This window comes from Saccostrea echinata, unplaced genomic scaffold, assembly GCF_033153115.1.
Source record: "Saccostrea echinata isolate AGI-Se365-2 ecotype Australia unplaced genomic scaffold, CSIRO_AGI_Sech_v1 ptg000045l, whole genome shotgun sequence".
Lineage (NCBI taxonomy): Eukaryota > Metazoa > Mollusca > Bivalvia > Ostreida > Ostreidae > Saccostrea > Saccostrea echinata.
Genome location: NW_026889794.1, coordinates 5,041,755 through 5,113,173, shown reverse-complemented (window position 1 = coordinate 5,113,173; position 71,419 = coordinate 5,041,755). Strand labels below are relative to the sequence as shown.

The 71,419-nt window shown below is 33.2% G+C and overlaps 3 protein-coding genes across 4 annotated transcripts in view; 2 read left to right on the top strand and 1 right to left on the bottom strand.

Moving 5' to 3' along the window:
* LOC133201679 (uncharacterized) overlaps window positions 1-3,907 on the top strand; it is a 12,591-nt gene extending 8,684 nt beyond the window's left edge. Inside the window, exon 5 of the mRNA XM_061337466.1 lies at window positions 3,635-3,907. Coding sequence (XP_061193450.1) covers window positions 3,635-3,643 — 9 coding nt within the window. The 3' untranslated portion in view covers window positions 3,644-3,907. The remainder of the gene's footprint in view (window positions 1-3,634) is intronic.
* Window positions 3,908-28,758: 24,851 nt separating this feature from the next.
* LOC133201820 (malonyl-CoA decarboxylase, mitochondrial-like) lies at window positions 28,759-59,861 on the bottom strand. Of its 2 annotated transcripts, none has more exons than XM_061337622.1 (10): window positions 59,732-59,861; window positions 57,991-58,131; window positions 39,719-39,859; window positions 38,710-38,847; window positions 38,275-38,427; window positions 36,165-36,329; window positions 32,438-32,573; window positions 30,278-30,436; window positions 29,686-29,916; window positions 28,759-29,216 (listed from the first exon to the last, which is right to left on the bottom strand). In XM_061337622.1, the coding sequence occupies exons 1-10, from the start codon at window positions 59,810-59,812 to the stop codon at window positions 29,008-29,010; spliced, it is 1,554 nt and encodes a 517-aa protein (XP_061193606.1). In that variant the 5' UTR covers window positions 59,813-59,861; the 3' UTR covers window positions 28,759-29,007. The 2 variants fall into 2 exon arrangements, with proteins under 2 accessions (XP_061193606.1, XP_061193607.1); XM_061337623.1 differs by lacking the exon at window positions 59,732-59,861 and adding an exon at window positions 59,451-59,557.
* Window positions 59,862-60,241: 380 nt separating this feature from the next.
* On the top strand, window positions 60,242-65,460 carry LOC133201678 (all trans-polyprenyl-diphosphate synthase PDSS2-like). The gene is made up of 6 exons (XM_061337465.1): window positions 60,242-60,512; window positions 62,718-62,855; window positions 63,635-63,836; window positions 64,062-64,310; window positions 64,702-64,848; window positions 65,182-65,460. The coding sequence occupies exons 1-6, from the start codon at window positions 60,259-60,261 to the stop codon at window positions 65,335-65,337; spliced, it is 1,146 nt and encodes a 381-aa protein (XP_061193449.1). The 5' UTR covers window positions 60,242-60,258; the 3' UTR covers window positions 65,338-65,460.
* The last annotated feature ends 5,959 nt before the right edge of the window (window positions 65,461-71,419 follow it).

Genomic DNA, 71,419 nt, shown 5'->3' with positions numbered 1-71,419 from the left:
GTCCCTATATTTTATTAACTTTTAAAGTTGACGCCTTAGAAAAATTGCCTGGCGACTGAAAAATCTGCATTGGCGACTAAATTTTTTGATAAGGCGCCAACTGGCGCCTAAATTTTAGAGGCCACTTAGAGGCCTGCATATGCAATACAACAGAGATATCATATACATAATCAAGATTTTCAATTGTAATTAACATGGTTCTCTAACGGTTAACGTATGTAATATAACAATCAATTATACAATCAAGATTATCAATTGTAAAACACATAGTTATATGATAGTTAACTTTATGCAATACAATCATGATTATCCAGTGTAAAATATATGGTTGTATAACAGTTATGATAATTATACAATACAACAGAGATATCAGACATACAATCAAGATTATCAAATGTAAAACACATGGTTATTTAACGGTTAACATTATGTAATATTATACTTCCATGTAGATTAGTTGAATCTGATTCGTCGAGAAACATTTGTTAAAAAACACTATTACCCGCTGAATGATGAAGCCACGCCCTCCAGCGTAGCAACAGTCAACAATGCTTGACGACGGGTGATATTCCAAAAAATAGCGACTGCGCAGAATTTATGGGCGCACCGTTCACTGTTATATGTATTTATATAAAACATTCAGTATAATATAATAAATATTGCATGTAGTTGAGTGTAACATTGAAAAATTTCACCCCTCGAAAATCATTGACAATGGTTTTCTTTGGGTGAAATTTTTCAATGTTACACTCAACTACATGCAATATTTATATAATACAACAGAAATATCATATATACAATCATGATTATCCAGTGTAACATACGTGGTTGTATAACAGTTAATATATACAATACAACAGAGATATCAGACATATACCGGTAATCAAGATTATCAAACATAAATCACATGGTTATGAAAATGTTAAGAAATGCAATATAACGTAACAGAGATATCAAGTATACAATCAAAATTAGCAAATGGAAAATCATATAACATTGCAACACAATTTTAGAGAATAACTGCAAAACACTCGTGCAATAAAAAAAAATTAGCCCCACAGTATGAGACTATTACAAAAGCATGATTTTATTACTGTTAACAGATAAAATGCAATATGATTTCATAAGTAAGTGTTCGCAGTACGAGTATTTAATATGCAGCTGAATATTGATAGTTAGGCTCAGCAGGAATAATTTGTTTCTGAAAATAAGTCGTACATCAGTTGAATGTTTATTAGTTTCTTGAACAACGTGATCTTATAAAAATTATTGGACGTCTCCTGCTTTGGAATTTGGCTTGAAAAGAGTTTTTTGATATGTAGGAATCTAAGAAGATTCAGTTAACAGTGAAACTGGATAAAAAAAAAATTATTTTACATAGATTCTTTTTGAATTTCCTATATTAAAAAAACTTTATTAGTCTTTGTCTTTTATTCAACCTTAATGAAGATTTTTTTTCTTATTTTTCTCTTTCCACTATTTCTTTTCTTATTGTTTCAAATAGGAAGAAAATTTCCTAGAAATCTTCAGAAATTTGATTGGAAAATGGTAATATCTTATAAAAGAATTTTTGAATCGAATTTCCATGACAATGAATTCACAATGAATACTCATTAATATTTCATGATTTAATACGACAAGTTCCCTTGAAATTTAGGATTTCTTTGAATACAGTAACGGTCAATGGTCTTTTGTTATCGTCATGTGAGTGATTTACTCAGTGTTAAATATACATTAAGGCTTTTTAATCTGACTGATACTGAAATTAGAATTATTTTCTGTATAGTATAACATAGGTAAAGTGACTACATTGCATTCTTTTGGTCTGCTGCTCTTCATATTAATTTACAGACTCTGTAGTATATAACAGATTCTCAATCTTGTTTTTATATTTCCAAATCTCTATACATTCTCTGTTCTGTGTATACTTTTGCATTGCAAACCTGACTCTGACTCAGTTTTAGGTGTTATTAAGAGACGCAGGTGCTTAAAAGAAGAAATAATTACGAAGTTATTATACGTTTCATGTCCGGGTGCTTTATCAGTAACTGCGGAATCATTTTACCTCATCAAAAATATCGATCAAACTAAACCTATAAACACACATGCAGGATATTGTAATGAATGGAGTATAATTAGTCTGTTAGTGGCACAAAATAAACGCTAGGAATGAACGGAAGAGTGTGAGTATAATAAGCCTAGTTTTCCAGAGAAGAATGGCTTTTGAAACTGATTTCTTTTCTGCACGTAACACACTTCCTTCTTGGAGAAATTCACTAGTAGCGTTGAACACGCAGAGAATGAATATTGTTTTACATACTCTGGACATAAAGTAAAGCGCAACATACAGTAAAACTCGGTTATGCGGAAACCATTTGGACCTCAGATTCTGCTTCCTTATAATCAAGAATCGTTATATCCGTATAAATTACATAGTGCAAAGTCTTCATAAAAAATCCTTATCACTGAGATTTCGAATTCCCTACAAGTGAGCTGTTTATGACAGAGATTTACTGTACTTAGTTGTAAACACTAGTCATGTTTTGTTCCAACTTTTCAATCGTGCTACGCCGATATAATTTAAACCTAATAAGACGAAGTGAGCTACATTTGCTCTCTGACTTCTTTATAAATTGTCAATTCATGCTGACAAAGTCACGGAAAACGTACATCCCACCCTCTTCGTAAAGATGACATTCCATTACAAATGTCGTTTATCTAATTATTTTTTCTTTGAATGTATGAAATGTACGAGACTAGTAAAATGATAATATTATTCTCATGACTGTGTAGGTAGTGTTAATAACTATCAAAGCACTATTGGTGAGCGTGAATGCTATCGATTCTCTCCCATCATTGACCTTATTTGAAGTCTGTATACGCAGGACTTTACGGAGATCGATATATCCATTATCTCACAGTGGTAAACATCACGATTTATATGTTTAGTGATACCTGAACTCTTCCTAACGGATCTCTCCTACATAATGCCTAAAGAGGAATCATCCTTTAATTAAATAAAAGGCTGTTTTTAGTCATCGAATCGTCCGATATTGTTTTATGACTCTTTGAATTTTTTTTTTGTAAAATATTTCATAGAATACCATAGAAAATATTTGTATAGAAATCGATTAACAGGCTGGAAGTGTCTTGGATTAAAAGCTTTAGCAGGAGCAAAGAAATTAATATTCAATCCACAGAAAAGATTCTAAACCTCAAAGGCATCTCGTGCTGAATAAAGATTTATCAACCATTATGTGTGTATACAACAATAACCAAACAATTCCTTTCTTGGATATTCTCTTTCTTGCATGGATTTGTTGCCTTCATACGTATATAAACGCCAAACCAGTCTCGCAAAATCAAATATATTTTTTAAAATCTAATATAGGGAACCAGTTTGTTCTACTTCGTGGAAATCTTTAAATCGAAATTGGATTTATTTTCAATTTAGAGAAACTAATGAATTTAATCTCTGCTCTCATTTACACTCATTTTTCACCAATGCATCTGCTAGTTTCTGATTTTTTTTTTTTTTTTTTACACAATATCGTTCAGTTACTTCAATCAATAAAGAACAAGTGGGATGTTAATGAAACATTGACTAATGCTATTGTACCATTCTTTTTTGCAGAGGTGGTAATGAATGGAGAGATAGAGCAAAGCATTATGGATGAGTAGGCAGACGAGAGTTCGTACATCATTACCGGAAGTGTTTCATTATTCATGGATTGTATGCATCGTTTCCGTATCTTTCTGCAAAATTTTCAACATTTTTGTTACTCTGTTAAAATTCTTTCAAATCTTATCAATGCTCTTTAACATCGCATTTTCTTGTGAAATTATCTCTTTGATTAAATTGTAAAGTATTATTGTTATATTTTTGTGAATAAATGTATCTTTTGTATGTTTTGTGCTACAACATTTTATCAGATGAGGGAATCCACAAGATATGATAAAAATACTTGCTTAAGCTTTTCCTCAGGAATATGTCGCTGAAGACATTCATTCATATTGTCTATTACATTCCAGAGAAGAGGTCGGGATTGCTTTGAGACACCACCATCACGATTTCATCTAACAATAAGTTCTTATGCGATTTCTTTTTCTGGTAGTAAGAAGCCAATTTTTTTCATATTAGATTATTCATCATACATTGCTTATTTCTATGTATACCAAGGAGGATGCATTTTTCTCTTATATTGATTCAGCAAAGAAATTTCCCAAAATTTTTCTATACATCATTTTCTAACGCACTAATGTATTGAGAAACTGGACCAATACAGAAGTTCAATTTTTGAATGGAATAATATCGTCTTGACTACAGAAAGTATAGTTATTTGTCAAATTTCTTTGCTGTTTAAAGCACGAAAGAAACCAAGCTCAAATAGAAAAGCCTATTTTGATAATGACCTTAAAAAGTAATGTTTTCGACATAATGCATGTCAATTGCTATCATTTTTATTCTAATAAAGACAACTATAGAAGTGACCAATACAGAAAAAAAGTAAGCCAAAACAAGTGTGAAATCAAAGAAGTCATCAATTTTTATAGAATAAAAAATATTGGAGTAAAGGATTTATAATTTCAGTTATTCCTTAGTCTCTTTCACAAAAGTATCTTCTCCTATGTGTTTCATGTTTCATCCGATTCGATTGCTCGATCAGATTTCTCAGTAACATGTCTCTTACGTAGTTGTCGAACAAATTCTTTACAAAAACTGACTTTCTCTTACTAAAAAAAACAAAATGAAAGCAAATTGAAGATTAATTTTCTAATCCTTGTTGGAAAAAAGATTAACAGCGTATCTGCCAGGGTATTTACTGATGTGATTAAGCGAGCACATCGTTCTGATTTATTAAAGAAAAGTTGTCCTATGCATGTATAAAAACAATGACTGATTAAGGCAAGTCACGACAATGAGAGTTCGATAAAAAAAAAAGTCATCTGCTGTTATCAGTGTCTTGCCAGGCTCTCTGAAACACTTCACGAATTAAGTCTTCACAAAGGCATGGGCGTTCGAAAAATATCGAACAATTCTTGTTTAGATGATTAAAGAAGACACTGAGCACTAAATAAGGCTTAATTTTCCTTCGACCAATTTTTTCAAGCACTTGAGAATGATTGCCCTCTTTAACATGATACACAAGAGCTCAATTTTAAGAAAAAGGCATAGAAAAACATGTTGATAAGTTAAATTCTTGATACAACAAACAATCTTTTGATAATACATGTATAAGAATTCGAATGCTACAGTCAAATTAAATAAAATCGTTGCTGTTAGCGCTTTCAGTCATGTTGGATCTCCAGGCAGTTATAAATGCAATATATTCGAGAAGTGGTGTAAATCAGATGTGGATACTTAAAAACTCCAAGGAACTTTTAGAAAATTTGAAATCACAAAATTTCACCAAAATCAATAACATCGAAATGTACGACTTTTCAACACTTTATACAAGCATTCTCCACGATGAATTAAAGTCCGGGCTTTTTGACATCATAGACAGCTGCTTTTTCAATAAAATAGAACTCGTAAATTTACTTACCTTGTCATTGGGTATTTGCAAAATTATTTTGTTACAAAAACATTCCGATTGTACACACAGGTACTCTGAAGTAGATATTAAAAAAGATGCTTGAGTTTCTGATTGACAATACCTATAAAGTTTTTGGAGATCAGGTCTTCCAACAATCTGTTGGAATTCCCATGGGTATAATTGCATCCCCTTATTAGCAGACTTATTTTTGTTTTACATGAAGCAGAATTTATTCAAAAACTTATACATGAGAAGAAGAAGTCACTTGCTATGGCCTTCTACTCGACATTTAAATATATCGAACGACATATTATCAATTAATAATAGTTACTCCCATTCATATGTTGACTCGGTATATCCCATTGAACTTGAAATAAAAAATACCAGAGAGTCTGACACATCTGTTTCAAAATTGGATATTTTACTAGAAAAAGATGTTAATTCTAACCTAAAAACAAAACTTTATGATAAACGTGATGACTTCACTTTTTCTATCGTTAACTTCTCTTACTTATGTAGTAATATACCTTTATCACCTGCGTATTTGGTTTGTATCTCCTAGTTAATTCAATACGTAAGAGTATGCTCTACGTCCGGACAATTCTAAAACAATGCTAGCTATTTACAAACAAGTTGATGAAACAAGAATATCAATCGTCTCGTTTAAAGTCATCATTTCGCAAGTTCTATGGTCGAATCAATGATCTTGTCAGCAAATACAATCTATCATTAAGTCGAATTTTCATATTAATTGTAAGGCGATTATTTAAACAATGAATTGTCAACAGATTTTTCCGTTTGCGCGATCATAAAATTGAGCACACGGTAGGTGTAACTGGTCGACGAGGGATATTTGCTCCTTCATGGCACCTGGGCCCGCCTCCCGTGTTTTTGGAGGTCCGTGTTTTCTCTGCTCCCGATTTGTGTTGTTTCGGTGGGCTTTTGAGCTTGGTTGCTGTTCGTTATCTCCATATTTCATAGAAAAAAAATCTCGGGAAATCATTAAGAAATACTATCCCCGCGAATAAAATAAGGTTATGATAAGGAAAATAGAATCATAAAACATGTTAGCATCGATTACAAAGAACGCGATATTGCAGCCTCGTGTAAAAGTGCCTTACGAGAGACTATTAAACATCAGCACCTTTGTTACACTGAAATACAGGGGTGACAGTTACATATGTAGCATTTAGATATTAATCGTTGCAACTAACATAACATGAAGTACGTTTTATAATGAAGTATATTAAAAAGGTTAACTGAGAATAGACAAAATAAGACGGTATTCAAAATTCCCTATAAGGTTAAAAGTTGAAGCAGGTTGTTTACTTAGGAGAGTTTGTTTTACCAATTCTCTTATAAAGATAGATAATTTGTTTAGAGAAGATTGCGACTGAAAATGCACTATTTCTTCCAAAGAAAACGTGTGTTAGAGTGAATGTAAAAATTTTGATAAACAGTGTAACCCTTCTCTTTGTAAGAATAGCGGCAAATTAATTAATTAAATTCGCCATCAATATTTGTAAATAAATTTACACTTTTAACAAAAGTTTTTATTGGATGTAGATTTCCAGCTGGAAGATTATGATTACACATTCTAACTCTCTGTATATTTTATACTCGCAGATCGTTTTTAGCCGGGCTCATTGCTCGTAGAGCAATAGCCGGCTTATGTTACGGTGTTTAACCGGAAATGCTGCCTCCTCACCGCCAAATCAAATTTACGAGTAAGAATAGAGTACGTATGCTCAAACGCCTTTGAAGCAATACAAACACTAAATTAAACAAAGTTATATGAAATTCTCTAAACAGAAAAAAAAAAATTAACGGTAATCAGATTTATCCCTAAAAGATAAATACAGTTATTGAGAATGACGCTTATTGCTTTCTATTTTGAAATTACGTATTGCTTACAAAGAGCAACCCGTTTTCCGGAATTATATGGTCCTATCATGACGATTCTATGGTTAATAATACATCAGCATTAATGAGCATGCGCTAGGTCTTTTCAACTCCCCATCTTGTTCAGAGCAGACGAAATCCCCTCCCTTCCCTCCCTTAAATATTATGGTTGGTTTGAGTTTTTAAATTTATTAAATAAATGTTTTTGGTTCCTTTTCTGCTGTTTGCTTTCTTTCAATTTCAGAAATCGTCATGGCTTATATACTGATGAAGAATACTGTGGACTTCGCTGTGAATGTGATAATCCTGACTGTTTTGTGTTAGCGCAATTTTGACAAGTAACCATTTGCTGAGGGATACTGTTGTCTCCAGGTCCCCCAGCTCTGATATGGTTTGTTTAATATTTGTGAATGCTATGCTGCCAAAAGCTTACAAGTGGTAAGATCGGCGCATAGGGCATGAACATGCGAGTGGCATGTTAACTGTGAATGTAATTTGTAATAAAAAGCCATGACAGTTCCGCCAATATGAGTTGTATTATTCTTCCAAATTCTACAAGGTACATTTATGAAGTGTCTTGCATAAGAAAAATTCAAAAGCTGAGGTTATCAACCTTTAATAAAGTGTTCTTATTAGTGTTAGGAATTTCGAAATAATATACTTTCTCCCCTCTTCTCCGATTGATTATTTGTTTAAATTATTACAAAAGGTTTTCATCAGGTCTCCCTGTTTGCGTCACATTCTATAAATAAAGGTTGTGTTACCAGGCTAACACTAATGCAGGGAGCACGTGACCTGATGTATACCTTGATGCAAAACTCCCTGCTGAGGACTCATCTGTGCATGCATAAACGTTTCACCTTGCTGCATCAATGTTTATTACTTCTGTAAGCGGTATAAGACCCCGAAACGATACATATGTGATCAATTGTTTACGCCGTTACATTCTTACTACATTTTATTCAATCTTTTTAAAACATTTTTTATTACTATATGCCATAGAAATATATTTGTTGTGTTGCATATTCTTCCAGTGTCTGAACTTATTTACCTGTTATATTACAATGTATGTTTCATGTAAAACGGTCTTTGTTCACTACTCTGTAAATGAGCCCGGCTCTCTGTACTTCTCAGTACTTTGATTAGAATTATTAAGGTCTTCCGTTTCCAACGGAAGACCTTCTACTGATTCTGATGGTTAAGATTATTTAAGGTCTTCCGTCTTCAGCGGAAGACCTTCTTGTTTTTCCTCGGTTTCTTTTCCACTATTTTTTGTTATTATTATTATTGTTTTTTTTCTTACCGATTTTGTGCACGCGAGTTCTCGGAAACGACTCCCTCGATTTTCATGAAACTTACAGGTCTGATAGAACATTAAAAAATCTAGATGTATATTTTTTGGTTTTGATGACGTCACTTCCGGTTCCGAGCTTTCAGCGATTTAGTGATTTTCGGAGGGTCACTTTGTCCGGCAGTTTCCTCAAAAGCGCTTCCTAGTAGAAGCATGAAATTTTTCAGCGATGATAGAGCATTATGTGTAGATGTGACATACGCATTTCTTTTTCCCCGGAAGTGCCGCACGTCGGCGCTCGCTATGGCCCGAAAAATGTCCTATCGGGATTTTTAAAATTTCTAACACTTTTTCAACAATATCTTTTTACCTGTAAATATTTTGTTAAAACATATAGAACAAAAGTTGTGTAGAATGTTACGATCTTTCAAAGGATATCAACAATAAGGGGCTGGCCCCTAAAATTAGGGAGCTAGAGGGGCCAAAAGTGTTTTCCTGATATCTCAAAAAGTATTGAGAATTTGTATAGCATCGTAGAAGCATAGTTGTTGAAAATGACAAGTAACAGCTAAGGAGATCATCAAAAGTTGTCAAAATGACGTCACTTCCGGTCACACCGGAAGTAATGGTGAATGGCTCATTCTTGCTCATATGACCGTAGATGTCTCTCGATCTCGATCTCATCTCCTTGAAATTAAGACGGAAGACTTATTTGTTGCTTTGCAACAAGCTCGTCTAGTCTTATTATTCTTTTTTTTTCCTAGACGCCAACTTTGAAGCTTCATATCTTCCTCATTTCTGAACGGATTTTGTTCAAATTTTCAGAGCTTTTAGACTTTGCAAAACACTTTCAGAATACTGTAATACAATTCGGAAATTACCTTCTGTTCACGAGTTATTCCCCTTTGATTGAAATTTTTATGCCTCTGGTTTCCAGACAAAGGCTCTGAGACTGTAATAATTGGAGACAAAACCCTTTGAAATTGAAAAGAAGAAGCATTGAAGTTGTGCACATCGGTTTTTGTTTTTTGATTTTTGCATTAAAAATGGCGCTAGAGAGGGGTCAAAAGTTAGAACGCGGAAAAGAGCAAAAATTTTGACATATTTTCCTTTATATCTTTAAAACTAAAAATATTTTGTTAAAACATGTAGAATAAAAGTTGTGCATAATAGCAAGAGCTTTCATTTGATATCATTTAAAAGGGGGTGGCCCCTTAAATTAGGGATCTAGAGCCTTTGAAAGTTTTCGCTTTATAACTCAAAAACGGTAAATATTTCGATATGGCTTTCGGAATTAAAGTTGTTCTTTAACACCTCATTGATCTCATACAAATGTTGTTTTGTTCGAGTATTGCGTAATATGTCGTAATATGTAGGTAAAAAGCAGGTCCCGTAAACAGGTAAGCGTTTTCATTCGGCAAGTAAATCGGAACTCTTCATGTGTATAACTTTAACAAACTTGCAATAAATTATATACCCTACTGTATTTAATGCTAATTTTCTTCTAAATAAGGTTTGAAACGTGTTCTGTGGTTCACTCATAAATTATTCTTTACAACTTTCTTTTCTTTTTTAATTTAGATTTAAAGGGAACACGTCTTCAAATAAAGGAAGGAATTAAATGTATCTATATAACTATATAAGTAATATTAAACTTTAAGCATCGAATAATTAATGATCATTAACAGGACGCATTTCTCCATGTTCACCTAAATGTTTTTAGTTATGTAACACAACCCGCGAACCCACGTTGCCGAGGTCACCATCGACCAGCCACCTGCGGTCATAAACCATGTAAACAAAACAAATATCTGTGAAGACTGTGATCACGTTTTAAATCCATCGTGTAGAAACAACAACTAATGAAACATTGTGTTTTTAAATTTATATTGAATCTTTAAGATAACTTAATCACATCTTTGATTTAATCTTAATTTCAAACACTAGTGCATAAAATCATTTCGAATTTTAATCGCTTTTACCGGCCTGTTCACTGTCGACACAGAAATACGATTTAAAAAAAACAAACAAACAATTTATTTCTCTGTCCCGTGTAATTGTATTCTATTTCAATTGTAATTGAAAAGGTGCTAAGGCAAATAATTGCAATTAGTGATGGAGTATTAAGTATTAATACTCGTGTAAAGTATAATTTTTACTATCAGTCTCTTAATTGTTTCTTCATTTAATTTTTCATTAAATATTAAACTATATACATCAAATAATACTTTTAAACATACAATAATTCACGCCTTCTTACAGCACAGTTTACATTCTGCTCTGTTGCTTTGTAACCCAGTCTTCGTGCACACGTGGCCGCAGAGAGCCGGGGTCATATCGGTATTAAAATACATTGTGTACTCATAGCGATTAATGGAAAATTGGGTTTGAAATCATTTCGAATCTTACATATTATTTTATTAAGGTCTTCCGTTTCCAACGGAAGACCTTCTACTGATTGTGATGATTAAGATTATTCTTTTTTTTTTTTTTTTCCTAGACGCCAACTTTGACGCTTCATATCTTCCTCATTTTTAAACAGATTTTGTTCAAATTTTCAGAGCTTTTAGACTTTACAAAACACTGTCAGAATACCATAATACAATTTGGAAATTACCTTCTGTTCACGAGTTATTCCCCTTTGATTGAATTTTGCATGCCTCCGATTTCCAGACAAAGGATCAGAAATGGTTATAATTGGAGCACAAAACCTTTTGAAATTGAAAAGAGGAAGCATTGAAGTTGTGCACATCGGTTTTTGTTTTTTGATTTTTGCATTAAAAATGGCGCTAGAGAGGGGTCAAAAGTTAGAACGCGGAAAACAGCAAAAAATTTGACATATTTTCCTTTATATCTTGAAAACTAGAAATATTTTGTTAAGACATGTAGAACAAAAGTTGTGCATAATTGCAAGGGCTTTCATATTATACTATTTAAAAGGGGCTGGCCCCTATGATTAGGGATCTTGGGCCCTTAAAAGTTTTTGCTTTATAACTCAAAAACGGTAAATATTTCGATCTGGATCCTGGGAACAAAATTGTTCTTTTACACCTTTTTGATCTAATGAAAATGTTGTTTTGTTCGAGTATACCATGGGTATTGCGTAATACGTATTAGAAAGCAGGCCAGGTAAACAGGTAACGTTTTTCATTCGGCAAGGAAATCAGGCCTCTTCATGTGTATAACTTAAACAGACTTGCTTTCAATAATATACCCTGCGGTATTTAATGTTAATTTTCTTTTTAATAAGGTTTAAAACGTGGTTTATGGTTTACTATTAAATTATTTATTACAACTAGTCTTTCTTTTCTTCTTTTTTTTAAATTAGATTAATAGTGTTCAAAAGCGGAGAATATTAAATCTATCTTTCTACGTTTATTATTACAACAAACTTTGTAAGTGATTTTAAACTGTATGCATTGAATAATTCACGATCATTAGCTGTATGCATATTACGGTCTCCATGTTCAGCTCGATGTTTAGTTATGTAACCCAACGCGCGAATCCCACGCTGTTGATCGAGGTCACCAGTGTACTAGCCACCTGTGGCCATAAACAAAGCTAGTATTTGTGATCGCGTATAATGTCAATTTTGTACAAAGAAGTATTAATTAATGGAAAGTTATGTTTTTAATTATATCGAATCAGTAAGATTACTTTACCAATCTTTTATAATCTTAATTCCAAACACTGGTGCATAAAAATCATTTTGAATTTTAATCGCTGTTTTTGTCTGTTCACGCAATAATACAATTAAAAAAAAGTATTGCTCTATCCCGTGTTGTTGTATTTTAATTCATCTGCAATTGTAATTGAATGGGGGCTTCGGTAAATAATTGTAATTACTACGCATGCTACGCACATATTATTTTTACCATCACTCTTGTGAATGTCCATTTATTATTTATAGAATTAAATAAACATTAATATAAATAAAAATTCCTTCAAATATACATGTACTATAATTCAAGTCTTTGTAATATAGCAAACAGTTTCATCCATCTCTGCCGCTTTGTGTCTTTAAGTGTTGTAGTCCAGTCCTCGTTTACATACACGTGGCCACAGAGAGCCGCAGGCACCTCGATGTTGAAATACATTGTTGCTCTACACCGCACAAACAGCTAACGTGTACATGCAGTGTAGTAATTGGCAAAGATTGTTTGAAAAATATAAACTCGCATGTGTTCGCTACGAAGCATTCATTTTAAAATTTTATTTACATGTAGATACCTTATAAGAACAAAATAAAGTAAATGTATAACACCTAGAACAATGTTTAAAAATTAAAATACAAATATCGTGTGCTCGGAAGGGAAGATGGCTTGAAAGTGTGTGTCTGTGAATGCTTAGATCTAGCAACACACTTCATAAAAGTTAAGCATACTTGTGTCCAAATCCTTTAAAAGTGGGGGCAATCCCCAATCCTCGCACCCTTCCTTTTTGAATCTAAAAATATATACCATACTGAGAGTTGTATATAGAGCGGGAATGTTATTTTATTAGTCCTTAAAGGCACAACTTAAGAAATGACTTATAAATTTTTTTTTAGATAAGATTGTTTCGCGATACAGCTGTGATAAATCTTAGGAACTTCTAAAGTTATAACTTAGGCATATCTTAAGATAACTTAGGAAACGTTTTTGAAACAGGCATGTCAAGCATTCAGTCAGATCTATTACGACGTCCATATTACCAGATAAGAGAATGAAATTTTGTTTTGTATATAAAGTGGTTATTAAAAATATGCATGTTACAAAAATGTATGTTGAAATCTTCAAAAGCTATCGAATTATTTGCATACGTGTACTCGTACATATGAACATTGATCAACACTGATCAAGTGTATACCGGGACCCGGGATAGTCTTATTATAGCTCTTGCTTTGTCAAATCATTACTTTCATACCCCTTGCATTTAAGAAAAACAATGTTATAAAAAAAATAATAATCTGACATATAACAAGTATACATGTAGCGTGTGCAATTTATTTGGCCAGGGGCATGTACACACGTGGTTCGAAACTGTAGGGGGCTACAAATGCGGCCATAACTAGTATATTTTTGAGGTGTTATAAAAAACAAATAATACTCACAAAAGCTTATAAAATTGCCGTTCTATCGATACCTTTTATGCCATGTTTCATCCACCAACAACGCCACGACATCGATGAGAAATACGTTTCTACACGGGCATTTTCTTCGAAAAGGATAGAAAGTTAATTAATTAAAATAATTAATTCTTTTAGTTAATGCATTATGTTTACCTCTTTATTTGTTGTATGCAATAAGTATAGACCTTACTAATAATGACTGTTTGGTTGTCACACCTGTGCATGTGTCGTGCGAGGTACAGCGGTAAGGTAAATTACCGAGAGTCGCGATGTGCGGGGTGATTCGGAATACCCTAAATGACTGTGGTCCATTGAATTTCTACTAGTTAATCAACCTGTCAAATCTAACATGGGCCCACATAATACGACTAAATTCGTTTCATGAATGAACTGGTTCTTAACAAATATATGTACAGTATACAATATCTTTTCTTTAGATCTGTTTGTTTATTATTTTCAACCACAATCTGCAGTACATGTATAGTTACACGAAATCCATGCACAACGGCGCTACACCTGTCAATCAAAATCACTCGATATTGTGAACTCAGTCTGGTGTTACGGCAGCATTTCCGAAGTGATTCAAAATATTCTATCGGCTAATTCTAATTTTTCGCGTTGAATAATAATATTTTTGAACAAAGTTGGAATTAAGGCTGGAGCTGCATGCTGTGAATTTATCACACCTGCAGTCTGCGGTCTTCCCTTCTTACATGTATATGAAGAATCTGTTGAGTAATGAATCAGAGAGCATAATATGCGGAACAAGTTTGATTGAGATTTTTACTTTTCCTTTAAGATAAAATGATTAATAACATAATTTATGCATCTCGTAGATGCATATAAATGTACATGTATAGCTTTTTAAAAACAAGAATCTGTAATTGAAAATGTGAAAGTGAAGAGTTTAGGTAATAGTTCTTAACCAAAATTTAATGACAGTTCATTCCTTCCTAGTCTCTATATAACTTTTAATTACGGCCGTGCCCTCTCCCCTTCAAAAGATGTCTAATACATGCTTTTAAATTCTGTTTATGTATCAAGAAATTTCCACAGGTACTTGTGGACAGGATCCCCCCCCCCCCCCCAAATTCAACCCCAATGTTTGTTGGACATTTTTTTCCACAAATTATATTTATTACACTTATTCATCATGTGTACCATAGGAAAAAATCGAGTACAAATACCTGTGGAAATTTCTATTTGCCCCCCCCCCCTTCCCAAAAAAAACTGAAATTGTTTTCTACGGGCTTGACAACAGGTACTTGTGGACAGACCCCCCCCCCCCGGATATTCAACCCCGGGGCTTGTTGGACATTTTTTCCACAAATTATATTTATTGCACTTACTCATCATGTGTATCATATGAAAAAGTCGTGAAAACCCCAAAATAATCGTTCCACACAAATAATGCCTCACTATGTATAGTTAAAACATTAATTTTTCATATTTCTTGATGAAATTAACATTAATAAAATCAACACAAAATTAATACCATATTACATATCACTTGAATTTATCATAAAGCAGAAAATCTGTTCTGCGGGCTTCAAGGCCAGCTCAGGAACCTAAAGATGTCCTCATTTTCCAAGTCCAGTACAGAACGTAAATTAAATGAAATAAATCACACGATCACTGGGAAGAACTCAAAGAAAGAAGACTCTTGAGGAAAAGATATTTTGATTCGACTTATAGACTGAAATAAACCGATATTCTCTTTTTGCCACTCTTTCCTGGTGCCCTGGGACTCTGAATGTAGGATCAGTATTTTTCTCACAGGTCCGTTGTACGGATTGTAAGGGGGGGGGGGGGGCAGACCTTCTGAAAATAGTCTTTTGTTGTAGTTTTAATATGTAAATTTTGATTTAGTTGCTGCTTGCACCCTCCCCACTCTTTGTTTCTCTAGGGTCATACATAGGCGAATCCCAGCAAAAATGTAATGACCCCCCCCCCCTCCAACACACACTTTTTTTTTAAAATGTGTATTGCGATTATCATAGGACTTAAAATTGGAAAACATTTTCTGTATATCTCTACATCGAAAAATATAAAACAAATATTTTTTTTATATTTCCTTTTTAAAACAACATAGATAATTTTTTTTTAAAATGTGTATTGCGATTATCATAGGACTTAAAATTGGAAAACATTTTCTGTATATCTCTACATCGAAAAATATAAAACAAATATTTTTTTTTATATTTCCTTTTTAAAACAACATAGATAATTATGCATAGCTAATTAAATACTGAATTAAATATTTATCTTTGCAGACAATATGCTCTGGGTTATAGAACATGATGTGAAAGCGTATCGTAATGCACCTTGTAATCCTTTGGATTTTCAGATTTAAGGCCAATGCGAAAACCCAAAGACGCCGACATTTTATTATGCTACTGTAATCGAAGATCGGGGGGGGGGGGGGGCATACAGTTTTTGTCCTGTCCACCTGTCTATTTGTCTGTTAGACTGTGTTAGCCTCTTTGTCCGCAAAAACTTTAACTGTGCCCATAAAATTTGATTGGTTGGAACTACTGCTTTCATATTTCTCATGTGTATTCCTAGTAACAAGGACTTCCTTCAGGTACCAACATATTTGAGCTCTTGACCTTGAACTTGGAGTTTGATCCTCTTTCGCAAAATTTTACCAAACTATAACCTTGGCCAAAACTTTTGAACAGTTGGTGCTATGGCTTTTATACTTCACATCTGTATCCCTTGTGATAAGTCTCCTCCTTGGGTATAAATATGTTTGACCATTTGACCTTGACCTTGGAGTTTGACCAACTTTTAAACAACTTTTGCCTTGACAATAACTTTTGAATGACTAGTACTAGGGCTTTTATATTACATAGGTAATTTTCTTGTGACAAGGCCTGTCATTGTATACCTTTAATTTTGACCATTTTACCTTGACCTTTGATTATGTCCTACTTTTGAAAAACTTTAACCTTGGTTTTAACTTTTGAACAGTTGGTGCTAAGGCTTTTTTAATACCACATGTGTATTCCTTGTAACAATTAAGACCTTCCCTCAAGTACAAACAATTATGATCCCTTGACCTTGGAGTTTGACCTTTTAAAGAAATTAACCTTGGCAATAACTTTTGAACTGTTGCTGCTGTGGCTTTCATACTAGTATATATTTCACAGTATATTCTTTGTTCAAGACCTTTATTTGGGTAATAACATTTTATCTTTTGATCTTGACCATGGAGTTTGACTTGCATTTGAGAAACTTTAACTTTTGCCATAAGATGCCATATGGGGGCATCAGTGTTTCAAAAATCACACGTTGTTCAGTATCCAAATCGGGCATAAAACATTTACAATGATCCTTTAAAGCAGTGAGTTGAACCTAATAAATTACGACTATAGAAATTATGATAATTTATTTCGATGTATGGTCTAAAAAAACGTTTATTATACCTCTGTGAAAACTAGCTTACAAGTGAAAAATCACTAGTAAAATAGAATTTGATTGGCCGAGAAAGTCACGTGTCCATCATATTTGCCCTGCAACAAAACGTCGTGTTTCACGATTGTGACGTCACAATTAAACGAGTGAGGAGTTAGATTGTTTATAGCGACGCTGCTAACTTCGTTCGCGCGGTAACAACAACTAAAAATTCACCCCAAAAAATCACCTTAATTAATGGAATTGCATACAGATAGTAGATTAAACGTGCTTTGTTAAAATGTTTGCACTTTTCAAAATTCGTTTATGGAAATACAGCTAACATACGTCATGAGACGTCACAGTCTAGACGTTCCAAATGTCTCGTGCTGTTCGAAGAGGCGGATCTTAAAATTAAGTGAACAATGCACTCGCCCAACGGTCGCACCGTCAGCATATTATCGTTGATTGATTGTGTCGATTTAAATGTGTAAAAATGTAATGGTGTTTGAATGTTACTGGTGTGATCACACAAACTTGTCCCGTAGGAATTTTTTTTTAATGAAACGAGGCTATTGGTGTACCTGTAACTTACATCTCTTTCATATCGTTCTCATCAAATGCATGTTTGCTTTATTCATTGGATCTCCTTTGTAATTCCTGCATTTTGGTTAATTCGGTATTATAAACAATTTATTGCATAATAGTGAGGGAGACATAAAGATTTCTTCGCAAATGAAAAATCATATTTCTCTAGGGCGTTGCCTTCGGGGAGTATGATTTTTCATGGGCGAAGAAATCTTCATGTTGCCCTCGGGGAATATGATTTTTTATGGGCGAAGAAATCTTCATGTCTCCCTCACTATCATGCAATAAATGCAAACTGTGAACTTGTCAATTGCGAAACACACAAAAGGGTATCGCTGATATCATACAGTGTATCATTGCCTTGATCAGGCCCATAGGAAGCAAATTCAGGGGGTTTTTTTTGGGGGGGGGGCACAGCCATACATTTTCAGTTGACAGTTGAGGGGGCACTACTACCATAAATTTCCTGACAAGCAAAAAAAAAGGTCACCAACTACCAAAACTTCCTTGACAAGCAAAAAAAAAAGAAGGTTATCAGACGTTTCTTTTGAGGTGGCACAAGCTATAGTATCTATGTCTACTATAGTAATCTATATATCGGCAAAATTATTGGGGGGCACGCCCCCCCCCCCCCCCCCTCGGTTCCTACGGCCATGTTGATTAAATTTAGGGTCACTAAGGAAAGAATGTTTTGACTGGATGAATGGTCTGTAAGAACATTTGTTAACTTGTCGAGTCGGTAACACATAGATGGGGTTTGCTTATAACCAGAGTGTGTCATGGTTTGATGCAAGGTCATTTGAACGAGTTCAAGGTCATCAACGGAGAAACAACATTCCTTAACTGTCTTTCTACTGGTGAGACATTGCAAGTTGATACCCCTTACAAGATTGCTTATAACCTTAGAATGTGGCATGACCTTGACTCAAGGTCACTTCTTCCTGTTCGCAGCTCCAACGGAAGACCTACTCGTTGCTTTGCAACGGGCTCTGCTCTAGTTTTACTCTATCTCACGCTTATTTTTATCAATCCTTACCGCCCGTGCATTTATTCATTTCAAGTTTTACGCATTTTAATTGCCGACTTAACCATTAAGTTTGCAACAATTTATTTTTCTGTCTCGTGTTTTAAACTGCATGTACACATGCATGATAATTGTAAGTGGAGGTGACTTTTTCAATTCTCGGCATCCTCACATGTGATTTCGAAACCTTAATTGACATTGTGAGGATGAATTCTCGGGAAAATCGAAAAGTTTTACGGATACATGCATACATACATACATGTACATGCATGCAAGTACAGAACATCCTCTTTTTATAAGCACGATCATGAATTCGAATGTACAAGTGTACATGTATATGCAAGAGCGCCCCAAATGTACGCATATCGAGTGTTTAAAATACAGAGAAATACAAAATCCCCGGTCTCTGTTTTACATTATCTTTGCAACAAAATATTGGTTAATCTGAAATCAATTTTATTGATCTATAGCTTATTTTGAAGTAAATTATCGGTCCACTGAGTTGATAATGAGTTGTTTTTATAACGAGTACATTTAGAGTATTCCGAATCACTTTTTACATTTTGACGGTAAACGATTTTATTAACAAGTTTATAAATGGTTGGTTGGTATTAAAGAAAAGCCAATTCAATGAGAAATCAAATCTACATTACACGGCGAGTCTATCTACGATACAGCGGCCTTGACAGGGGTTATATTTACATCACCTTTTTAGTGTATTGCAGGTCACTTCCGGGTATTTCGAATCACCAGGTAAATGGCTAAAAACAGTCAGATAACAACATTATAATTAATGAATTAGTTGGTATTGTTTACCAAAAGTATCAAAAAATAAAAAGAATTATTTTCTTGTTGAATGTTGTTGGTTTTTTTATTAAGTTATTAAAGCCCCCCCCCCCCCCCCCCCTTCTGTAGACACACTATAAAACAGCGTTCTCAGAGGCGGATCATGCAGAAAAGCAAATACCAACAGAATATTTACTTTCTGAAATTACCTGATTGTAAATTGTTGTCCTGTAAATATAATCATGATAATTATGTAATTTTTTTTTTACCTATGTGATTTTTTTAATGCAAATAATTAACATTGAACTGTCATAATCCTACGAGTAGGCTACCAAATAATGATATAATGATGATAAAAAAAATTGTGAAAAGGAATTAAACCAACTCATGTTTAGATTTCATGATTATCAAGAATGACGTATATCACTGCATACGTGTACTCGTACATATCAACATTGATCAACACTGATCAAGTGTATACCGGGACCCGGGATAGTCTTATTATAGCTCTTGCTTTGTCAAATCATTACTTTCATACCCCTTGCATTTAAGAAAAACAATGTTATAAAAAAAATAATAATCTGACATATACATGTAGCGTGTGCAATTTATTTGGCTAGGGGCATGTACACACGTGATTCGAAACTATAGGGGGCTACAAATGCGGCCATAACTAGTATATTTTTGAGGTGTTATAAAAAACAAATAATACTCACAAAAGCTTATAAAATTGCCGTTCTATCGATACCTTATATGCCATGTTTCATCCACCAACAACGCCACGACATCGATGAGAAATACCATGCAACGTTTCTACACGGGCATTTTCTTCGAAAAGGGTAGGAAGTTAATGAATTAAAATAATTAATTCTTTTAGTTAACGCATTATGTTTACCTCTTTATTTGTTGTATGCAATAAGTATAGACCTTACTAATAATGACTGTTTGGTTGTCACACCTGTGCATGTGTTGTGCGAGGTACAGCGGTAAGGTAAATTACCGAGAGTCGCGATATGCGGGGTGATTCGGAATACCCTAAATGATCTAACATGGGCCCACATAATACGACTAAATTCGTTTCATGAATGAACTGGTTCTTAACAAATATATGTACAGTATACAATATCTTTTCTTTAGATCTGTTTGTTTATTATTTTCAACCACAATCTGCAGTTACACGAAATCCATGCACAACGGCGCTACACCTGTCAATCAAAATCTCTCGATATTGTGAACTCAGTCTGGTGTTACGGCAGCATTTCCGAAGTGATTCAAAATATTCTATCGGCTAATTCTAATTTTTCGCGTTGAATAATAATATTTTGGAACAAAGTTGGAATTAAGGCTGGAGCTGCATGCTGTGAATTTATCACACCTGCAATCTGCAGTCTATGTATATGAAGCATCTGTTGAGTAATGAATCAGAGAGCACAATATGCGGAACAAGTTTGATTGAGATTTTTACTTTTCCTTTAAGATAAAATGATTAATATACGAAAGCCTATTAGGATCAAACTACGGTAAAAAACAAATTAAAATGCGTTATAACGCCTTTTGAAAAGGCGTTATAACGCGGAAAAAGGCGTAATAACGCAAATAAAGGCGTAATTACGCCTTTCCAAAAGGCGTTATAACGCGAAAAAAGGCGTTATTACGCCTTTCCAAAAGGCGTTATTACGCCTTTCCAAAAGGCGTTATTACGCCTTTCCAAAAGGCGTTATTACGCCTTTCTAAAAGGCGTTATTACGCCTTTCCAAAAATTTATAATATAATTTATATTATTAAAACTATAATCTAAATATTGCATAAATAAAGATGGCTTTGGTTCAATCTTTCATATATTTACTATTTTAAAATAACGCCTTTCCATTTTTGGATACAACTCCTTTTCAAACAGGCCGGTAGTACGAATGTGAGTGTGGGGGGGGGGGGTAGGTTGTCCCCCACCACACTTTTTGGGAGAATAGTCTTGCTATAGTTTAAATATAAAAAAAATCATTAATTGATTGCTTGGTCCCTTAACATTTTGTTGCAGTATGGTTAAACTCGGGCAAGTCATTGCATTTAAAAAAAGTTTTACCGAAAAATTAGAAAAAGTTTCCCCTCAAGTTTAGGCATTTTATTTTTTTTTCGGAGGGGTGGGGGGTCTTGTTTTTTTGTTTGCTTGTCAATTTTAGGGGATCCCCCCCCCCCCACTTTAAAAGCACGGGCCTGTCAAAAACATAATAATGACCCTTCAAAAGGCATAATAACGCCTTTTTGAAAGGCATATTAATGCCTTTTAAAAAGGCGTAATAACGCCTTTTGGAAAGGCGTAATAACGCCTTTTAGAAAGGCGTAATAGCGCCTTTTGGAAAGGCGTAATAACGCCTTTTAGAAAGGCGTAATAACGCCTTTTGGAAAGGCGTAATAACGCCTTTTGGAAAGGCGTAATAACGCCTTTTAGAAAGGCGTTATAACGCCTTTTGGAAAGGCGTAATTACGCCTTTTTTCGCGTTATAGCGCCTTTTGGAAAGGCGTAATTACGCCTTTATTTGCGTTATAACGCCTTTTTCCGCATTATAACGCCTTTTTTCGCGTTATAACGCCTTTTGAAAAGGCGTAATAACGCCTTTTAAATTTTTTTTACCGTAGTTTGATCCTAATAGGCTTTCGTATTAATAACATAATTTATGCATCTAATAGATACATATCAATGTACATGTGTAGCTTTTTAAAAACAAGAATCTGTAATTGAAAATGTGAAAGTGAAGAGTTTAGGTAATAGTTCTTAACCAAAATTTAATGACAGTTCATTCCTTCCTAGTCTCTATATAACATTTAATTACGGCCGTGCCCTCTCCCCTTCAATTGATGTCTTATACATGATTTTAAATTCTGTGTATGTATCAAGAAATTTCCACAGGTACTTGTGGACAGGACCCCCCCCCCCCCCCCCCCAAATTCAACCCCGATGTTTGTTGGACATTTTTTTCCCACAAATTATATTTATTTCACTTATTCATCATGTGTACCATAGGAAAAAATCGAGTACAAGTACCTGTGGAAATTTCTATTTGACCCCCTCCCTCCAAAAAAACTGAAATTGCTTTCTACGGGCTTGACAAAAGGTATACTTGTGGACAGACCCCCCCCCCCCCCCCCGATATTCAACCCCGGGGCTTGTTGGACATTTTTTCCACAAATTATATTTATTTCACTTACTCATCATGTGTACCATATGAAAAATCGTGAAAACCCCATTTGATAATCGTTCCACACAAAAAATGCCTCACTGTGTATAGTTAAAACATTAATTTTTCATATTTCTTGATGAAATTAACATTAAAAAAAGCAACACAAAATTAATACCGGATTACATATCACTTGAATTTATCATAAAGCAGAAATCTGTTCTGCGGGCTTCAAGGCCAGCTCAGGAACCTAAAGATGTCCTCATTTTCCAAGTCCAGTACAGAACGTAAAATAAATGAAGTAAATCACACGATCACTGGGATGAACTCAAAGAAAGAAGACTCTTGAGGAAAAGATATTTTGATTCGACTTATATACTGAAATAAACCGATATTCTCTTTTTGCCACTCTTTCCTGGTGCCCTGGGACTCTGAATGTAGGATCAGTATTTTTTTTCACAGGTCCGTTGTACGGATTGTACGGGGGGGGGGGGGGGGGCAGACCTTCTGAAAATAGTCTTTTGCTGTAGTTTTAATATGTAAATTTTGATTTAGTTGCTGCTTGCACCCTCCCCACTCTTTGTTTCTCTACGGTCATACATAGGCGAATCCCAGCAAAAATGTAATGACCCCCCCCCCCCTCCAACACACTTTCTTTTAAATATGTATTGCGATAGGACTTAAAATAGGAAAACATTTTCTGCATATCTCTACATCGAAAAATATAAAACAAATATTTTTTTTATATTTTCTTTTTAAAACAACATAGATAATTATGCATAGCTAATTAAATACTGAATTAAATATTTATCTTTGCAGACAATATGCTCTGGGTTATAGAACATGATGTGAAAGCGTATCGTAATGCACCTTGTAATCCTTTGGATTTTCAGATTTAAGGCCAATGCGAAAACCCAAAGACGCCGACATTTTTTTATGCTACTGTAATCGAAGATCCGGGGGGCATACAGTTTTTGTCCTGTCCACCTATCTATTTGTCTGTTAGACTGTGTTAGCCTCTTTGTCCGAAAAAAACTATGCCCATAAAATTTGATTGGTTGGAACTACTGCTTTCATATTTCTTATGTGTATTCCAGTAACAAGGACTTCCTTCAGGTACCAACATATTTGACCTCTTGACCTTGAACTTGGAGTTTGATCCTCTTTCGTAAAATTTTACCAAACTATAACCTTGGCCAAAACTTTTGAACAGTTGGTGCTATGGCTTTTATACTTCACATCTGTATCCCTTGTGATAAGTCTCCTCCTTGGGTATAAATATGTTTGACCATTTGACCTTGATCTTGGAGTTTGACCAACTTTTAAACAACTTTAGCCTTGACAATAACTTTTGAATGACTAGTACTAAGGCTTTTATATTACATAGGTAATTTTCTTGTGACAAGGCCTGTCATTGTATACCTTTAATTTTGACCATTTTACCTTGACCTTTGAGTATGTCCTACTTTTGAAAAACTTAAACCTTGGTTTTAACTTTTGAACAGTTGGTGCTAAGGCTTTTTTAAAACCATATGTGTATTCCTTGTAACAATTAAGACCTTCCCTCAAGTACAAACAATTATGATCCCTTGACCTTGGAGTTTGACCTTTTAAAGAAATTAACCTTGGCAATAACTTTTGAACTGTTGCTGCTGTGGCTTTCATACTAGTATATATTTCACAGTATATTCTTTGTTCAAGACCTTTATTTGGGTAATAACATTTTATCTTTTGATCTTGACCATGGAGTTTGACTTGCATTTGAGAAACTTTAACTTTTGCCATAAGATGCCATATGGGGGCATCAGTGTTTCAAAAATCACACGTTGTTCAGTATCCAAATCGGGCATAAAACATTTACAATGATCCTTTAAAGCAGTGAGTTGAACCTAATAAATTACGACTATAGAAATTATGATAATTTATTTCGATGTATGGTCTAAAAAAACGTTTATTATACCTCTGTGAAAACTAGCTTACAAGTGAAAAATCACTAGTAAAATAGAATTTGATTGGCCGAGAAAGTCACGTGTCCATCATATTTGCCCTGCAACAAAACGTCGTGTTTCACGATTGTGACGTCACAATTAAACGAGTGAGGAGTTAGATTGTTTATAGCGATGCTGCTAACTTCGTTCGCGCGGTAACAACAACTAAAAATTCACCCCAAAAAATCACCTTAATTAATGGAATTGCATACAGATAGTAGATTAAACATTCTTTGTTAAAATGTTTGCACTTTTCAAAATTCCTTTATGGAAGTACAGCTAATATACGTCATGAGACGTCACAGTCTAGACGTTCCAAATGTCTCGTGCTGTTTGAATAGGCGGATCTTAAAATTAAGTGAACAATGCACTCGCCCAACGGTCGCACCGTCAACATATTATCGTTGATTGATTGTGTCGATTTAAATGTGTAAAAATGTAATGGTGTTTGAATGTTACTGGTGTGATCACACAAACTTGTCACGTAGGAATTTTTTTTTAATGAAACGAGGCTATTGGTGTACCTGTAACTTACATCTCTTTCATATCGTTCTCATCAAATGCATGTTTGCTTTATTCATTGGATATCCTTTGTAATTCCTGCATTTTGGTTAATTCGGTATTATAAACAATTTATTGCATAATAGAGACATAAAGATTTCTTCTTCGCAAATGAAAAATCATATTTCCCTCGGGCGTTGCCTTCGGGGAGTATGATTTTTCATGGGCGAAGAAATCTTCATGTTGCCCTCGCGGAATATGATTTTTTATGGGCGAAGAAATCTTCATGTCTCCCTCACTATCATGCAATAAATGCAAACTGTGAACTTGTCAAGTCCGAAACACACAAAAGGGTATCGCTGATATCATACAGAGTGTATCATTGCCTTGATCAGGCCCATAGGAAGCAAATTCAGTTTTTTTTTTGGGGGGGGGGGGAGGGGCACAGCCATACATTTTCAGTTGACAGTTGAGGGGGCACTACTACCATAAATTTCCTGACAAGCAAAAAAAAAAAAGGTCACCAACTACCAAAAATTCCTTGACAAGCAAAAAAAAAAAAAGAAGGTTATCAGACGTTTTTATTGAGGTGGCACAAGCTATAGTATCTATGTCTACTATAGTAATCTACATATCGGCAAAATTATTGGGGGGGGGCACGCCCCCCTCGGTTCCTACGGCCATGTTGATTAAATTTAGGGTCACTAAGGAAAGAATGTTTTGACTGGATGAATGGTCTGAAAGAACATGTGTTAACTTGTCGAGTCGGTAACACATAGATGGGGTTTTCTTATAACCAGAGTGTGTCATGGTTTGATGCAAGGTCATTTGAACGAGTTCAAGGTCATCAACGGAGAAACAACATTCCTTAACTGTCTTTCTACTGGTGAGACATTGCAAGTTGATACCCCTTACAAGATTGCTTATAACCTTAGAATGTGGCATGACCTTGACTCAAGTTATCTTTATTCTTTGAAAAGTCTATTTGATGACTTGGGTTAGGTTTGAATGCAACTTTTGTTCAAACCGCCTTGTTAAAAGATAATTTAATAATAACTGAGATTTTATCGATTTGGGTTTACTGAAGTTTGACTATAAGAAACGTTTGCACTTCTATGATGATTTAAATATGTTTGACATTTTTCATTCTGATCATATTTTGTCCATAAATCCTGATTCCAAATATGACTTAAGACCGCGGAACATTGACCGGCAAAATTGGAAATATGCAGCTTACGTCATTTCCATCTGTTACAATCAAAACATTTAATGTTAGAAATTGGAATGGGCGGGTACAATTCGGCACGAACGTCCAAGAAAACATTGGACTGAAATTCTAGTTTGAATTTCAATCCACCTCAGCTATGCTAGAATCACGGTGTTTCTGATTCACCCAGAAGACAAATAATTTCAATTTCGGAAATTTATATAAATCAGAATTTCTGTCCAGTGTTTTTAAAGAAATAAAAAGGGACAAACATTTGATTCCTGTTTGGTATGTGCATGCGTGTGTTGGGGGGGGGGGGAGCTGTACGATCTTGGAAATAAAAGCTTATTCTAGTTTGGACAACCCCTCCCTGTTTTTAATTGTCAAACATTTTTGAAGAAAAGAACTCTTGTCATCCTAGAACTGAATATATTTTGTCATGTGAAGGCATGATCTGACTCGACGATTTTTGCCCCCCCCCCCGGCCATCCCCCGAAAAAATAATCTCCATCTTCTATGAATTTTACGTGTCCTTAAAATTGTAGGCTAAAAAACTTATCTAAATTTGAATTTCAAACAACATGTATTTGGGAATTGAATTATTTGTCTTTTGGATCATACATTCATACTTTTCGTTTGAAAACAACTCGGGTGGATTGAAAATGAATTTCAAACTAGAATTTCAATCCAATGTTTTCACGGACGTCCGTGTCGAATTGTACCCGCCCATTTCAATGTCTATCATTAAATGTTTTGGCTGCAACAGATAGAAATGAAGTAAGCTGTATATTGCCAATTTTGCCAGTTAATGTTCCGCGGTCTTAATTTGTAAAATATTTTGTTTCTTTTCCAACGCTCAACTTTTGAGCAGTGCGTTTTCATGGTTTTGGTATTTACTTATTTATTTATCGTACTACTAGTATGGTTGAATTCTGAATGGATAATACCAGATTCACTGTAAAGCATTAAAACAGTAGTAGTTTCAAATGAAGAAGAAATTCAAAACCAACCTTTCAACTGATATCCTTGTCTGACAATCCGCAGTCTTCACATCCGTAGATTAAAATAAGTTGAGTAATCTTTTCAAATAAATTGCGTTGTTTACAGTGTTAGGATTTCCGACATACTCTTTAGTCATCATTAAAGTTTTCAGTTGTTCACAAATTATCTTAAGAATCATTCAATTTTTTTTTAATTGAAGAAAAAGGAATGGCATAATATTGGACATACGTTACTTAATTCTAACCTAACGCCTAATACAGTATAATTTGATTACGGCCAAAATACAAAAATATATGCGAGGTCAGAAATTACAATGCATACTTGCAAGCTGAAATAGCATATTTGAAAGCTGAAATATTACAAAGACTTTAGTTGGCAGATTAAAGAAATGCTGTAAAAGTTTGCATTTTAAAAAAGATATATTGAACCTTAAATAATATTCCTGCCCAAAAAGTGAAAAATATTTCACTCATTGAATAGATGTAAAGTGTGAACTACACATTAATGTGGGAGATTCAAAAATATGAATGATTTTATAATTGACAGGTGAAGAGTTATGACGTCACGTTTTTATCCAAGTGCATCTTATATCTCAGGAACAGAAAGCTGGGAAAACACTTCAATCTGATATTAAGCTGTAAACCATCCTTGTTACTTGATGTCAATATCTTTGCCTATGACCCGATGATAAATGTTCTTGCAAATTGTTGAGGGTATACCTAAACATATAAATAAACCTTTGTCTCACGCAGTGCCTCAGTTCAATAGCAAGTTTAAGAAATTGTATAATTGAGCATTAGCCCTAAATAATGGATTATATTATAACTGATATCTGTTGAGTAAAACAAATGAAATAATTCTTAATTACATGTAATACTTATTAAGTTAGTATCTTATCTATTAAGCATTTCGTTCTGCCAATTAAAGAGATGATTGTGGGGTTTCAAGGCATTATTTTCATACTCGAACTGTCTACAAATTTCTCTGTTTACTCGATCATGACAAGGGACTCGCGGTGGGTGTGACTGGTCGACAGGGAAAGCTTCCTCCTCCATGGCACCAAATCCCGACTCTGCTTTGTCAGGGGTTCGTGCTTGCAGTGCTCTCAAGTTTAATGTTTACTTGGACTTTCGAGTATGGTTACAGACTGTTATCTTTGCATTTCATTTGAACTATTCTCTCTCACTCTACATACACAAACACACACTTATATAATAATAATAATGATCATGATAACAATAATAAAAGACTCCTTGTGTCCATCCACTAAATTTTAATGGTACTGGCCTTCTACTTGAAAACCTAATATATAATCAAACTATAGTACATGAATGCTAGTGAAAAAAATTAAACAACAAACATTATTAATATGCATACATACTCGAGATCATTTTTACATATTTCACAATAATTAAATTCAACGTAATGCAGTCCAATATTTCAAACATCTTAAATGCTTTTCTTAGCCCATTCAAAAGAATTATAAATGCAAAATAAAGATTTTATTTTCCATTCTCAACCAGTTGTAAGAAATCTGGGGATGCTGTTATTGTCTGGTTTTCTAGATACTTTTGGCTATTTTCTTCTGTATTTTCCAGATAATAGCGGTAGTTTACCATCATCCCACAGGATTGGTTGATCCCACGCATTGACATGTCTGCCTTCCAGTTCAAACGCCATAAAACTGCCCCGTTGCCCAGATGGAAATTAGCTAGAAATTAATAAACACAGAATAAAATTAAGTATTTTTATTGGATAGTGTCAAATAAAAGAAAATTAATGAAGGTTATAATATTCATTCTTCTCAGAAAATCTTTAATATATGTCAAAAAACCCATCTGTCATCAAATAGAAACTGATATCACACTTGATGCATTGAAACCACCATCAATGAATAAATAATTGTATAAGAACAGTGACAAAGCATTCTTGGATCTCTGGTTAAAAATTAGAAGATAGTTTCACAAAATACGTATACTAGTATCCAACATATAAATCGGCATTGACAAGTACTGACTTTAAAATTCCACGAAAAAATACTTTTATAAACTTAATTTAATTTTCAAAAAAAAAGAAGGTCTAATTAAAAGAAACATAGTTCAAAAAGTCCAAATTTCAGACTAAATATGCATATACATGTATGTAATATACTTAAATTACACGTCGATTAATTTACATACCCACAGGGTTAAGGGCGAATCCTCTTCGCTTTTCAATAAATAAATATCGTCCACACAGCCTTAATAAAATTCCTTTAATCATTTCAGAAATACTTTCATTTTGTATCCATCCATGGGTTTGTACTAAATCTTTTAAAGTTTTAAGAACACTATGGTCTGGAATTGACAGTGCATTTCTCAACACCTCGATTTCTTTTTCTAAGAGAAGCTCTGGATGCTGTTCGCCTATTTCTGTAGAAATTGAATAAAAAAGAGATTTCATATAGTGTAGCATTTTCAACACACTGAAATCTATTACTAAACACGTTAAAAAAAAAAATAAAGTCGTCTCTTTATCCACTCATATAAGATTTTGATTTCAAAATAATGACTTTCCAAAAGAAATTTAAATTATAATTGATAATTTCATCACACCTTGCGGTGCAAATTTTGACAGCTGCCTTTTAACTTGACATTTTTAAAGAGAATAAAAGTCATTTCCCAAAAGTAAGATTTATCTCTCTTATAAGAGGGTCAATAAACCTTAAATGTTAATGTGCTTCTTTTATAAAAGAAAATATCTAAGCATAATTGGGCCAAGACCGGAAAATACCTTGCATGTGTATTATCCTGTTGATTTCTGTAATTAGCCATGTCTTGAAGCCTGGAATTGGAGACAGGCTAGAAAATTGAGTAATGCCCTTAAATTCGTTCTGTACTTCCTTGACAACGGTCTTAATCAGGTAATTACCCAGGTCGACTCCCTGCAGACCTAGAAAAAAAAATAAGGTTAATTTTATAATTCCAGACTGACTTGATGTTTCATTAAATAAGACGAGCTGAAGGGCTCCTGACTAATAAGGATGTTAGGTATCGAAAAGCCGACAAGAATTGTCTAGTTTAAAAGGTATTTTCACTGACAGAGACATTAGTCATCGGAAAGTATGACATCGTAAGTCAACTTAATTAAAGCTGTTAGTTATTGAATTGTAAATCCCTGAGAACAAAGAGCTTCCACCTAACAGTAACTAACACCAAACTGAAGGGCAAAGAACCTCGAGTCTCTAATGAGATTGTAGCTTTACTGGTTTTTAACTTAATAACAAAGACTGACTGGCAATTTGAGAGAACAGATTATTCTATTTAAAGTAACCATGGGAACATAGTCCATCGAAGTTAAATTTTCGACAATCAGAATTACTAATCTTGGAGTCAATTTTCGTGCCTATTTTCGAAATCCCACAAAATATGTTTGGAGGAATATCATTTAATTTTATCTTTAGAAAGTCTGTTATTTTCATAAATAATGATAACAATGTTCAATAGAATCAATAGTTGATAAACTTGGCACAGTGTATATCAATTTATTACATTTTCAACAGTGAAATACTGTGATTTATTTATTGAATAAAAGTGATATTCTCTCACAGTGTGAAAGGATACCAAAATGATATTCTCTCACAGTGTGAAAGGATATCAAAGTAAGTAAAAAATAATTTCTGGCCTGTCATAAGATAGAGATAGTAATTAAACATCTTCATAGAGCTAAAACTGCAAATTTCTTCCCAAATATGTTGCTAAAATCCATGCTAGGTAATGTTTTCAATCTCACAACTGCTAAGCTATGACGTCTCATCCGCTCAAATATGACGTCTAGCCTAGCTATGACAATGTGTTAAGAAAAGACAGAGGCAAACGAAAATCAAAGAAAATGTAATAAACAGAAAATTCAATGTTTTGTAGATGAATATGGAATTTATTTCACTCGTGAGACAGGATTTTTTGATATTTTCACTCGTGCTTCGCACTCGTGAAAATATATAAAAAAAATCCTGTCCCACTCGTGAAATAAATTTCATATTCATCTACAAAACATTGAATATCCTCTATGTATTTAATATATTCCAAATTATTTTGAAATCAGAACAGAAAAAAAAAACCAGATGTCATTTTGAAATAATTTAACATAATAATTCTACAGATTGTTTTATTTCATCGTAACAAAATCTTTTAACTAAAAGATTTGATAAAAAAAGGAATGCAATTTGACAAAATCTACATGTATGTAATCTTGACTGAAATCAGAACAAAACTGTTAGAAGTGAAGCATGAAAGAATTTAAATTTTCAGTTACCATAGTATTAATATTCATTTAAACGAAAAGGAATAATAAATCTCATTGTAGAATAAAAATACCAGGTTTGATTGAAATCAGACAAAAACAACTAAGTAGCATTCTGAAATAATTTCTCAAATCTCTCTATTTGATGATCACGGCAAATCGTGTATCTAAATATGGTTTACCACACGTAATGTACCGCTTTTCAACTGAAATCAGACTAAAATAATACGAGGAAGTTTAAAGGGAATTTCCCATCTTTTTTTATATTTTAGTGACGTGACAACACTATTTATCAAACGCAAAACTTAATATACTGAATGATGTCTGTTGATAAAATCTTATTGAGCATACAATGTACATGATCATTATAGGAGTGAAGTTTTAAAAAGTGTACCCAGCATAACAGACAGACTGACGGATGAAGGACATTTCAAATGCAAAAGCTCCTATGGTCTCTGGCCAATGAAATAAAATAGTTACCCAATGGAACATATGGAACCAGCTGTTTAAATTTCTCACTTTCTCTCTCTTTAAAAAAAAAACTCCATCCTTTTGTGTTTCAATATAAAAGTAAAATATTATGATGCACCTCTTGTGCTGAAGCGATGGAGTAAAATATACATGTAGCTCCCTATAAATTTTATGATTTACCTTTTTGTGTTGAAGTGATGGAGTAAAATATAGCTGCCGATATCTTATTAGGATCCTCCTTTTCGTCCACATCTCCGTCGTTTGAAGAATCAGTTTCCATTTTTGATCCAGAGAAAGTAGGCGTTTTCAATATAGACTGTAAAAACAAACATATTTAAACACTGTCGTCAACTTATCGCATCTTCTTAAAGGACCGATTTTTAAAAAATATTTATGAATAAAAACATACGAGTAATTGCTGTCTTTCATAACAGCATTCCATTTTCGTCTATAAATTCTCAACCAAAATTTCAACCGCAAATGAGAAATAAACAACAATTAAAATATAAATTATTGGTTTGTATCTTAGTTTATTAGGAAAGTGCGTGCTGCGAGTTCCAAGAAAAAGGCCATTTGATTTGTCTATACGCCTTACTACCTTAGAGCAATTTCGAAGCTTTTATAAACAAGCAGATGACATTTAAAAGGATTTTAATCATTTCTAGGAGTTGTTATTTTTTGTGATTCATATATATATATATATATATATATATATATATATATATATATATATATATATATATATATATATATATATATATATATATATATTTATTTATATATATATATAAGTCTGTTGAAATTTTAATAATAGCTAATGTTGGTAGAATGTATAACTTTGACATTGCACTTTGTATCTTTTGTAGTTTCCAGATAGGCAGTACACGGGCTGAAATATTAAACTTTGTTTCTCTAAATAAAAATTTTATTAAATACTTCTTAAAAATCAGTACAATCGCGTATTTTAATTATTACGAATTTACCTTAAAGCACAATTCATTCTATTGAAAGTCCAGTTACAACGTCATTTTATTTCTCAAGTGCCAAATTCTTTTAATTTTTTATAGAACAAAAACCTCGTTTCCACCTGACACCTATGTACTTTTCCATAGGACACGTTAATACTTTTTTTTTACCCGACACGTACGTACAGTGTACATTTCCACCCGACAAATATGTACTTTTCCATCCAACAAGTACGTACTTCTTTACCCGAAGCGTATGTACTTTCTTCATACCTTAATAAACGTCTTTCCTTTGAATTATTGAACGAGAAAAAATTTAATAAAAATAACGTAGTACGTCTACAGTATTTGGAAAAAAGTGAGTCATCATTTTATGTTTTCGCTTCATATTTCATTCAAATCACCGTTTTGAAAAGAAATTATTGCAACATTACCTATTCGTTCATAATGTAGCTCATTTTTATGGATACAAAAAAACATAAAATGCTGAATTGTTTGTAGTTTCTTCACAAAATTGAAAAAAAATTCTATCTGTAGGAGTGCAGTGATATCACACATGAAATGCAAAATTGAAAATAATTATAATAGTATTTTGAGATGATAGAATTTTAAACTTGATGATTTCATGAATTTTCACAATGATTAATGTATCGTATTTTGCCCAGCATCTTAGTGCAACAGGAAAAGAAAATTTGAAGAAAAAAGTTGCAGCATTGAAAAAATTATTGAAATTTAGCTAAAATTGCCCTCACAATGAATAAAAAATGTTTTCGTGAATTATATTGTGAAAAAAATGAAATGTGTTGCTCTCCTGGCCGTGGAAATATTGATCTGAAACACAGACAGATCACAGGCGCGATCCTGTAAATGATAGATTTATTTGGTAAAATGTTTCTTTTGTTTTGTTTGTTTGTTAGACTTAAAAATGTAACATATATAACGAAACACCCTGTATGTTGTTTAACGTCCCTCTCGAGAATTTTTCACTCATATGGGGACGCCACCACTTGCCGGTGGAGAGCTGCAAATTTTGTCCTATACTCGGCACTTACGGCCATTGAGCAGTGAGGGATCTTTTTCGTGCCAGCACCTACTGCGACACGGGACCTCGGTTTATACGGTCTCATCCGAAGGACCGGTCTCCACGACCCACAGTGGGATTCGAACCCGAGACGTAAGGATCAACTCCTTACTTCGCGACTCTAGAGCAGACGCTCAAACCACTCTTTTGTCTTTATCTTAAAAAAAAGCAAAAATTATTATATACTGATAAAAGTTTTTCCAAGTTGGGAAGCAAAACATCAAATGTTCCACTCATAACATAAATTTATGGGTCTGCACAGATACTTTACTCTCATTAATGCTGCTTGTGACTCATATAACATTTTAAACCTTTAAATAGTATATCAGTTACTGCTTTACACTTTGGCAATTTTTTTTATGACTTACTTGTCAAACAGATTTTTAAAATCAATGTTTTTGGCATCATTGAATTTTTTTTCTGTTGCACTCCTGACATGGTAAAACATTTTTTTCAGCATCAGCCGTGACCATAACTTGCATGGGGCAAGCAAAAGTAACTACAATCTAAATTTTAAGCTCAATACTCAGTACATTGAATTTTATCGAGAAATCTTTATTTCTAATATAAATCATTATTATTTATTTAACAGATCTTTAAAAAATATGAAATTTTCAAATTTCACAAAAAAGTGTTGCAATCCTGACATTTTTAACATCATTTTTGGGCATAACTTTTTGTGTTTTAAGATATCAATGAGATATTAGCCAGTATCAAAAAAAACTATTCAGAGCTGTAGAATTTATTAACATTGTCTGACTTTTAGTGCAGGCTGAAAATTATGTATCCGGTCATTTTTTTTATTTCACTCTTTAAGAGCCCTCTATAGACTGCACACTAGAGAGTTAAGATTTTTTGGTATTTTTATGCAAATAGAGTGATCTGCCCTTTGGTCATGAATAAAATAAATTGAATGTACAGTTTATTACTTAATTTGTGATCATATCAAATATTCATAACACTTTAATAGGCCAAGATGAATAGATAGAACACTTCATTTGCAGATATTTTGCCCACTTAAGTAAACAACAGTGATTTCTGTTCATCAGTACTTCATTGTCTTTGAACATTTTTCCTGGGGGTAAATGCAAGGCACCCTGTATTGAAAATGTGATAGATAAGCTCAATACTTACACCTTTACACACTATAATTTTCTCAATGTCCAAAAAATATTTTTTCTCTAGTGTATAGAGGGTCCTTAAGTTTTTAGCATAATTAAAATCATTAAAATAGAGAATCTTAAGAGGACAATACCTAATTTTACCATGTGAAATAATACCGACTGTCATATTTTACATCACTCTCTAATAATATTAGGGGAATATGTTCATTTCCTAAAACCACTACACATTTAGTTCAAAATTTTATTGCACTCAGCTTTAAAAAGGTTAATAAGATTCCTCATTTAAATGAATGAAATGCTATATCCAAAAGTCACATACGCATTCGAAGTTGATTTCTAATTTTTTTTTGGTTTTGTTTGTTGTTTAACGTCCCTCTCGAGAATTTTTCACTCATATGGAGACGCCACCACTTGCCAGTGGAGAACTGCAAATTTCGACCTATACTCGACACTCAGGGCCATTGAGCTGTAAGGGATCATTTTCGTGCCAGCACCTACTGCGACACAGAACCTCGGTTTATACGGTCTCATCCAATTAAGGACAGGTCTCCACGTCCCACAGTGGGATTCGAACCCGCGACGTACGAATCAACTCCTTACTCCGCGACTCTAGAGCAAACGCTCTAACCACTGCGCCACGCGGGCGACGATTTCTAATTATATAGCAGCACTGAGAAATTGACATTCATTATACTTAAGTTTTAACAAGAATAGCTGTTAGTCTTCGAAGTACTTACATGGATGCTACTAGAAATACTATTGGTGAGTGCTGTATGCAGGACCACAACAGGTTCTCCTGGCATACTGCGGTGAGTGAACACAAAACAGCGGCGGTAAGACCCCACACGACGCTTAAGGTCGTTCATATCCCGTATAGGATGGACTGCCTCATACATCGAAATCTGGAATCAAAAATAATTCGAAAATTGACTATCCTGAAACACATGAATAATGTTTTATACAATGGAAAAATAACAAAAGAAAATTTATTTCAAAGAATTTTTTTTTCTACTGTTGTTAAATTTCATAATTCTAGTAAGCCATAACATCCGTTTAGGTCTGCATGCTTAGTAATTAAATTAATTCGACATTATGCTTTAGGTACAAATATTTGATCTGGTATTTATATTTTCTGTTAAGGTGATGTTTGTTGATTATCTTTAAAAAGACAGTCAGTGTGAGATAAATATATTGAAATAGTTTCTAGTTAGTTTCTAAATTACTAATTATGTTCTCTGAAAATACATAGTATAAAAATCTCTTCAGTGTTGATTTATTAGTTACACAAGGTAACTAAGTACAGTGTACATTAATGAAAGTAAATGCTTAATCTAAAAAAACAACCAAACGGACTGCAAAGAATGAGAACTCTGAAGAAATTATATACTCTTGTAATCATTTAAGTGATATGATCCGTAATTATGCATTTATTTCGGTAGAGAAAAATACTTCGGATTAAAGTATTTTCCTTCTAGATAATAAACTCTTCTAGTCTCTGATCAGTAGAGCTAAAAATAAGTATGGCGAAGATGGCAGTTCTGGTTACTAGCATATGTGGAATCAGAGTAAAGTGTAAACATTTGCTGAAGTCCGTTTATAGAAAAAGAGCCATAGCGCATTTAATAGGCATTTTCGCTTACTTTATTAGCAGTGATTTCTTGATTGCATGGCTTAACCAAAATTTTGTCATACAATCTTAGTCTATATATGCGTAAAACCAAATCACACAATATGATATTTCTATGTTAATTGTTCCCTCATATGATAAATATGAAAATTATCCAGTTTGTATGGAGTATATAGTAAATGTTGAGGTATCCACCTAACGATGACAAACTGTTGCCAAAGGCCACCCTTAACCAGAAAAACAACTTTTGAATACTTCTATTTGGATATGACTGCACTTCAGTACATTTAGATAATTTTGGTCAAAGGTGGTCTTCATATTGAAAATTATGAAAATATATATTCAATTTTTCTTCTCATATTATCTTAAGATTTAGCAATCTGTCTTAAATTTATCCATTTGACATCAATGACTTCGTTGGCGCAGTGGTATGATTGCTGGACTGTGAATGTGGTGTTTGTGAGTTCGAGCCCCCATATTTTTCCAATTATGCCTTTTCATTTTTTTCTTTGTGTATCTTTTCTACGTTTTCTTTATTATGTTTTATAATATACATAATTTCAGAAAGTTATAATATACACATTACACTTTGAAAGTATCTCGGGAAAAGACGGTCCTAAAATATTTTATTAAATTTTGCAAATTTATAGCTAGGCCTACTTGTTTTATTTTTATTGCATGATTTTCTAAATCTTTTGTCTCAAAATTAGAGTACTGAACAGTCATTTGACATACTTGCAACTAACACTTGTCCACAAATGATATTACATAATTTGATCTTGAATTGAAAAGATATATCTATAAATAGAAACAGGTGATTTCCTTAAAAATTCTTGAGTCGGCCGTGTCGTCGGTAAGGCAGCTATGGCTCTTTCTATAACAAAAGAATTTAAAGCTGGTTTCAGTGTGATCATCCAGAAAATTTTGTTTATACCCTACGTGTTACGTGTGGACATTCAAGGTTCGAAAAATTAATAACAAATTTTCCTGAAAACTTTGTTTAACAACATTCGTGTAAATCATGAGAGTATATTTTAACTTAAATCACGTTTTTTAAAAATCCCAAAATCATTAATTGAACGTATGGTCTTGAATACTCTTTTGTCATTTGAAAAAAAAAATACATATTGCTGAAAATGTGTAATCAAATTTACTGCTTAATGCATTCTTTCAATTTGACTTTCTTTTTGTATCAAGATTATCAGATTTTTTTTGTTAACCTTTTGAACCATATCACATGGGCTCTGCCACGTGATTCTCTGGAGATGAAGAAAACCAACAGAAAACCATAGAGCCAGAAGGTCTCTGATGGTCTGCTGTAGAATGCGCATGTGCGCCTTATACTCCTCACTTTGAGCACCTGGCAAGTGTGTCTGAAAATAAAATTTATCTGTATCAAAAATATGTTTTTCTTATCCACTGTCAATCTATACATTATATTATTAATATTTTCATGTTAACTAATTAATACATATCAATCTAAAATACTTAGGATTTTGTTATTCATGAGTGCTGATGATAAATCAATATACTAGTATAAAACGCAATGATTCTTCCCTCAGACTTCTCAATGAAGGACTTCACAGGGTTTTAATATTTTCTAAACTAAATTGAGTACCTGCCTTCAAAAATTATTTTAAAGTATTTGAAATTACCAGAATATCTGCGCGCATGTCCACCAAGAACTTCACTCCCCCTTCGATTCTCCCAATCTTACTGAACAATTGCTGGTACTGCGGGATTAATGTGTGACGTAATCGTTCCTCAGTCATTAGTAACAAAGCTTCTCTCTCCTAGTGATCGAAGTAAAAATGATTTAAATATAGATTCGATTATGTTGCGGATTTTTTTTACAAAACAAAAGTGCATACGGTTATAAATTTTCAAAACTGATTTACTTTTCTAAGGCTGTCCAAAATTAATTGTATGTTTAATGCCACTTGCGTAGGTTTCAAATAAACTAGCTCCTTGGGAGGAAAAAAACGGTATTTTTTAAGATTGTATTCCGGTCTGCTTTTACTTTTAGCAACTAAAAACTTCACTCCATAGAAATAGACTTTTGGGACCTGTATGATGTATATTTGAGACTGACAGTTGTACTAAAATTGATCATTAAACAATACACTTACATGATGCACAAATATTTACAGTATATTCGTTCATGTAAATGAGTAAATACTCATTTGTTTGAAATCTTTCTTTGTTTAATTTTTCCTTCCTCCACCGTAGGTTTTTTAGGTGACGGTAAACGTAGAACTAATTTCAGCCAGCCAAAAAAGAAAAATTAAGAGCGTGAGGCCCTGCATGTTACATGTACCTCTGGACCCTACAAAACAAATCTTCAAACGAATAAGATAAAAATCCGCATTAATCAATCTCACGCGCAATGACAGTGACAGGATTATGTAAAACCACATAATTGCAATACTCTGTAAAACTCATTTCTTTCAAAATTTTTAAAGTTTTATTTGAACGTTTCCATAAAATTCTAGCTATTAATTGAGAAAAACCTTAAAATTTGAAAAGCAAAAGATGAAAGAAAAATAAAACAAACAGGAAATAAATCTTTCTAAAGAAAAGTATAATTCATCCAATATTTTATGAAATTTGTAAAAGTTTCAGTCGCATTATTTACTTTAACAAGCTGGATGTAACCCCTTTTACCTGAGCATTAACAACACTTGTAGCCACCTGGACAACGGCACCTTGATTGACACCGTACTGTTTGGCAAGTACAGTCAAAAAACTGATTCTATCATCAGCAGAGAGGCTCGTGTAGTGATCACAAAACCGCCGGCATTTGGACTGAAATCACAAAAGAAAAATCTGAAAGTATAAAATTTATCATCAACGATAGTTTTGAAGAAAAAGGATGTTCATATTTAGTTGGTATTTTAAAGTGCAAGTCGAACGTAAAAGAATTTACGCATAAATCCGTTCAAAACACGGAAATTTGATTATACTAACCTGCGCATTTTTAGATTTGATAAGATATGCAATAACCATAAACTTTCAGATTAATATATGAAATAAAAATATCTAATTATATTTTTAAGATATCAACTCAAAATGTTAAAAGTATGCATGTATCCAAACTCCAAACTCATAACAATGCAATAAAGGTAACTACAAACTTATCATTGAAATCAACTACCGATTAATTCTGAGTGTTTTGGTTCTAAATGCTCTTTAGGAATTGCTTCCAGATTACAGCAACTGTATTTTTTTTTAAAAGAATGAATTGATTTGCACTCATTTCAGCTCACTTAAAACTATGATTAAAAGTTTAAACGTAAACACATATTTAATGTAATGGATAGCGTCCTCAGTTTTCCTGTTCATTGTATATCGACAGTAAAAAGAAAAAAAAAGATCTTTTCTAAATCAAGCGTGTCAATGAAAGAACAAAAATAAATCGTATAATATAAAACTTCTCTTCATAAACTTTTATGCATTCAGATCATAACTCATATTTTGCTTTCTTTGTTTAAATTTCCTTGAAAAACTTTTCTTCTTCAAATCATGCCAAAAAAGTACTATGTGTGTACAATCAGACAAAATTGCATATGAACCCGAAGACCTTAACAAAAATCTTGACACCTTAAAGATGAGAACCACTTCAAAGTCACTCAGACATATATTTAGTATTCACATGCGAATGTTCATGATACCGAATGAACAACAGTAACCTATCCGGCACTAAGGAACACTTCTAAATGATATTTCATGTGCATTCATAGTTAGGGCATTTGCATTGCTTATCCACACTACTACTTAAGCCTAGCTATCGGCATGGATAGTTTAAAAGTTTAGCTAGAAATTCCCCATAGCAATTGTTTTAAATTAAAACCCTTTCGATAAGATATAGAAACACTGCAATATTTTTTAATTAAGGAAAAATGAAATAATTTAAATACTCTTCTTATAAAAAGTGCAATAAATAAATAATAAATGAACAGAAAATATTTGTTGTACTAAGGAAAAATTAAAGAAAAAAATCTTAGGCTTCTTGTAAGAAGTAGAACTTAAATTAATTGACAAAAAATATGTCCATACTTAATCATGTAATAATTAGAAACGATTGATATCGAGTTTTCTTTCTTCCTTTTTTTAAAGACAATTAAAGACAAATTTGTTGATAAGTGTTTCAAATAAATGGACTCTCTTGATTATCCATCAAATACTGTATGTTTCATAATATGAGAATTTTTCATCGTGGTAATTATTTAGCTCACATACATTGTATGACATTATTTCTTCGTTAGCTGTGTCATTTTGACCAATTACGCAACTTGTCTTATTATATACATAGTTTTCTATACTATGTTTATAATTAGTTTACACGGAATACATTCAAAAACATTCTTTTGACATTTTTTAATGTTTTTTTTTCTTTAACACTTGCAAAGAAATTACTCGGCTTACTTTGTTTGGTATAATTAATCTTATCCGGGGGATTAAAGCACAGTGATGTCAACGATATCAATATGTTATGTAACTATCGAACGTAACATTTTGTATGTATAAAACAATAAATGATGTGAGCTTTTGGGGAGCTGACGAGAAATGTCAATATGAAATGGATCATGTAACCAACGTCAACAATTGATTTTATTAATTTATTTCAACAAATGTGTGTGCTTTTCTTGGAAGATAGAGGACACATCTTTGATTTAAAGAAATTATAAAATCGTAATCTGTATGAGCAACACGTGGTTCGACTTTCGTAGTTCAAAATATTACGCAACGACCGTGAAATTTAAGGTGATTTCCTCTTTGATTTCGAAGAATTTACAACACTGTATTCGTTTTCAGCATTATGAGAAATAGAAATCCGTGTGCGACCGGCTTCCTTATTGGTTATACACAGGGGAAAGTATAGAATAGAATAGATTTTACTTGCCAATCATGGTCCCACTGGGGGCATAACATAAATACAATTAAGTACATGTACATAACAGAAGATAATTAAACATAAAGTTAACAAAAAGGTAATCCCTTGTTGTTAATTACACTGAAAATGTCCATTGATGATTAAGCTATGGCTTTCTCGAAAATTACTGACATAATACCTAAAATCTTATTAGGAAAATGAAGGTAAATATCATCAAATGCAGGCAACATCTCTATAATTAAAACCTTGTGTAAGCACGTGAAGGACATCACATAAAAGTAATAAACAAATATATCTGGAAGCCATAGACAGAGGGGGAGGGGGGGGGACGCCGACTTCCACTTATTGTTAGAATAGCCTTCTGCGGAGTTTTTTTAAATACGCAAATTTTGATTTGGAAGTTGCTTCCTCCCCCCTCTTTTTCGCTGTACGGTCGAAAATGGGTAAATTTCAGCATTTGAAAGACAAAAAAAAAAATGTACAAACGAGCCCCCCCCCCCCAAAGAAATGGGATTTTAGAGTTGGACAGTTTCCTTTTATTTTTTGCTTGTCAGCTTTTTACCAGAGGTTCCCCCCCTCCCCGTTGCTACGGGTCTGATAGATGATTAAAGTTGTCTTCATGCAACCCAAAAATTATAGTCGTCCAGCAGATTTCATCTATTATTAGAAATGGGAGCGGTGTCAGACTGAAATCTGAAAGTCAAAAGACTAGCTTCATATCGTAAATCTATCTGACAAGACTTGAGTATTTTATAGACGAATGTTCTTAATGCTAGTATTGAGGAACAGAAAAAAGAATAGTAAATTAAATGACACTGATGAAAATTTTGATATGGTTTCTATAATGCATTCACATTGCATTTCAACACTAGCACGAATTTTAAATTTATGGACATAAATAGATTAAAAACATTACAGCACAACAGCTTTTTTGTTTTTATTTCAAACACCTCCGGAAAAGGATTGAAACAAACTTGTTATAATATAAAGAAAATAAAATATGTTTAATTACTTTCCTTATAAAAAGGGCACTAAATTAACTACCAATAATTAAAACATTATAAATAAATGAAACATGTTAAAAGTTTATTATTTACACTTCAACATTTTAGGTATGAAATAACTGTAAAATAACGCTCTTGGCTCGTTTTTTAACCAATTTTACTGGAGTTAAATGTTTAAAACATGAAGATCTAGATAAAGGCGCAACAGGAAAACGCAATAGAACGCTTACTGATTAAAATCAACGAAAAGTATAATAATATGAATTCACGTAAATATTTTTTTTTTCAATGAACATGTATCTATTCGGTAACTTAATTATTTTCAACTTCTACTCAGTAACAACAGTAACTGACATATTTTGTTTTGTATGTATAAATCAATACATTCGATGATCGTGCAAACTGACGATAATGGTCAATTTCTAATAGATTGTGTAACCAACGTCAACATTGGTATTTTATACACTTAAAGAATTACATGAGCTATAATTTAATTAACGTCGTCTTCTTGAAGAAAGAAATAAAGCAATACCTGATTTGATTTGCTTCCTAGTATTTCAAATATACATGTATACATGTGAACATGAAATAGTGAACTTTTGGGCTGAAGTATTTAAAAATTTTGGATCCTTACATTTCGAGACAAAATTTCCAAATCATGACGTCGTCCTTACATGATCGCTGCAAATTCTTCTTGAAGGCAAGTAGTTAAAAAATTGAAAAGTATTTTTGTTTTAAAAATATAGCTCTACAGTCGTTTAAAATGTTCATATTATAGTTACGTATATAAAGGGACTGCCTCCAAACTGCCCTTGTATATATCACATGCACCTGACTTATGATGGTAACCCCCCCCCCCTTTTTTACAATTCTAAAAATTTTATTAATTTCCGATAACTTACCAAAAATATTTGACTCCCTACTTCCTATCATATATTTCTGATATTTGCCATTTTTAAGTTTTTGAGATTGTCCCTCTACCTATATATATATATATATATATAGTATTTGATATATCGTTAGAGGGACAATCTCTAAAAATTGACAAAAATGGGCAATGAAATAAGAAATCAAGATCTTGATATTCAATATTCTAGGAATTCATGTATTTTTGATAAGTAATCCTGTCTAAAAAAGAAGGGGAATGGGGTTACACCACCCACACGTCAGCTGCCCGAGTTGTATATAGCTTAAAAAAAAGAGGAATTTATATTATTTCCATGAATTTATTCACATATTTCCAATTAAGGATAATTATACATGCAAAATCATTCAACATAAAGACAACTATTTACGTCAATTATGCAATAAACCAATGGTTGTCAGTTTTTTTTTAAAATGAATAAAACAAACCGAGAAGTACTAGTACTTTGAAATGCTTAAGATACAAATAAATACATTAAAAGATCTTTTTTCTTTCGTTTGATTGTATGTATGTATGTGTTCTTGATATTTGATTCTAATCTTTATGAAATATCGTATTTCATGGAAAATGGAAGTACACAGTACACACAGAAAGGATAAATATCAACAGGAAATCAAATACAATGCAGCTGTTGTGATTACGATACATGTATGTGCATTTCTTGGCCCATTGAATTTATTTATTAAAAAATCATTTTACCAGAGCAAACAACTTCCCTCCTCCTTCGCTCTTTAAAAAGAATAATACACACATAAATTGCCAAGCTGTCGGTCCCATTGTTCAATACAAGGACTGGAGTCGCTTAGGGTTTCATTTTGTTTTATCCTTTGTTAAAAGCAAAATTTTATTATAATAATAACTTAGTTATATACAGAAAAAGTTAAAGAATTTAAATGTTTAGGTTCCTCTTTTCTCGCCCATGTTCTTTTTGAAAAAAAAATAAATATTTAAGTTTGTATTTTCTCGCTCGGGTTCCTTTTGAAAAACAAAATCTAAGCTAACAAGCACTAAAATGCCACGTACGGAATTATAAGAAAAATTAGACAATCTAAATTACCAGTTAACTCTCAGTTCGATGTTTTCAATAAATTTGTAGTACCAGTCTTATTATACGGTTTCGAAATATATAAAAATCGAGATATAAAATTAAAATTTGCAATTGTTCTACGCCAGCATACATGGTCTATGGCGAAACATCTGTCGTTCTTCTTTACACATTTCAGTATAATGTAAAATGATTTCATACCTGACAACTTTTTATTCTATAGCCCAGAAGATAAAATCGCATTTTTATTGTACAAATATCTGTTTAAAATGCACTTTGAATGAAATATAACAAACCCACAGTTAGATTGTAATATATATGTTATATTATAAATGTGCAGAGTATGGCAAGAAAAGGATGTCAACATGAATTTCAAATGGATAATCTCCAATATTAAGCAAGCATTCCAAGATTTATTAGCAGAACCATGAAGCAGAATTTATTCAAAAACTTGTACATGAGAAAGAAAAGACACTTGCAAAATACCTGCATAAGGGGTTCTGTCTCCAAGTTGATTCGATATGCAAGAGCATGTTCTACATTCTAACAATTTCTAAAACGAGACAACCTATTGACAAACAAGTTGATGAAACAATAATATCAACAGTCTCGTTTAAAGTCATCATTTTGCAAGTTCTATGGTCGATACAATGACTTAGCTTGTCAGCAAATACAATCTTAAATCGAATGCTGACTGACTTTTTTTTCATACTAATTGTTAGGTCATTATTTACACACTTAATTGTCTACGGATTTGTCCGTTTTCCCCGATTATGACAAGGAGAACACGGCGGGTGTGTCCGGTCGGCAGGGGATGCTTACTCCTCCATGACACCTGATCCCATCTCTGATATTTTTTAGAGGTCCGTGGTTGCTCTGCTCCTGATTTGTATTTCTTCTATGGCCTTTTGAGCTTGATTACTGTTCGTTATCTCCAAAGAAGATGGGTGAACAAGGCGGGCGAAGTGCCTATAGTGCGACAAACATGAAGTGAAAAATAAAATCTCAATTAAATAAAAATTTTCTTTGATATTTCATCTAACATTAAAGTATATTTTATTGTGAAATCTCTACAATTTACAAAAATCTCACAAAGACTGAAATTATTAGCCTACGAAATAGCACACAAACACTAAAGAGGACAAAAAGGATCATTTTCTCACACTTTAACAAAATTTTTCGATATGAGTGGGTCTTCGCTCCATTTTTTTGAAAGTTGATCCTAAAAGTTTGCATAAAAATATACATTTTTTGGTTAACAAAAACATGGAGCAAAGACCCACTATACCTTAAAAGTACACTTTTATGACAAAACATTCGCATCTTTCCGAGAAATACTTGAAGTCCATTAAGTCAAGGGTCATATCACAAACACGATTTAAATGCCACTATTTACAGAAGCTGCGTGGCGGAGTGGTTAGCGCGCTAGTCGCAAAGCAATATGATACTCCGGGTTTTTATTGTTAGGGGTTCGAATCCCACGAATACCATTTTATTTTTTTAATAAAAGAATAATTTTTTCCGAGATCTTTTTTTATCAGAAAAGTTTTGTTGGTCATAATTTCATAAATTTCAATAATGAGAACTTTATTTTAAATACTTAATTCAAAAATTGAATGTGATTTTATTAATATCTGAAGCTATAGGCATTCTGCACGCCTTGTTCACCTATCTTCTTTGATTCAAAAGTGGTCAAGTAATATAAATAAGTCCTAAAGGGATAAGTGTATAGAATTTTAAAGCAAAACTTTGGATTTGAAAATTACATTAATAAGTTATCTCCTTAATTTAGAAAAAAATATTTTTAAAATTTCTCACAGCAAATCATAACCTACCAGTAGAAACTAGTAGATGTTATAGTATACCACTCGTTGAAAGACTTTGTACACCTTGTGATAATGCTAAAATTGCTAATGAATCTCACTTTATCCCAGATTATAAAGCTTTAGTTAATCTAAGAATAGAATACCTAAAAAAATAATTTATGGAACTAATGTTAACCCAAAACGAAAAAATACTGAGAAAACTATGTATGTTTAATAGTAGTAAGAAAATTTATGATGCTGTTTGTCCTCCTTGATTTTCAGCTCACCTCGACATGTGTGTGTGTGTGTGTGTGTGGGGTGGGTGGGGGGGGGGGTGGGGGGGTGGAGGTGGATGTGGGCCTTATGCCATACCCTCGGTGTTGATTTCGGTGTCCCTGGTCAGAGTTTTTGGGGTAGTTTTTTTAAGTACATTGTACTTCTATGCTCTATATTGATCCGAGTTGCTTGGATGATGCATCTAACATGTTTCACTGTTCAGACTGGTTTCAGATGCTGCATTTTCAGCGAATATATTCCGTGAGGATGACCAGGCTAATGTTTTTGGAGCAGTTTGAAGCTTTAGATGCTGGTCTCATTCCCAATGACATATGAAGATAACGGAGAGTAATCAAGCTCAAAACCATTAAAACAATACAAGTTTGGAGCACGGCAAACACAGACCTATAAAGCCATCAGAAGTATTATCAGGTGCCACGGAGGAGTAAGCATTTCCTGTCAACCGGTTCACACCCACCGTTTGTTCCTTGTCATGATCGGGCAAACGGAAAAATCCGTAAACAATTCCGTGTGAAAATAATGGCCTAACAATTTATATGAACAGTCCCGTTTAAAGTCAACATTTGACTTAATGATAGATTGTTTTCACTGCATGACAATGTCATTGTATCGACCATAGAATTTGCGAAATGTTGACTTTAAACGGGACTGTTAATATTCTTGTTTCATCAACTTATTTGGCTAGTGACAATGGCATATTGCTACAAAAATAAGGAAGATGACGATAGAAAAGTTGACGTCATTACGTTTTTCACGAAGTTTTGTTGTTAGATTATCATTAACGTCTTTTTCTATTAAAATATCCAAATATGAAACAGATGTGTCAGACTCTGTGATATCTTTTATTTCGAGTTCAAAGGGATATATCGAATCAACGTAGGAATGAAAATGAATATTGTTTATTGATTAAACGTCTTCAATATTTCTAAATGTTGAAGGCCACAGCAGGGGGCTTCTTCTTCTCATGTAGAAGCTTGTGGATAATTTCTGCCTAATATCAATACAAAAATAGGTCTGCTAATAACGGGGCACAATTCGTACCCATGGGAATTCCGACAGATTGTTGGAAGACTGTAACATAATGCTCTACCTAGACCAAACATGCATAGATGATGCATATACATGTAGATAGGGATGAGTTCTACCAGACTTGCTACGGATGCTGGATCTGACCTACATTTTGCAGATGAGTAAACAGGTTAGTTTTTAGAGGAGGTTTATTCCCAAGTAACTATATTCCCAAACTGAACCAAACCTGTATGGATGAAGCATCTAGGGAAGCACAATACCATATTTGCTTCAAATACTGGATCTGACCTACATTTTCCGAATGAACAGGTTCAGGTTTTTGGAGCATGTCCTTTCCCCAGTAATTAAATGCTCTAATTAGACCAAACTTGCATGGATGATGCATCTAGGGATCACTTTATCCGACTTGCTTCGGAAGCTGGATCTGACGTACATTTTCCAGCTGATTGAACAAGTTAAAGTTTTTGTAGCAGGTGTACTCCCAAGTAACTTTCAAACTATATGGTGACTTAACTTGCATGAAGGGTGTATCGCTGAACTACCTGACTTGCTTCGGATACTGGATCTGACCTATATTTTCCTGTTGAATAAATAGGTTAAACCTCTTTCCAAGTAGCTTTAAGGCCAGATGGTGATTAAACTTGCATGGATGATGCATCTAGGGATGTACATTACAACAACATGCTTTGGTTGCTGGATTTGACCTGCATTTTCCTTATGAGTGATCAGTTTTAAGCTTTAGAAACATATTTTTGCCGAATTAAATAAAGGCCTTCCTTTCACAAACTTGCGTAGAAGGATTCACACTACCAAATCTGCTTTGGATGCTGGATTTGACCTTGATTGATGATTGAATAGTTTTCATAATAGGTACATACCCACGTTACTATATGTCGTACCCATGCAATCTAAACTTACTTGGAATGTTGTACCTATGGATGGAAATTACATAAGCAAACATTTATTTGGTTTGAGACTTTTCCTTTCTTATTCGTCGAGATGAGCTTCGTAATCTTTTATAACATATGTGAGAGGATAGTGTGCAAAAGGATTATGAGTTGTACTTTGGTTCGAAGCAATTAATTAATTTAAATCGGTACCCAAAAGGTGACACTAATGATCGCTGAACACAAACGTAGAAGACAGGCCTGGTGCATCACACATCAAAATAATAAACTTCAACAACGTGATTTCTACAGAGGAAAATCGTTTTCAGTTCTACAGAAGTAGAAATAAAGGTGGGCAAAGTTTTGACATTGTCATGATCAGAAAATGGTGCCAAAGTTCTCGCCTGTTATGACAGTATCGGGTGGAATAAGCAAAGATGGGTTTAATGCCGCTTGTTTCTGCGAGTGGAGACATATCCGCCATAAAGAATTGTTAACTTCTGAAGGAGGGGTATTGTGGCATGATCTGCCCTACGGCTCAGTTTCACCTTACCGGGTAGCGCTAACGGACGTCAATCCGTTCGTTTCCGTTCGCATACGTTTCTTGGCCGTTTCTTATTTAAAATACGGTCAATGTCCGGTGAAGTTCGTTTTATCCGGCGAAAAGTTTTAAGCATGTTCAAAATTTTGAACGGACACCACTGGACTAAGGTGTCCGCTTTAAGTAGGATATGTTCGTTTAAAGTAAGGTAGGCATCAGTTCGCTTGCGTTTAGAAGCTTACTTGTCCGGTCTGCTTACGATGATGTCCGTTGGACCTAAGTTACAACTGGACAATTACCGATCGTTAAACGGATAAACCGGACGTGCTTCAGACACCGACGTTTGTCCGTTAGTCTATCGTTCGTTGACCGTTTTGTCCGCTTCTCATGTGTTGCTCATTCGTTTTACACAGTACTCATTCATTACAGGGACGGTGAAGTTCATTAGTTGACCTTTGCTTGTGCTGTACATGTTCGATAATCGTTCTGTTTTTGTACGTTTTATACGTTTCATACATTGATCGCAAGAGCCTCGAAATGTGGTGGGAGGCGATCTCCAGCAACGTGTTGTCCGTCTCCGTTTCTTCATCCGGTAAGGTGTGACAGAGTCCTTACCTTCTGCAACAGGATAATGCTAGACATCACACAGCAGTGTCAACACCCAGAACTAGTTCACACAGAATTAAAACAAAAAAAAATAATCCAGGTAACGTCATAGATTGGAAAGATACAGTCGTGAACATATCGATGGGACTGTATCAAAATTACATGGACAGTGCAGTGTTTTCACTTTATTTCGAAGTAAAGGTTTGAGATTTAAATATCTGATTTCTAAGGGGAAGTGGTCAATTTGGCCTGGAGCCGGTTCTTAGGGAAAACACTGCAGTGTTGTAGATAGTTTGCATCGACGCATGGCTAAATGTATAGAAAGACACGGGTCTTGACTGACTATTGAATTCATAATTCATGAATATTGAATAGAAAATTCTTTGGGAATTTTGTTGTAAATTGACCATAAATAAAAGAAATATCACTTAAAAATGGAATCCGGATTTTTTGCACAAAAAGACAACATATATAAATGCTATTAATATTGTACATCATGTACCAACATGGGCGAATAAACTGAACTTGTCTTCTATTGGACATTTAATTAATTAACCGAGACCTGATGTAACATACCAAGTATAAAAGCACGACTTTTATGCAAATAAATCATTTTAAAGTACGTGTTTACTCTATGGATTCTATTATAATTAAAGAAAACAGTGTGCTATTTTGGTAAGACCCAGGTGTGATTATGGAGTCATGTCTCCATAAAACATTTTTGTTTAATTTTTTTTTAAAATTAACATCTTACTCGTAAATCAACACCTGCTTTTAAATTACTTTCGAAGATATTCTGAGAAATGAAATAAAATCAAAGCATGTGCATAAAATCAAGAAATTTTATCCAAGATTTAAAGGAACCTTAAATCATAAAACCATACATGTAGGTCTAACACCGAAGAGAATTCAAAAGCTCAGGATTCTCTCTGCATGATATTTTTCTGTTTTTCTGTTTGATAGAAGTATACATTAAGAAAACCAATAAAACATTCAGTCTAATAATTCTGAGTTATTGTAGTGATGTAAACAAGGTGATGTAAAAAATAATATTATATTCAATTTAAATATAATTTGAAAAATTATAGTAATTGGAACAATAATAAACAAAATATTTAACAATTAACAGCAACAGTAAGGTCTACTTTTTATTTTTCACTTCAAATCGTAATCTGCTCTAATTGAATTATTTCAACTATATTATAAAAATGTTTCAAGTATTTCAAAATTTAGGTAAAAATGCATCATCAATATAAAGAAATGAACACTTTACATAATTGTCTGTCCGGGCTTCCTATAAAACCGCATTTTAAAGCACTCTTAAAAAATAGTAAGTAAAAACTGTCCTTGCAATGCAATACGATAAATAACTTAAACATTCTATACATCAAATTAGAAATTACATGTACATGGATTTGGTTTGTTTGTTTTATTATTTTTTTTAATTTACTTTTTTTTTGGCTTGAAAATTTTAAGCATTAAGTCCTAGACAAATCTTGTCTATCCTGCAAATGTCGTTAAAAAAGTGTTATAAAAGCATTTTGTCGAGTAAATGTTCATTAAATGGAGCACATATGAAATTATTTATTTTTTCAATTTTAAATTTGGATACATATATGCTAGTTTAAATAATGCATTAAAATTCAACAGTTCGTGGAAACGGATAACAGCGACTCAGAAATACATCGACCCATTCTAGTTTCGAAGAAAAAAGGCGCGTACTGTGAAGTATTGAATACGGATACATTATGTAACATAATAGCAAAAACTGCTCTAAAATAACGTTATGAGCGACCAGTGCATATAAATTAAAAAGGTAATTCTTGGTAAAAATACACTAGCATATTGTCCTCTGCAAAAAATTTAAATTTTTCAATTTAAATTTGTATATGACAATTAATTCAGTAGAGATTAAGAGTCGTAAATTCAATAAAGAAAATAATTTGAAAAGCTCAAGAATTTAAAAAGAGTTGTTTTAAAAACACAAAACAATAACTTAATCTTAGAAACTACAAAAATCTCTTAAAACAGTAAAATTTTCATCGCTATAATATATATTTTTATGACATGCCTAATTCATTCAATTAGAAAAACTAGAAGTCTCTGAAGAGAGTGAAGCTCTACTGGTGTGTACTTGGTGTATCTTAATATAGCGTACTTGTGTAACAAGTATTTTTGAATTGGACCAAAACTGTAGGAGGAGTAGCATTTTGAAAAATTGTTTACGGACAGATAGATGGACGGACGGACGACGAACACCTTATCATTTCATAAACTCTTCTGGTCTCCGACCAGTAGAGCTAATTACTATTTCATTACCTCAAGTTCACGGATATTAATAAAATAATAATTTTTAAAAATACAAGGACATAATTTGGTCTATAACTCATGAATTACATGTACATGACAAAATATTGTATAAAAAATTCGGTATAAATGCCTTCTGGTAAGGAACTTGTATCCAAATGACAAATCCCAACTCATATTTTACATTCATGAATTATATGACAAAATATTGTTTCAAAAAAAAAAAAAAACAGTATACCCCTCTCTCCTTCGGAGCGGGGATATAAAAATCTCTACAGAATCATATAAACGCCCAGGAACTAGTGTCTAATCCCAACTCAATCTGATTTTCCTCCGCTAAAATTGTGGCAAGCCGACATTTACATTTCGCGCAATCAAGTGCATGCTATTAACTGAATACTGGTTCCCTTTCTCTGTCTTCATTTGAAAGCGATAGAACGAATGATTATTGAATAGAACTTAAGAAACTATAAATAAATAAATAAATAAATAAATAAATAAATAAATAAATAAATAAATAAATAAATAAAAATTAAATTAAATTAAAAAAACACGACTTTGGAGTTGTTTTTAAGAATATGTGAAATGACGTCTCAAAAAAAGTTTCATTAATCAATTTTATATTTCCTTATATTTTTCCCGTCGCAAGAGACGTGAACAAATCTGAATGATTTTTCCATGTTACGGCATACATGTATACTAGAATTACAGTCCAACATATATTGTCTTTAGAAATAAATGTGTATCCCAACGTATGTCAAAATTTTAGCGTTATACATGCGTATCTAATGAATTGATCTAATTGACGAAAAATATGTGCTACGACCACTTGACCATATTTTCAATTCCAACTCTTTAAAAATATAAAATGAATCTCATCATACTCTTCATCAGAAATCACGTCTTTGCATTTCATCTTTAAGCCGATGACAATAACTGCAGATATTGTCAAAGCGACAAAATAAGTCGTAGAAGACACAATAATTTTGTCGCTGACGACACATTTTGTCGACGTCGCTGACGACATGAAACTTCAATATGTCGTTTTTTATTAGATTTTTTTTATCCTTCAAAGTCCTGATAACAGGATAAAAGCAGAGCACATATCTTAGGAATTTCGACAGAATCGTTATGTCATCAGTGAGATGACACACTGACTGACAATACATGTACCATAATCAGCATATCGGTTAGGACATATACAAAAAATGCAATATATAAAATTGGACATAAAACAGCTTTAAATAAAAAGACCCGCCTCACATCAAACAACAATGTAGATTTTTTTTAACATTATAAAACATAAATCCATGCAAACATGCAGCTATAGTTTATTTTCTGTAAGGGCTCGCGACAGTAAACATCGACACCGACTTTAGGTTTTTGATTTGATTCTAGCTGTCTATTTCTGAGGATTGACGAAAATATCTATAGTTACAATGTATATATAAAAAAGGTACACTAATATCAGTACTAGTCTCGCCAGAATACCATTCAATAAATAAGTAATCTCAAGTGTTTAGAAACCTAAAAATTTTGAAAAAAAAATTAAGTTTAATCAAATTGCAAAACCTATCTTTGAGTTAGGAACAAAGAATAGCCCCAAATTAAAACCTTTTATTTCATATCGAAGCTTACAGAAAGATTTGTCATCAAATTAAAATAAACATACTCTTTTTATTGCAATTTTTAATTAACTCGGTGGTCATGACCTTTCAAGTACATGTAGGAAATTAAAAATTTTAAGTGCTAGAGTAACCTTGTAAATAAATACGTTTGTAAACCGTATAGTATACTGTTTAAACAAATCTCAAAGATAGGGTGTAAATGCTGTTACAGTAGCTTTATCGACTCTTAACTAAACACCCAAACTCAATAAATTGGTGCAATTCAAGATATTTTTTCTTCAAAAATCGACTTTAGATTATCCATCTGCTAATAACATTTTCGGATAGATCAACATATCAAGTTTGTATTCCCAAAGATTTTTCAAGTTAAGTTCATTGGTTAAGAAATTACGTCAATTTGAAATAAAGGTGTATTGTTGATCATTATTTGCTGAGAAACAAGCGTTACGTATCATATAATAGTTTTCCTTTAAGATTTTAGAATGAAATAATATAGATTGTAATAAATCCTCAATGTCAAAAGCAAATCAGTCTATTTACTTTCGTGATAGGACAAAAAAGCTCAACTGTCATAATGTATTTTATGAATTGATGCAGTCAAATTGTCGTATTATATTTTTTCTTCAAAGAATTTGACATATCTCTAAAATTTTATATTTCAAATATGCCTCAAGAAAAATCAAAACTGCCTCGCGCAAATGGGGGTTCTAAATGAATAGAGGATCCATTTATAGAAACGTTAAATAAAATGTTGTTCATGAATTGTGATCTTGTTCTTATTTACACTTTCAAATGCAACAACGTTCCTATGTAACGAATGTTTCATATGAAGTAATATTTACTGTTTTTAAGATTAATTCCAACAAAATGGACCAATTCATGAGATGTAATTTCTGCTCTACTTGTGCCATTATATTGAAAATGTCAAAAGAAATCGTAATTTGAACTGCATCATATATATCATCGTGTCATATTTTCCTTGAACTGTACTATATGTACAAACGGATAAGAGATATATGTAAAATTGTCTGTATAGACGTTTTAACAGAACCTAAAATAATGTAAATAACAATTTTTCTGATGACTTTTAGCTTGAAATCATTTAACCATCAATGGAAACTTCCTTCGTATTTCTGCTTGGGTCAATGCCATAGTTCAACTAAAATAAAATTCTGAAACGTACGTTACTTAACATAAAATGCGTGTTTAACAGTATCAAAATTATGAGAGAAACAAAAAACCCTAATGTAGATTCAGAATAGAAACTCAAGCCTTTGTTTAATCAATATCATACGATTCAATCTAAAAATGTCTTTCAAAAAAATTTCGATTAATGTTTTTCTTCAGAATTAATGTGTGTGTTCAATAATGCGTCTCTAGAATCAGTTTATATTAAAATTTATGCAACTTAAGCTTAAAATGATACAAATCAATCAAAAGTTTACATTCGAACAATTAGTCATGAAAGAAATTCTGTAAATATTGTTGCAGTTTTGATATATGATTTGTTAAAAATTTCGTAACATTCGTTACCTTCGGTAACGAATGTTTCAACACCTTTCAGGACTAATAGAGGACATTCAGGTGCAGATTGATACTGGTTGCGTAGTTGTTGTCGGTCGTTATATAAATATTAACAGTTACATACTAATTCATTCCATTTGATTCATTGTTATTGCATTCTAGAAAACAAACTCACCAACACTGCCTAGACTTCAGAAGAAAATCATAAAAGGGCAGTACCGTACTCCGGATGTCAAAATTTGAATACTGGCGCAAAATATTTGACTACGTATATGTGCAGAAGATGTTTGAACTCATAAAACATTCTTTTTTAAGAGGTTTGGTAACGAATGTTTCGGTAACGGTTGTTTCATTTAATCATTTTCTCTTAAATTGTAAGCTAACAATAAGACATTGTTAAATCATGGTTGGAGCATGGAATACAGTTGTTGGATAGAAGAAAAAGTATCACATGTTTAACTATGATATCATTCTATTTCATCTATTAAACTAATACAACGAATGTTTCATGCCTATCCATACGCATGTAAAATACGAAGATAGAATGTAATTTCAAAAAATTGGTAACATATACAAGGCTTTGTACCATTTATTTTTAATTTTCAATAAGTTTCCTTCAAAATAAAACGTATTCCAATCTTACAGGCATACAATACCGAATACTCATATTATATTTCATGTCACAGTCCGTTTTTATTCTGTTTCTGGCGACATGGGGATATCAAATCAAAGTTTGGTAATATATTTGTGATTATGCTCAATAATTTATTAAAAGCATTTTACAAATAAATGTTTTGAAGACATATGCTATCTAATTTAAGATTCAACTGTTATTTGTACAAAAAATAGCCATTTAAGTGTAATTATTCGATGCTGGCGACAGTTACGTACGTTTCAAAAAATCACTTTATGCCAAATAAAATATCTCAATATGATTTGTTCACTTCATTTTTGTATTTTTGCCTTAAAGGTTACATATTCATGCATTCATTCAAAAAGTATTTTCTTTGACATTTCATTATTTTTTTACCGTTAACCCCCAGCGACATCATTTGTACCATTTTATTGAGCTTGAGTGTAAAGTAAATTCGAGGAAATCTAGAAATAATTAATTCCATTACCGACACGATTAGGTTCGCTCTCAACAATGGATCCTAATATTCAAGAGAACGTATGGACCGAGGTTTGTGTATTGGATTCATACACTTATATATGTGCTTAGAACTACAGGTGTGTGAATGGTTCTTGAACCGATCAATTTCCAGCATAAGATTTTTATGCAACGCACTTCCACTTAACAGTAATCTCGATCAACCAAAACGACTGCTACGACTTTCTCTGCGTACAAATAATATACTTTCTGACGATGAAATAGCTAGGAGACCCGTAGAACTTGGAAAACCGGGGGGAGCCCCCTCCCCCCCCCCCCCCCCCCAACTTTTTTTCTGAGAATAGTATTTTGCTACGGTAAATTTTCCTTTAGATGCTGGTTGCACCCCCCCCCCCCTTTTGTCGCTGTAAGGTCGAGCACTTGCAAATTTCAGGATTTCGGACACTTAATTAGTTTTCTTTTTTTCTTGTCAGATTATTTTGGGAAGATGTCCTCCCTTTTTTGGTCAGTTCAGGGTTTTTTTTGTTTGTCAGATATTTGGAAAGTTGGTCCCCCCACTTTTGAAACCGTTGCTACGGGCCTGTTAGGTTGTGGCCAGAGGAGCCTGATTGTTCTAGACTTACTCCATTTAAGTATGTGTGCTGTATGGCACAAATGCTTCGTGGCAGTTCATGTCTAATCCTTGGGTGTACATGGATTACAGGTCTACTCCTTGGGAGTACCTGATTTATAGTTTAACTCCCTGGGTGTTGATGCGCAAATGACTATGGGGAATGTACAGGTATACGTGTTACAACCCTACTTCCTGTAAGTACATCAACCAGAATTCAACTTCCTGGGATTATATGGTCCGCAGCGTCTTTTCCTTGGGAGTACAATGATTTCAGGGCTACACACGGATTACTCCCTGGGAGTACACAGACTACAAGGTTTTATCCTTGTAAGTAGGGGAACAAAAAGTCAACTCCCTGGGATTACATAAACCAAATCACAGGCCTTCAGATCGCTTTGATCCGACAGATATGTATTAAAAAAATACAATTCATGCCTTTCAGATCAAAGCGATCTGAAGGCCTGCGGACTATATATATAGACTACTGATGCGCAACTCAGTGGGAGTACATGGCTATAAGCAAATGTCCATTTGATGGAGGTAAATGGACTTTTGGTCCTATATTTCCTGATGAAAGAAGTCTGAAGCGTCTATCTCTTCCACAGTACATGTATATTGGCTAACTCATGAAATTCGTGTAAATCAGTGTCTAACCCACCCATATATGCTAATAATTTGTCAATAATCCCACCTAACCCATTCCCTGAAATGACCACATACCTCTAGGGCCAGGACTCCAAGATCTGGAGTGGAGAAAATCGTTTCCAGGAAGTGGAGCGCCTCCTCTTCATCCGTTGCGCGGGTAGCTCCACTCATTGTCTGTTGTACCATTGGTAAACGTTTAGGGCATGGCACCAGATGCTTAAATTATAAAGAATTACTTCTATCTGAGAATAACCTCCAGGAAGTTTCAGATACAATTACGTATACCAAACAATGAAGATCAAATATTCAGGTAGTTTCCGTAATGGCAATTTTTATGTAACATTCCAAGAGTTTCAAGAACAGAGATTTTAAATATGAAGAAAAATAAACTCAAACTCGCGATGCATTAAAGTAGTTGGACTGGACACTCTAATAATCAAAATACGTTGTATACGTAGGCCTCGTACACTTGTATTCTGTTAGAAATTTTGAATGCTAATCATATATATATATATATATATATATATATATATATATATATATATATATATATATATATATATATATATATATATATATATATATATATATATAAACTTCTTTTCATGAAAACTAAGCCTTATCATTGTTTAGAAATCGTAAAAATACTTCCTTTTTTTCATCTTTGAAAAGTATATATATTTAAGATTTAAAACGAAATTTACACACTTCCTCTACTACTTTTCAGGTTGCTTCCAGACTTTTTTTTTAGAATGGGGTTTACAGACATTAGTGCAAGGGGGTTGCATATCTCAATAAAAAAAAATATATTTAGCGCGTGTGCATCGAGAGTTTCAAAAATAATCCGTATTTTACTATTTATTATTCCATATATAACTGTAATACTGACAAATACATGATGCATCTCTGTGTAAGAGATATTACTGAAGATTGTACTTTAAAAGGGGACGTATAGGGAGGGGGTATTAGAAACCTTGGCGACAGAATTTTTTGAAACATTAATTGATTATACACGTACATCAATACAATGCTTTCAATTTGATAAATTAAATGATGCAGCTTAAAATTTATTAAAAAATAATCAGAGGAACGCTTCTTAAATTGACATTTTGTTAACTAGGCTATTGTTATTTGATATGCTGGCATTAATTCATATGCAAAAATAAGCTTATCGTCAGGCAGACGGGGGTGATCCCGTTATGAAGTAAACTTTAGATTTCTATGACTTGCAATACTGTGTATAATTTCATTTACAAATACTAATACAGGTAAGCATTTTTCCACGTGCTTCCTACATTCTTGAGTGCATCTAAAATAAAAGCGCACGTCCAGCCAGGGACCTCTGGTCCAGCATAGCTTTACATTGTACAACATGCACAATGCAACTCTGCTTCGCATGCAATAGACATAATTTCACTTTGGAAAGAACATGTGCAATATTTCCATCCCCTATAATTCCTCAAAATTCATAAATGTGATAATTGTTTTAATATTTTTAATTAATTGTTCTGCAGCTGGATAATGAAAGTTCTTACCTCTCTCTGCAATATGTGACTTTCTGTTTTAAAATTTACACATGCGTTTTATTATCTTAATAAGTAAACATACTAGGCCTATTACAACACCGCAACAGAAAATACTCAGAATTGAAAGCTTTTTCCACGAATTAAGATTCAAATCTATATTGAGATGTTTCCACGAAATTCACTGAACCATGAATTCCCATTAAAACAGTTATAAATCGAAAACGAAAGCAGGCCATCTGTCCAGAAAATACCATATTCGATAAGGTCGCTTCAAATTCATGAAAGCCTACCCTCTGTATGCAACCAAGTCTTCTCAATGCTGCTGGCATCTTTAATCGATAAATAAACAGAAGAAAATGTTTGTTAAACATTTGTATTTATTCCCTATCATGAATTTCCGTTATTTATCTTGACCCCTACATCAGTGCATGCTAAGTCGACATTAGAATTTTCGACTCCATCATAAATAAGGAAGAAAATTGTTGTTAGAATTAAGATCACATTCATAAACTCTCTGAACTTTTAAAAAAAAAATTGAAAAGAAAACGGGGTTCTGTCTTTCAAAAAAAAATCTAGCTAATTTCGACTAGTAAATAGTACGAGTTACTGTTTTTCTTAATGCTTATATCAAATTAAAAATGTTTTAACTTTTTCTACCTAATGATACTTAAGATTTGTTATATTCTTACATTCTGAAATTAAAAAAAATTAAGAAATATTATGCAATATTTGATTTGTTTTATGTTTAAAACAATATTTGGTTTTGTATTTTTTTTTGCATGACAGCAAGTGGCCTTTTTCACATGTATCGTGAAAAATGACATTATGCAAAAGTTGCCTAACATTGCTCCATCGAGCTAGAAAAAGTGTTTTTCCTATTCGTAATGTCTCCAGAATTTCTTCATCATCCTTTGATGACTGGAATAAAGCTGTGTCGGACGCGGAGAAAATTGTTGGGTATCCAACGTCATTCATGAGCCTTCGCTGTTTGATCAGTGACGAGTTTTCCAATGTTGCCATGCACTTGAGAAAATTAGTCGGCACACGTCATCCACTTTTAAAGACTGCTAGGTATATATATAGCTTGAAAACAACTATTCATTTGAATATATAGAATCGACTTCAGAACTGTAACTTTCTGGTTGAGGGCCCCCTGGTTGAGAAAATTCGGACAGACAAACCAGAGAGCTACAGATCCAAGGATTTACGGTCACTTCGTACACAAGCCGATTCGCATGCAGACCTACTCGTAAACAAGAAGTCATCTCCAAAACAAAAGTCAGTTGTGTATTTATCACTGGATACCTGTTCACTTTATAGATGTCTCTTCAAACAGGCTTTCCGCACAAAACAATTGGAATTCTAGACTATGATGTCAAATAACATATCATATGTTAGTTTTTAGTAGTAGTTATCCCATAACAAAGTCTGAAAAGTACAATTTTTAAACAAAGATTGTTTAATCTACTATTTACAATAACCATAAATTAGTGTGAGTTTATTCTTTGGTGAACTTTGTTTTAAAACAAAAATGTAGTTTGTGGCATGATGAAATTTGCAAAGGAATACAAACCAAAAGGTAACTGAGGAAAGAATTCTATTGGATCAATATGCACAGTCCAAGTTTTTCTCTTTGCCCTGGCATTGCTTTTAAGAGCTCACAGTGCTGCTTGATCTTCTCACTATAAATAGACAGTTAACCCAAAACTTAATATTGTTTGTTGTCATGATGAGGAGAATGATGTTCAAAGAAGAAAAAAAAACATATTAGTCAAATCAATGCTATAAGATTTAACTCACATTGCCGAAATAAAATTTAGGACAAGTGCAAGGTTGAACATGAGAATAAATTCTTTTCATCAAGATGTATCTATTAATCAATATGGAGCCAGTGCATGTATACAGACAAACACTCACTTTCACAGGGTTCGACACTAACTTTTTAAGGCTTTAGTCCAGCCGGACTAGTGCTTCATCACTTTTACTAGTCCACATGCGATTTTATTAGTCCGTCAAAATAAAAAAAGAAACATCATTGTTTTTTTTAACATTAATTAAACATGACAATTAATATACGTATTATTTTTTGAAATAAACAAAGTATTTACGTGAAATATATTATTCCACGGATTCATTGAAATCTCGCAATCAGCAAGTACGATCGTATTCCTGATTTTGTTTTTTGTTTTTTTTTTCCTTTACATTACATCCAAAATGTCCAACATCTTTCTTAAAAGTGTCATACTAAATCATGATCGCTAAAACCTTATACTTCATACCGATCAGTCGAAAAATTAAGCACTGAATTGACCCGGTATTGCGTAACTACCAGCCAAAAGCTAGAAATCTAAAAATACACGCGGGGTTTTCCAGTAAAAGTCGGACATTAGTAATTTATTCATATTGTTTTACATAAATTTTTATTGGTCCGTTCGGACTAATTAGCCACATATTTTATTAGTCCGAATGAAAATGTATTAGTCTGAGACTAACGGACTAACGTTAGTGTCGAACCCTGCTTTCAGATATGTAGAAGGAGTGACAAAGAGGGGAAAAAAATGCAAACGAGAGGAAAACGCAAGGGAGAAAATATGAGCAACCAAAATGCAATGCCAACAATGCATTGTAGTGGCAAATTGAAGGTTACAAAATGCAAGGCGTAGGAGGGAGGCATTTGAAGATGATATTGTTCATTACCCTCAGAACTTCTCTCACTTGTTCTTGCTCCATTGTATTGTTGCCCCCTCTTTATTTCACATTACATTGTCATCCTCTTTCAAGTTATTTTCTATCCTGCATTCTTGCTTCCTTCCTTATGGTGAGGAAGCAAGTGGCTCCTCTCAATAAACAAAATATTTATTTTTTGCTTGAATTGTATTAAAAGCTAGAAAATCCAAAGCCAATAACTTAATTACTTCACTATATTCGTAAATAGTACATGTACAAGTTTATATTCTTATTCATTAATTTTTGATGGAGTATTTGTCCCTGTTTATGTGTGGCATCAAACTTGATTTGTCTAAACTAATTTGTGTGTTACCTTTGGTATCAGACCACTGAAATAATCAATCCCTCTGAAACTAGGATCGATAGTTTTTAAACAATATTAAGGTGTTGTTAACAGTATTGTTACACATAAGGAGACTTTTTAAGTTTTGCAAATTTGATAATGTTGATTCTGATTTGACTTTTATAGCAATAACAGCACATGTAGATACCTGTGCAATTTTTTTTTGCTTGAGAAGAGTATTTATAGTGAATGTCTCTACTTTTCAGAGGTTTGTTGTATGATGGCAAACAGAACACACAAACAAGGGGGTTGATTGTCCTTCTCATTGCTAAAGCAGCAGGTCCAGGGCCAACAGAACAAAGTCAAGATAGAGCACAAGACAAAATCAGTGGGATATATTCTAGGTAAACAGTTATGCATGGACTAATACTTTTAAACTAAAGTTTGTAGTGATGTAGTGATCTGTAAGGGATAATTTAAGAAATGTGATGGTTTGCTTCTCTTTTTCCTGTTGATGACTTGTTTATATTTACAAGTGTATGGAACTTTTGAAAGGCTGTCATTGACTTGTTCTACATTTTAGGATTTTGTCACTTTTCAGGTCTGGACAGTTTTCCTAGATTGATCGAAAAAAACAAACAAACCGCTATTTAATATACTTTGTTATGTAAACAAGTTAATGTTTTTTTTCTGACCATTTTAAAAACATTTTCACACAGCAGTGGATAGATGTGAAATAATAGAAAACACAAAGTTCTGCATTTTCCTCAAAAAGATTTTTGTCAGCACAAAATATTTAGGCATTCCTCACATATTTTCTTTGAACAATCTCACACATTCATAATGATTTCAGATACTGGTATGTATAACCTAGCTGTTTGCATGAATTTCAATAAATGACATAATGTCTTCATGCCAATCTACCACTTACAAGTGATATGTCTAAATGCTACTACTAGTATCCAAATTGGTCTAAAGGATGAGCACCTTGTTTTTTTTTTGTGTATTTATAATGTTCAATTTTCAATTATATATTCTTGACTTCCATATAGAGAAATTGTTGTGACCTGTATAAGGAAGCATATTTGGTTATCAAGAGTTATCCTCCTTTGCTATCGACTCTTTACACAAACAGGGCAAAGAATTTTAATAAGCTTGTGTTGATTTTCTCATATTTTGATAGCCAAAGGTCCCTTGCAGAGGTCACAGAAATGATTTACACAGCTAACCTCATACATAAAGGAGTGGTCAATCTGGCAGATTATGTAGACAGTGACTACAGGGAGAAAAAGGACATGGAATTTGGAAATAAAATGGCTGTACTCAGTGGGGACTTTTTGCTGGCTAATGCTTGCACAGAACTAGCCAGTCTTAATAACACAAAAGTAAGAACTGGTGATGAAACTGTAATGTCTTGGTATACTTTAGTTTTTTCCAAGCTGCCTTCATAGTCAATGTACATGAAAAAAATTATTTTTAAAGTAAATTTCTAATTTTTGAACATTTTTTTTTACATGTAATATATGTATTTAAGTAATTGAAGAAATTACCTTTTAATTCTTTTTCTTCCTGCAAGAGAAAAATATCAAATGATACTTTATTATAAATAGGTTGTTGAAACAATGTCATTGGCCATCACAGAGCTAATGGAAGCAGAATTCACAGACCTGAGAGATCCTGGAGGGGAGTGTGTATTGAAGTCAGAGATCCAGTTTTCTGATTGGGTAAGACAGACATATTTGTCATCAGGAAGCCTGTTAGAGAGGAGTTGCCGATCTGCGGTGGAGCTTGCTGATCACAGGGAAGACCAAAAAGAGGCTGCAGCCTCATTTGGAGAAAATATGGCTTACCTAAAACAGGTGAATACAGTAATGTATCATTGGAAAACTTAGGGTTTCAGTGCAATCAAAATTGCTGTAGATAAATGTACAACCACTAGCAAGTGTAATGATGGTATTACAATCATGAGGAATGTGTTTGATGAACTACATTGACTGTAAATAAAAATATTGAAAGACAATCACTAAAACTGTACATGCATGTACTTTCTTAAAGAAAGAAATTTACCTTCATTTAAACATCATTTTCCCCATTACAATGAAAATTTAGTGAAACAATATTTTTAGAGCAAATATACATCATGAATCAAAATCATAATTTGGTAGAAAAATGTTAAATGTTTTTATAAATGTTTACTTTCCCTATCTGCCAAATTAAAATCTTAAACTCTTACTATGGATTTTTTGGCAGATGAAGAATGATCTCAAGCCATTTGTGAGTGAAGACAATAATATGGAGGACTTCAGTATTACATCAGCTCCGGTCATCAAATACCTTGAACAAAATCCAGAGAAAAGAGACACAGTAATGTCATTACAAACCAAAGACTTAAGACAGGTAAGTGAAGAGTTCAGTAGAATTATTTGAAGATGTGGGGAAGGGGGCAAGGGAGACAGAGGGAGGATTGGAATCATACACACATCTCTGTTGGTTAATATAAGACTTAAGAAAATCAAGTGGTATGCACAGAGTGGCTTTGGAACACAGACAAAAGTGATCCATTCAGCCTTCTCTCTCTCTCTCTCTCTATATATATATATCTGTATATATAGCTTACACTTAAAATGAAACATGTAGGTTAATAGCTGATTCACAGTTGATACATTTGTTAGTTATTTGTATCCTCTTTTATTTTGCTGTTTAAGTCAATTATTTGTCTGACTTTTGTAGATTGTGTCCACCATTAAGTCATCTGATGTGATAGCCGAGTGTCTTAGTTTATGTGATAAGTATGGTGACAATGCTTTGAAGGCTTTAGATGTGTTTCCACAGACTGATGCCAAAACAGCCTTAATCAACATTGTTAATGCCACAATAAAATCCTGACACGTACTTAAAAATTCAGCTGAAAGTATCTGGTTTTGAATTAAGTGATCCTTGGGGTCTTTAGATACAATTGTTCACAATGGCAGATAATATACATGTGTTAAATAAATTGTGTTGATTTTGGATGTTAGATGATATTATTTTGAATAGTTTTTTCAGTATTCTACCATGCCAACAAAACAAATACGAAGGGAACAGAATCATAGTTATGAATACTTCATGTTAAAAAAAAAAATTCAACACCAATTCATTTTCAAAATAGCAATTTCTCAATAGTTTAATAATAACCAGCCTGCATGTTTTCTTTTGATATTTCTGATTGAATTATGTAAAGATTTTGTTCACATTGCAATCTCAGCAGACTATGGTGCAGTTTGTTACTCTGTGTAAATTTTGAAGGAATATAATAATTAAAATATCTATTACTTTCATGAAAGTCATAATCTAAGCTCAGAGATTGACACAATCTTTTGTAAGGGTTTGTTAAGATGGGGGAAAAGGCTGTTGAGAAATGCACCCACACACACATCCGTTTTATTCAATTTCAGGTAAATGAAGTAAGTTTTATATTAAGAAAACCCACTGAATCCAATTCTTCAATTGAGACCTTTGCATTGAACAATGCATGGTTGTGACCAGCAAAATCTTCACTGAAATGATGGATCATATCACTTAAAATAGAAAACGGTTCATTCATACATTATGTACATGATAAACATGACATAAAAGAAAAATGTGATCCGATAGGACCTGGGTATTTTTTATAATTATCAAATATCTCCTATAAAGGGGCATATTTCAGCCCCCTCTGTGCAAGTTATTTTTCTGTAGATTATGTCAACATGCAAGATGCAACATAAACATGTCAACAAAATGCAACATCACTAAGTTGACATGCAAGATAAATGTAGTCAATTAAGAATTTTCCAAAATTATCAAATATTGCCCAAGTTACAATATGGCTGACATTTGATAATTTTTGAAAATTTTCCAAATTCTTTTTTCATGCATTCCTTCATATAAGGAAGCAGAAAGGTCTCCACACTTATTGTGTTATAACTTGTACATTGCCTTATTTGTTATTATCTTATCAACATTTAAAGTGTTATAACTCCATATTTATACATATATTTTGCATTTTATCTACGGGTGTTTGAACATAATTATTTAAGACACATAACTTCTTTTATTTGATTGATTCAGATAAATTATATCGACTTAAAAAAAATATTGATTTATAAATTTTTATCAAAGCAAGTGATTTAAGCATATCGATATAATAAAGTCGATAATTAATAATAAATAATTTATATAGTTCTATCGATATAAATGTATTAACATTTTTGGAGATAGTGAGAAAATACTGTTATTGAATTGAATTCGCGGGAGCGGGGATTCGAATAAAGCGCCACTTCATTCGGGACTTAGAGACAACGCCTGTACCCTGTGTTTGCTATATATGTATACGATTATAGTATGTTACATATATTATTTTGAGATTCAAAAATGTTTCGAAGAAGGGAAATTGGGAGACATAAGCAGTTAGGTCATAGGCGCACATGTAGTCTTAGGGGCTACTGTCCCCACTACCACTTTTGAAAGGGGGTGGGGGGGGGTGGGGTAGGGGGCAAGAGTATCTTGGTCCCCCTCCTCCAGCTCTTTTGATCTGAGTAGTTCCACATGTAATATATCCCAAAAATAATGAAGAATAATCATAGTTGGACTTTAACAAAAAATTTCATGACTGCTGTATACCGTATAACGGGTATTTTCTGCGGTTGGAAATTTTTGCGATTTAACCCCCTTAAAGGTAGCAAATTAATTTCTGCGTTTTCAATTTCTGCGGTTGCACTATACCGCAAAAAATTATTTACGGTGTATGATCATGCACTAAACTTTATGAATTATCAGAACGCTGTCATGTTTACGTTCATAAATTCATTAATTGATCAAAGGTGCATGAAAACTGGTATTGAGCTATTATGCTTAATTAAACTACTATCTTTTAGTTAGTTTTTGTAAAAATATTTTGAGCACCAATTGAAATGAATTTATGCAGTGTCAGTCCACCCAAACAACAATAGAAATCTTTATTCTAGCAGACGTGTTATGCGATCTATTAAAATACTAGTATTTAAATATATGTAGATAATGATAATAAATACATCCAAGCCATATTCTAAAATACATTTCTAATTAACTGCCATCAAAATTAATTTGGTGTTTATATTTTAAGCTAAAACAAACAGTTGCATAATGAATTACCCTAAAGTTGACTGTTAACAATCACAGGTGTCATGTGCATTGAGGCGTAACTAATCCTGTCAGTCTTATGCATTAGGTGAAATTCACGAGGCAATCGAGCCAAATTGTGTATACAAGCAGTAATTATTGTATCAATATTAAAAAACACAAGGTTACAGTAATTATTGTTTCAATGTAAAACACAAGATTAAAAAAAAGTGTTTAAAAAAGAAAAGCTACCATGTGTCGTTTGCAGCTATCGGAGTTTGGACTAATAATTGCGAAATAGGTACAAGTAAAGACGTTTTTGTATCAACTTATTTCATTGATATTATTTACAGGAATTTCGATGACACCCGAATTTTCTCGCTAGCGAGGATATGGCCACTCATGAGTCTGCAGACGCATCGATTCTAAAAACCTTGCGTTCCAAATAATTTTGCTGTTTCCAGTACGCAGGTTCTTGCGTTAATGAGAACCCTGTCAGACAAACGCACCACTTATCATAATTGCATGTACAAAATATCTGAATGAATATTGAAAAAATATTTTGCGATTGTAATTTTTGCGGATTTGTCCTATCCGCAAAATTCCCCCAAAATTGTACAACGGCAGAAAATACCCGTTATACGGTATATCCTAGGCATATATATATATATATATATATATATATATATATATATATATATATATATATATATATATATATATATATATATATCTCACTTCCTGTATCTCACTTCCATTCTCAATGACCATGTAGTGTAGGGCAGCGCCGCGAGAATTCCATCGGCATCGAAAGCAAGTTTTTTGACTTGCCTAGATAGCCGAGCGGTCTAGCGCGCTGTTCCTGTACCGCTAGGAGACAGATTCCGTAGGTCGAGAGTTCAACCCCGGACTGGGGCTGAAGTGGGTATCCTTATAAAAGTGAATTTCTTTGTGCTTTCTATATTAATATTTCTTCACTTAGGGCAGTTATGTTAGTTTAAGAGTTGTTGTAAAATTGCTTTATATATATATATATATATATATATATATATATATATATATATACACGAGAATGAAAATTTCGCGAGTAGACTATCTCGTGTTATTCGCGAAAATTAAGCTTGCGAATAAAAAGTGATTTACAGTATTAAGAAGTTAGATCTGATCTGCTGATATTGACATTTTATCTGATAGTCTGTCAAGATTCACTTTAAAAAAAAATATTTTTTTGACTGGGGAAGGGGTGGGGGTTTGTGTGAAGAGAGCGTTGGTTCATGTCTATGTGGTGGATCCTTTGTGACACGTACAGAGTTTTACATAGCAATTATATTTTTTTTAATGTTGTTACTTCGATGCATCCATGGATAGACCTAATACTCCATATATTTATGAATAGAACATTGAAAACGTTGGGGGTGGGGTGCTGTTAATTATTTTCTCATCATACTATTATTTATATTTTGCAAGCACATAATTTTTATTTCAACAAGATGTGTTTGTGAAACACTGATGCCCCCGTATGGCAACATATAGCGAAGGTTAACCTTTCTCAAATGCAAAACAAATATGTTGGTACCCAAAGTAAGGTCTTGTACCGAGGAATATACCTGTGAAATATGAAAGCCCTAGCAGCAAACATTGAAAAGATATGGAAAAGATTAAAGTTTTTCAAAAGTAAGTCAAACATCAAGGTCAAGGTCAAAATTAATGGTGCCCAAGGAAAGGCCTTCTCACAAGAAATACACATGTGAAATATGAAAACCCTAGACCAACCGTTTAAAAGATATGGCCGAGGTTAAAGTTTTTCAAAAGTAGGTCAAACTCCAAAGTCCCGATCAAAGGGTCAAAGTTAGTAAGGTCTTGTCACATGGATTGCATATGTGAAGTATGAAAGCCCTAGCACCAACCATTCAAAAGATATGACCAATGTTAAAGTTTTTCAAAAATAGGTCAAACTCGAAGGTCAAGGTCAAAGGGTCAAAGTTGTTTGTATCCGTAGAAAGGTCTTATCACATGGATTACACATGTGAAGTATGAAAGCCCTAGCATCAACCGTTCAAAAGTTATAGCCAATGTTAAAGTTTTTCAAAAGTAGGTCAATCTCAAAGGTCAAGGTCAAAGAATCAAAGTTGTTGGTATCCAAAGGAAGGTCTTGTCACAAGGATTACACATGTGAAGTATGAAAACCCTAGCACCAACCGTTCAAAAGTTATAGCCAAGGTTAAAGTTGGGAAAAATTTTGGAAACTGGGTCAAACTCCAAGGTCAATGTCAAAAGGTCAATTATGATGGTACCCAAAGAAAGGTATTGTCACAAGGAATACACATGTGAAATATGAAAGCCATAGCTCCAACCAATCAAAAGTTATGAGCAATGTTAAACTTTTTGCGGACAAACAGACAGACTGACGGACAGGGCAAAAAATATATACCCCCGAATCTTCGATACGCGGGCATGAAAAGAGATTGATGATGTTATTTAATAAAAGAACTCATAAAATTTTTAATAGACTTGCATACATGTATATTTGATTTTTTTATGAATAAGAATAATGTAAACTGATATTTACTTCTTTGGGGGGGGGGGGGGGGGGAAGTTACTGTTATGTCTTCCACATCCCCTTCTTCAAAACGTTCTGGAGTCTTTCCATAATCGTTTTCATAGGATACAATAACCATATGCCGTCACTAAATCCCGATTGAAATGAGGTTCATTAGATTTCCCGCGCCCGCGAAATTAGTTCGAAAGCAATATTGTCACGCTTTTCCCCTAGAAATACATGTAGTAGTATATCTATATTGACCGATACCTTTAAATCTCATGCTTAAATCGAAATAAAAGAAAGTGCTCTAAATTATTTAAGAACACACAGTTACAATGAAAAATAAGTGTACAAATAAGAAGTTACAACACCTTATATGTTGACAAGACACCTAAAACTAAGACATTGTAAAAGTTATAAGTGTAGAGACCTTTAGATACACTTCCGTACAAATGAGCAATGAGTATTTACAAAGTAACGTATGCTTTCTGCATATCACAGGAAGAAAATTTCGATTTTTAACATTATTGTAAGCCACAGTATAGTAAATGATGATTAAATAATTCTTACACTTAAGGGCGGATCTAAGGATACAGAGGACGTACACCTTATCCTATTGTCATCAGAGTTGAAGTGCAATTAATACACGAATATTTATTGCAATTATGTATTTCAGAACATTTTATTTGAAAATTTCATGAGATTTCTTTTGAATCAAAATAAGCTTTTATTGTCAAAAATGGTTCAGAAAGACCTATTAAATGTTATACATCGTAAACAATTTCAATTGAAATATTGACCAAATTTGCATATAATTACTGCAGGTGCTTTTTATGACCACTTTCAAATTTTTATTATTGCATGTTCTAGATTACCACATTGATATCTTTCAATCTCATGCTTAGATTAATATTTTAAAATCAATATTTTTAAGTCTATATAAGTTATAGCAATAAAATCAATCAAATAAAAGATGATGCTTTAAATTACGTAAAAATAAAATACTAAAACCAATGCAAAACAATGTATAAATAATAAATAAAAACAAAATGTGTTTGTGAAACACTGATGCCCCCGTATGGCAAATTATAGCGAAGGTTAAACTTTCTCAAATGCAAATCAAATATGTTGGTACCGAAGTAAGGTCTTGTCTCGAAGAATATACCTGTGAAATATGAAAGCCTTAGCAGCAACCATTGAAAAGATATGGAAAAGGTCAAAGTTTTTCAAAAGTGAGCCAAACATCAAGGTCATGGTCAAAGTTAATGATGCCAAAAGAAAATGCCTTCTCACAAGAAATACACATGT

Coding starts and splice junctions, on each gene's coding strand:
- LOC133201678 (XM_061337465.1), top strand. CDS start 60,259: ATGACATTATGCAAAAGTTGCCTAACATTGCTCCATCGAGCTAGAAAA. Junction 60,513..62,717: donor CCACTTTTAAAGACTGCTAG/GTATATATATAG, acceptor TCTACTTTTCAG/AGGTTTGTTGTATGATGGCA. Junction 64,849..65,181: donor AAACCAAAGACTTAAGACAG/GTAAGTGAAGAG, acceptor TGACTTTTGTAG/ATTGTGTCCACCATTAAGTC.
- LOC133201820 (XM_061337622.1), bottom strand. CDS start 59,812: ATGTTTAACAAACATTTTCTTCTGTTTATTTATCGATTAAAGATGCCA. Junction 38,848..39,718: donor CAAGTGTTGTTAATGCTCAG/GTAAAAGGGGTT, acceptor TTCGATCACTAG/GAGAGAGAAGCTTTGTTACT. Junction 32,574..36,164: donor GTATTTCTAGTAGCATCCAT/GTAAGTACTTCG, acceptor TTGTTTTTACAG/TCTATATTGAAAACGCCTAC.